The 72,089-nt window shown below is 36.7% G+C and overlaps 2 protein-coding genes and 1 pseudogene across 3 annotated transcripts; 2 read left to right on the top strand and 1 right to left on the bottom strand.

The window, feature by feature from the left end:
• The first annotated feature begins 7,778 nt into the window (after positions 1-7,778).
• On the top strand, positions 7,779-10,546 carry LOC148194234 (nuclear transcription factor Y subunit B-1-like). Of its 2 annotated transcripts, none has more exons than XM_088096793.1 (6): positions 7,779-7,929; positions 8,066-8,296; positions 8,395-8,524; positions 8,861-8,935; positions 9,047-9,097; positions 10,206-10,546. In XM_088096793.1, the coding sequence occupies exons 2-6, from the start codon at positions 8,079-8,081 to the stop codon at positions 10,251-10,253; spliced, it is 522 nt and encodes a 173-aa protein (XP_087952919.1). In that variant the 5' UTR covers positions 7,779-7,929; positions 8,066-8,078; the 3' UTR covers positions 10,254-10,546. The 2 variants fall into 2 exon arrangements, with proteins under 2 accessions (XP_087952919.1, XP_087952918.1); XM_088096792.1 differs by having other exon boundaries at positions 8,861-8,944.
• An 18,314-nt stretch (positions 10,547-28,860) lies between these two features.
• LOC148194233 (uncharacterized) lies at positions 28,861-49,597 on the top strand (annotated as a pseudogene).
• A 3,995-nt stretch (positions 49,598-53,592) lies between these two features.
• On the bottom strand, positions 53,593-54,219 carry LOC124848317 (uncharacterized). Its single transcript, XM_047325968.2, has one exon. It carries the CDS (start codon positions 54,217-54,219, stop codon positions 53,593-53,595), a length of 627 nt encoding a protein of 208 aa, XP_047181924.2.
• Between the last annotated feature and the right edge of the window lie 17,870 nt (positions 54,220-72,089).

Below are 72,089 nucleotides of genomic sequence, written 5' to 3'. Positions count from 1 at the left end.
AGTATCTTGTTCTATGCAAGCAAGGCATCATTGGTTTGTAACTGTAGAACTCCTTTTTGTTGAATAGGAGCTCCTCTTTCACTGTTTAGTTCATTATCACTTGTAGCCATATTTTCAATGATTTTTGTAGCTTCCTCTGGAGTTTTCCATTTGATATTTCCTCCAGCTGAGGCGTCAAGCATCATCTTGGTTTGTGAACCAAGACCTCCAAGGAAGATTAGGACTACTTCCACTTCGTCAAATCCATGCGTGAGAGTCTTTCTTAATAGGCTTTTATATCTGTCCCATGCATGACCTAGTGATTCCTCCATGCCTTGCCTGAAAGATGAGATCTCTTGCTTTCTTTGTTGACCTTGGAAGAATTGAGTGCCCATATAGTTAAATTCTTGTCTGAATTGCATCCTGCAAGCATTAGGCACAAAACTCTAGAAAATATTTGTTAGCATAAAAAGATAGAGAAGATACAAAGAGTAAATGATAAGAAGATAAAAGATAGCAAGATAGAAGATAAAAACATAAAATAGAAAAATGAAAATAGAAAACAGAAAAACAAAATAAAAACAGAAAACGAAAAAAATAAAAACAGAAAACGAAAAAATAAAAACAAAAAACAAAACAAAAAAAAATAAAAATAAAAACAAAAAAATAGAAAATAAAAAAAACAGAAAAATAAAAAAAATAATAACCGAAAAATAAAAACAGAAAATAAAATAAAATAAAATAAAATAAAATAAAATAAAATAAAATAAAATAAAATCAAATAAAATCAAAATAAAATCAAATAAAATCAAATAAAATCAAATAAAAATAAAATAAAATAAAAGCAGAAAAAAATAAAAACAGAAATTCAAAATTAAAGTCAAAGGTAATCAATAATCACACAAATTAACCAGTTAAACCACGAGTCCCCGGCAACGGCGCCAAAAACTTGATGGACAAATTTATGATCACCAAAATATGATGTCACAAACTTGTTGAACAATCGGCAAGTGTGACCGAATCGTTTCAAGTAATAAACTCGGTAAGACCAAGTATCGTTCTCCCAAAGGACTCACGGCCTAGTTTAGTTATGTGATTTGTTGATTATTTAAGACTTAAGAACGAAATAAGTGAAGTTTAATATGCAAAACTGAAAATAAACATGTATGCATGAATGTGATCAATGGCTAAAACAAAATACAAACACTTCAATGGAATATATGGATGAGTATGTTGTTGGGGTTATCAATTTCATCTTATCCACTCTCATATACTTTAGGAATTCTACATTCTTTTCACAATTGTTAATGCCACTCTCTAAATTACCTTGCAAGAAGGCCTATCCCCAATTACGAGTTCATACGATTCCTAGCATTCCTAATAATTAGTTCTTTTAGCGAAGGAGCTTAACGGCAACCAATATACTATTGGGAAAAATTCCCCGGATCTAGACTTCCCCGTACGTTCCCGTATCGACAAAATCAATAATCATGCATTGAATGAGTTAAACAAAGCAAGCATTGAGCAAAGAGGAAAAACCCTAACTAATGATCAAAGAAAGCATGTATCTCAAATAAGATGTTTAAACACAAATTCCATATATGAGAGTTTCACAAGACTACATTGATTCCCCAACAACAATACAAGGTTTAGTTCACCATATTCATGGTGAAACTAGATGAATAATAATGAAAGAATGAAAGAGATAGAAAAACCCGAGAAAGAGAAGAGGAGAGCCGTCACCATCTCCCAATCTACCCCCAAGGGGTGAAAAGTGTGTTTCTACTTCCTCCCAGCCAAAGATACAAACCCTAGGACGTGCAAGTCCTTAAATAGGGCATAAAAATAACATAAAACAAGTCCAAGCCCATAAAAACAAAAGAAAATCGGTCCAAGCCCACTTAGAATGGCGCTCAGCGGTATTTTACCGCTGAGCGGTACTAGCGCATGATCCATTTTGCCCCCCAGCTGCTGTTTTGCCCCTCAGCGGTGATTTCGGCACCCGAAAAGTGCCACTCAGCGGTATTTTTCCGCTCAGCGCCACTCGGTCAGACTTTTTCTGCGTTCTGGTTGGTTTTTCAGCATTCTGGTTGACTGGTTGACTGGTTGACTTTTCTGGTTTCTGGTTGACTTTTCAGCACTCCAATCATTCGGTATTTCAATTCTTCTTTCAAATCATTCAATTAGCCTACAAAATCAAGGGAATCTTGCACAAAACTATTAAATTCACTTTCAACTCTCTTATTCTCAAAACTAAAGCAAAAATATGAGTTCAAGCTAGTTTCTAAGTCTTAAAGGTTGCTTTTGGTATCAAATTTAAGCATAAAATTAACGGTTTTTCAACCGTTATCAATGATCCATTACAAGATAACGTATCTACGATGATTTAACTTGTAAAAATAAACAACTGATACAAGATAGATGTTTATATGAATTTATCTATAACGTCCAAATGGTCAAAACTCACGATTTAACTCGACCATCACGAGTTTGAGTTGAGTTGGATTAAAAAAATATTAGCATATTTCAGTATGGGCCAAAAATGGATTCGGCCTACTAAAAATCTGGCTTACCTAAGTTGAATTTGTGGTGAGTTAGGTTGGCTTATCAATTCAAACATAAAAAAACAATAATCAACTCACTTTTGGAGGAGAGAGAGACCCACGCCGATGACACTTCATTTACTTTTTACCTCTGTCTCTCATTAGTCACGAGTTTTAGCCCATTTTAAGCTTTAAGATGAATATGTTTGATTGACTTTTAAAATTATTTAGATTTTATTTAGAATTATGATATAGTTTTTGGGATGAATGATTTATTAATTGTCTAAAATGAGAAAAAACAAATTTTTTAAATAGGTCTGGACTTTTTTGATTTTGGTTACATATTAAAAATAATGTTACATTGAAGAAAAAAAAGTTGTAATTTTTTTTAATTAAGTGAACTAACTCATTTAAACCACCAACCCGTGATGACTCGGATTGGGCTCAAATTTTTTAAACTCACTAATAAGTGAGACAAGTTGGGTTTGCTCACTAAGTGGTTAACCCATGGTGGACCAAATCGGATAACCTATAACCTATTTTGATAGCTCCAAATTTATCACATCGTCACCTCTCTTAAAGTTAAATTCTAAGCTAACATAATACAATAAAATCATTACAATTATGAGGCCCAAGATTACTAGTGGAATGCATTACAAATAATAAAAAAGGATGAAGAGGTAGGCAATATAAGATCTTTTCTTGTAAATTAAGGAGCACAACCAGAAACACTTAAAGAATTAATATATATCTTTCTCTCTTGAATCTTTTTGTGTCCCTCTGAATGTGTTTGACCCAGGCCTTGAAGGGTAGTTGTCCTCATATGGAGCCTAGTCAAGTATAACTACCTTTGTTATTTAGAGTCATGCTCACTTGGTCAACAAGTCAAGACCCATGTTCCTAGTGTTCTTGTTGGACTCCTCGGTTATGGCCTTGATTTTCGCGATGCTAATTTAGCTACACGATATTCAACAATTGTTTATTAGCTTAATATCGATGCATATGTAAGGGATTAACCCAACCTGTTACGGTTAAACAACTAAATGAACCTTCTTTTGGTCCCCCTTAATTGACAAACTTGGGTATCAAACAATCCACAGTCCCCCAAGCTCGAGTGAAGGGTTCAAAGAGCCTAAATATACTTGAATTGTGAATTCAATCGTTGTTTATCTAAACTAACTATCTGTTTTGGGTTAACTCAAGCCTTACGTATAAAAAAATTTCAAATTTGAGAAGGAAAATGTTTCTTATAGCTCCAAATCACTAGACATTTGCGCTTTTTCATAAAAAGCAAAAAAGAAAAAAGAAAAGTTATGATGTGTAAAATTAAGGAGAACCAAAATGTCACTTCATTTGAATTTTCTCAAAGATTTCTCCTTCCCTCATCTTGTAACCTTCCCTTTACTACAAACATTCAACCATTGCATTGCTCCAAAACAATCGCAAACTACACTACTACAATTTTAGCCTCCTTCCTTCTTTATTTGAAGTATGCATGTTACTTCCTCCATTTTGTGTTTCTAACTGCTCTTAATTCTAGAGCTTAGGTTAGATATATGTTAATTGGCTCAATTGTGGGGAAGTATTGTAATAGGGTTTCATTGTAAAGTTTTTATTTTCCTTTGTTTTGTGGACTTGAATTTTTGGGCTTGTTGGTGAACATAAAAACTAAGTTGAGTGATGGTTTCTAGGGCTTTTTTTTATGACTTCTCCTCAAAGCATTCTATGCACATGGCTTGAAGAGAAGCTAGGTTAGTGCAGAAGCAATGAAGATATGGAGGTGATGATCATTTGACAATGGTAAAATGGTGGTGTAGAAGTGATCTCAAAACATTATCAATATCAAGTAGAGATATTTCAACAAGCTCACATTCAACCATTCCATATACCAATTCATCAATTCTAAATCAAATCAAGCATGCAAAACAATTGATTTAAACATTATCAATTTCAAAGCAATGAACAAAGAGCACAAATCCTTAGAGAGAAGTGATAGAACTTTAAAAAAGTGGTTTCTCCAACGATGGCGTGTTTTAAAATGAAGTACTTGGAAAACACTAGAAGGGCAGTTGAATAATGTTAATTGAAAACTTTTCGCAAACAATGAAATAACACTTTAGTCGAGAATTGAAAGATTTTACGCAAATAGTTAGTTGCTTGACTTTGGGAAATAATAAAATCTTTTCAAGTGCTTTTCAGTTGTTAAAATATTTATACTGCGGCATTTTAATAAAAATTCCTTTTTAATAATCAATTGTTTAACGGAGGAAATGTTTATATCAAAAGTAAGTGCAACTGCAGGTTTGTAAAAAAAGTGTTAAAGAGAATAAAGCAATAAGCACACTATCAATTTTATACTTGTTCGCTCCACTAAGCTACATCTAGTCTCCTCTAAAACTTTAGAGGGTTTCACTATAATCTTCAACAAGATTACAATTGATTATTCTCACCACTCGTAGTATCCCTAGTCAACGAATAACCCATGTTACCCTAACTAGTTGAGTTTCACTCACTCTTGGTTGTGTAGTATTCTTCACCACTCCTGGTATCCTCCTGATACACCGCCTAGTTGAGTTTCACCCAGTCCTAGTTTTCACCAGACAATCCTGGTATCAACTTGATATGCTACCTAATAATCCTTAACTCACTTGAGTTAATCAACAAGTGTTTGAATTCTCTTCAGAATATGCAATTAATCAGATTGCTTACAAGTCCTTAGACGATTATTCTCACAAAGAGGATAAATGTTCAATACAATACAATCTATAAACTCATTGAGTGTTTTTCTCTTTTCTCTCTTCTTACAATGGTAAGCTTATATTACAATGAAGCTTGAGAGTGTTTCTAGACTTGAGTTTTTTCTCTTCTTAGATATTTTCTTTTGAATTCTTGAGCACTTATGTGTTTTTCTCTCAACAATATTTCCTTTTTCTCTTTGTATGCTTTTCTTTTGGTAAGCTATTCTCTTTATTCTTTCTTCGAATCTTCTTTTATTTAGAGGCTTCTCAAAAGATATTCATTAGACAGAGCTTTGGCATTGATTCTTGTGTCTTAGTCTTGTCGTATGAAACAATTGTGAGTTAAAGTCAACTTGTTAAAACAAACTTTCTTTTTTAGTACGTTGATAAAAGTAGGTTGTATTATCTTTCTAGCACGACTTCTGATGGAGAGAACATTCCGTGAATGTCTTCTTTGTTCCTAACGTCCACTTCTATTTGTATCGGATGAAGTAGGTGGATATGTGTAATAGGCAAACTACACAAAGTAGAGTAGATATGCATGCAACAAATATGTCTTTTCTTTTATCACTTTTGTTGTTTTTAAACGTTGAACATCTAATGACATTTAATGTTTGTTCTAAACAACAAAGTGCTTTCTATATTTTCTACCGTTTAGGTAGGATTTTATCATTTAAGCTTTTTACTAAGATACCAAACATTGATTGAAGACTTCATCGTTGGATGAAGTAGATCGTTTAACTCATGGTATCATTTATTCTTATAAACGCTTTTAGGTTTTTCTCATTTCAGAAAGTGCGTTTAAAAAGTTTTCTTCTATCATAAGTTTCTAGAATATTAATTGAGACTTTTAAAGGCTTTTCCAAAAACATTGTCTAGACATTTTTATCTTCTTAACTAAATTGAGAGTTTGACTGATTACCTTCTAGTACAATATAACTTTTGTATGTAGAAAGACTCTCATTGACGTTTAAGCTTGGAAATCGTTTAGTGTTACGTCCAATTTATGCCTAGTTGATTTTCTAAGGCTTTCCTAAGTTACTTGGTTTCAAGAGTGCTTTATCTATCACTTATATTTTAGATATTCTTATATCCTATGACATCATTTTTATATACTCATTTCGTTTAATGTTGTTTTGTTAAACTTCAAAACATATGAGACCATTTAGACATTTTAGTCTTATAGACGATTTTGTCTTAACATAAAATAATGAAACTCATTCATAATAAAGCTATTTATATTAAAACCATTTAATATTAAAATAATTGAGTTTCATTATTTTTAAACCATCACCTCTTCTAAAATGTTATTTTTTGGAGTTTTACAATAACTCAATTGGTTTTAAATAAAACATTTATCAATCATTAACATAACATAAAGACCAATCAATTTATTATAAATTCAATATTTGTTATTCTTTTCCGAAAGAAATTAATTATTTTTGTATTTATATATTTGCTAGTGAAAAAAATTATACTTTAATTTTATGATATCCAAATTACAAACCACAAAAACTAGAAATACAATATTCAAACCAGAAAAAATGAAACTACATAGCAAAACAAACTAAACCAAACAACATAAATTACCAAATCGAGAATTTGAAAACCTACGTAATCGTTCATAAATAGAAATAGAAATACATTACATTGACATCTTAGTTCTTAATCTTCAAATAATTTAATAGAAACAAAAATCTTACGAATCCACACCTTATTCCACTTTTGATGTTGTGTATTACATCCATCATCAACATTGTTCCCGCTAAGAGAAAGGAGATGAACAAAGAGGCGAGAAATGAGAAAATAAATCAAAACTAAGCTCCACTCATACTTTCCAAAAAAGGAATTGAAAGGTATGATGGAGAATTGAAAAGTTAAAGTCTGAATAATATAAAAACCTAAAAATTGGATAGGTGTCACAATATGAAATAGGAATAAAATGATATTATCTTACCTCGTTCTTAATCTCCAAATAATTTAATAGAAACAAAAATCTTACAAATCCACACCTTATTCCATCATCAATGTCATTCTTAATCTCCCAAAACAAAAATTTTACGAATCCACACCTTTACTTTTGCTGTTATGTATTTATTGCATCCATTATCAACGTTGTTCTTGTCAAGAGTTAGAAAATGAACAAAAAAACAATAAATGAGAAAATACATCAAAACTGAGCTCAAAATTGAATAGGTTTCACAATATAAAATAGGAATAAAATGATATTATACCAACTTATACAGACTAATAAATGGTTAAGATACGATGATAAATTAACTAACATTAGATCCGTTTTACGATAAAAAAAATATCTATTAAAGGAGAAGTAAAATTAGAAATGATAAAAAAACCTAATTTGAGGAAATTAGATATGGATGATTGTATAGTATTGTTTTCTTAGTTTTATAATAAATAATAAATAGTAGCTGTGATAAAAATAAAAATATTGGTCTCGAGAAAAGGGAATAATGTAATGATAATATTATAAGAATTATTAGTGATATTTTTTGGGGAAGTATAAAAGCAATGGGAGAAGCGGAAGGAAGGGGAAAGAAAAACGAACGGTGGCGATAGAAAGGCAGAGTCTGATCTCCATCGTCTCCTCACTCCTCTGTTCTCCAGCGTCCATTTCCCGCGCCAATCACAAATCACATCACATCACTCAGGTACCAACACCTCACCACCACTTCCCCTTCTTTTTCTTTTCCATTACTTTTTTATTTTCCTCCCTCTCTCTCTCTATCCCACTCTAGGGTTTTCCTTCCCCCAATTTTACCATGTTTTTCCACCGTCTCCCATTAGGGTTCCGGAGACCATGGCCGATGCTCCCTCGAGTCCAGGCGGTGGCGGTAGCCACGAGAGCGGCGAGCACAGTCCCCGCTCCAATTTCCGCGAGCAGGACCGCTTCCTACCCATCGCCAACATCAGCCGCATCATGAAGAAAGCGCTTCCCGCCAACGGCAAAATCGCCAAGGACGCCAAGGAAACCGTGCAGGAATGCGTTTCCGAGTTTATCAGCTTCATCACCAGCGAGTACGCTGCTTCTCGTTTCTCACTCGCGCTTTCATTTTTTATTATTTGGATTCACTTAAGTGCTGAATCAATGACTGAATCGAGCAAATGTTTCTCAGAGCTAGCGATAAGTGCCAGAGAGAGAAGAGAAAGACCATTAACGGCGACGATTTACTTTGGGCTATGGCCACTTTAGGTTTCGAGGAATATGTTGATCCGCTCAAGATTTACCTTGCCTCTTACAGAGAGGTAATTTTAGTTTACATTTATTTACTTGTGTTTACTTTTTTGTTTTCGGTTAGTCAATTAGTCTTCACCGACAAACCTGTAATATGTGTACATCATTTGTAGATTGATACTTAATTGGTTATTGTACATCATGCTGTTCTAGATTCTTGGGTTTAACACTGCTTTTCACTGATGTTTTTGTCCCTTTTTTGTTTCTCGTGGCCGATTGTGAATGCGCAGATTGAGGTAATTTCAATCTTTGATAAATAGTTATTGCGCTTTGTCATTTTCTTTTCCATTTTGTATGTGTGTATATACATTATGTTCTTTTTATTTATAAGCTTGCTTTTGAACCAGGGTGATTCAAAGGGTTCGGCCAAGGGTGGAGAGTCATCTTCTAAGCGAGATGTTTATCCTAATCCTAATGTCCAGGTGGAGAATGTAAATACATGCACTACTACTGGTTGTGTTACTGGAAATATTCTTTGAATACATAATGACATTGGCATCTGATGTTGGATTGTTTTGTTGTGGAATTGACAGCTTGCTCATCAAGGTTCTTTCTCACAAGGTGTTAACTACACGAATTCTCAGGTGATTGATTACTCTCTCTTATGCAATGTATCCCCTTTTTTCCTGAGCTTGGGGCGTAGCATTGATAAATGAAGATGGCGATATTTCTGTTTAATCTGACATGAGTGCAATGTTAGTATGAGATGTTGATCCTTCATTCACAAGAAATACTATTTATATTCCCTTTTCCTCCTTATAGCTTCTTTATTTGGAGCTCAATTTAATTAGTTTCTCATTATGCTAGCTCTAGTACCATTTCGGATTTACCTTTTGGAAATTTGAAGGCGTGTAGCAAAAGAGGGGTCCCTCTTAATGGCTGATAACTTGATTATGAATTATTTACATGAGTTCTGTTCAATTATCTGTTTCTCTCCTTTCTTGACTCTCTAATCCTTTTGATTTATAGGTTGTTCAATTCAATTTGTGGCCTATCTTAGAATACTTCTATTTTTTCTTACTATAAACATGAAAATGTAAAATTTTGGGCATTGGAAACTACTAAACTAGTCTTGTTAGAATTTTCCCACCTTTAAGAAATTGTACCCCTGCTAATTATTGAATACATTAAAGCTGTTAAGGCCCCTGTAGTATTTGAAGTTTTTCTTTGCAATTTTTGCATTGGGAATGAATTAGGTCTTTTGGGGTCTTGTATTGGTGATGGGGTGGTAGGTTTCTTTAGTGATTTCCGACCCCAAGGTAGGGTGGTAGTTTCACTATGCTGTCTTTGATAAAGCATGTACATATTTTCAAAGGTAGTGCTGTAACATTATGCAATTTACCTTGGTTATTACTTATAAATGAGATTGTATGTGTCCTGCTAGTTCATGGTAAAAGTATGCACTATTTTAAAAAATTTCTGGATGTGAATCGAGGTTGTAGATGGAATATCTTTAACTAAGCTACAAGGTTACCTTATCCCCCAAGAAGTTAGATATATCGGACTTGGCTACCTTGTAGAAACGATTTAAACTGAATTTCAAAGCAGGGATTTTCAGTTCTTGAAATAAAAGATATGAAGGCTATTAATAAAGCGTGAATCGTGACATTATATGGATATTTTTTCTCTAGTTTGTGTAATGTTAACTCGAGCAGCATGTTTATGATATTGAATTTCTGTTCTAATTTTCAGCCCCAGGGTCCACCACATATGATTGTTCCCATGCAAGGCCAAGAGTAGACATTGGTCTTCCTGAAACATGTGTGATCTGAATGTCGGTGAAGCTTTATATGTACCCCTTGGCATACTGAATGCATTTTGTCTTATCTCGATACTGACATAAGGGGATGCTGGTTCCTGAGACCAGATAATATTTATTAAGGCTTGCATTTATCTTTGGAAAAGAATCATTATTCATAAGTTATATTGTAAATGCTGGATCAATGCTTGTTTTATTCCATCAACAAGCGCCCTTGCAAAGACTGAAGTTGTAACTGATTGGAAGCATAAATTGGTATTATTCTTTCCCTTTCCATTTTATCCATCGGATGATGTTTCTATGTTTAAAACCCTTTCGTAGTAGATTTAATCGGATCATACACTAGGCGAGCTTTAGCTTCTCCTATCTATTTTACATGAAATGTATATTTCCACTGACCAAGGAATTCTGTGAGTTGACGTAAATGATTGCGTTAAATCCAAACTCTGAATCCTTCTTGAACTTGAATAAACTAGTTTTTATTTTTGGTGGAAATGAAATTGTCAGATTTTATTTATCTTTTCGACGGAAATAATTAATGTTCACTGGGGTTTGCTGACTACGCTGACTACTGCAATTATTTTTCTGCTGGACGAAATTGGCTGCCATCAAATTAAGTCATGCAATGTAGAATACTCAAGTTTAAAATAAAGGCTTAATACCTCTTTTGGTCCCTCTTTATAAGGGCAATTTTCAAGTCCGTTCTACCTTTTTTAAAAAGTTTAATATGGTCTCACATTGGAAAAAAAAGTGTACAATTAAATCTTTTTTAGTCACGGTGTTAAATATTTAACGATCCAGCTGACAGTGCGAAGTGATCTGTGCAACATGGCTATTTAGGTTCATAACGTGGCAGTGATAGTGTTTTTCATTAAAGTTCACATGGCAGTGGCAGTGATTTTCATTAAGAGGGGTTAGGGTTTGGTTTCCTCCCAATTGGTCTTTTAGGATTGGAAAGTGTTTGGGGAGACATAGGAATGGGTTCCCAAGGGTGTTCTTCGTTTTCGAAAAGCTGGGCTAAAGGATCTTCTTGTTCGTCCCATGGTGGTGCTTGTAGGGGAGGTGGGTTAATCCCGTGGTGATACTGCAGTAATCAAAGTGGCCAGAACTACGAAGAATGCTGGGAGAAATTTTTGGGGTTGTTCTCGTTACAAGGTTTGAAGTATACCCTTCTCAGTTAATGTTTTCTTGACTTGACTTGATGCATTTGTTCATAGATTCCCTAACATGGTGAATAACAGGATGGATCTTCAATTGAGAGTTGCTGTAACTTTTTCAAGTGGTGTTGTGAAGACAATGTCGATAAAAAAGATTGCACAATTCTGAAGAGAATAAATGAGCTCGAAAATTCAGTGAAGGATTTGCAGAAAATGCGGAAAAGGATGAAGTTGTTAGTTGTAGCTTTGTGTGTGTATTATGGTTGACCTTGTCATTTTCAAGTTGTGTTTAGGTTGATTTAGATAGATCGTGAATTTGGGTGTTTGTTATAAGTTGGCTTAATACCTGTTATGTATTTGGATGCTTGAAAAAAGTACGTTGACAATGCGAATGTGTTTTGGTTGGTGTAACATCAGTTATGCAATGCAATGTACAAAATGTTGGAATCAGTCCCCCATTTGGTTTAAAAATCTTGAAATAGGTAAACCCAATAATGCATATGATGATGACTAATGGCACATATTACAAATCTAAGTACAAGCTTTGACCAAAACATGATGAAACCACTTTGATTCATTAAATAAAGGCAGTACATAATCCCTCCATTTCATGTAAAGACGCATAATACCTCCAATACATCATACCTCCAATACATATCAGTTGACCAACATAAAAGACAATACATATCTGTCACCAAAGTAAAAGTCAATACATATAACCTCCAATTCATCTAAAAAGACAATACATATTTGTAACCAAAGTAAAAGACAATACATATAACCTCCAATTCATCTAAAAAGACAATACATGTATGTCACCAAAATAAAGACAGTACAATACATAATAAAGCAATTCATCTATCTATATATCTTTTCTTCTGACATTGAATTTTGTTGGATGAGATGATTGGGGACTTGGTGACTGTGATGGTAAAGGGGTTGGGGAACTTGGAGGTGGCTGTGATGGTTGTGTTGTTTCTGCTGACTGGGTTGTTTGTGCTGGCTGGGTTGCAATTACTGGCTGGGGCCATAAAGGGCAGTTATTCTTGTTGTGCTTTCTCTGACGGCAAATGCTACACTTTTTCCTATGTCCTTCAACACGCATTTGAGTGTCGTCCTTAGTTAACTCCCATGCCTCCAACTTCCTTTTTTTCTTTGGCCTCCCAGGCAACTTCCTTATCACTGGTGGTAGTACATCATTGAAATTTGTGGTTTGCCATAGTTGGGGACCATTGAGTGGAAAAATTATGGAGACATACACCTCTTCATATGTGGATCTTCTGAAGCAAGTGGGTATAAAATTGTCTGGATCAACATTGGAGTAGTTCATTGCTGCAATTGCATGACAGCATGGGATGCCACTGATCATCCACTTTCTGCAGCTACACTCTTTAGTGTCCAGGTCCACTGTGAACTTGTTCCCAACGGATGAAGTGTGCCTAACCTCAAAAAACTTTCGTGTAGTCTAGTTGAAAGAAATGAAGCACATGAACAATGTTCGTAAATAACAAAATGTATATAAAAAGAAATGATAACATTACCTTGGCAGCCAAAATCTTGACAAATTACATTCGTTCTGAAGTCTCTTCTTTATCTTTGGCATATTGTGAAGTCCATAGATGCCACCTTGCTTCTGTTGTTGACCCACCTTTTCATGAGATACACTCTGATATCCTCCATCATTGTGATAATTGGTTTTCCTCTTGCATGAATGAGAACACTGTTGAAAGCTTCAGTGATGTTGTTATCAAGGGTATCACACATTGGTTGACCTATGAAGCGAGACCTTGACCAAAACCTGTTGCACAAAAGAATTCTCAAATGGGTTACAATGCATTTGTGACACTAAAGTGTATATAATGGCTAATGGGTTACCTTGGGGAAATGCCTATGAGGTATTTATACGCTTCAACATTGACTTCTTTAATTTTCAGCATTTCTCTCTCCCAAGCCTGGGGATATGTGCTGGTTGCAGCACTCCACATCAGATTTTTTAATACCTGCCCACCAAACCTTTTCCTAAAGTTTGCATAAAGGTGCCTTAAACAGTATCTTTGTTCTGCCCGAGGCAGAAGCTCCTGGATAGCTAAGACTAACCCCTGCACAATTAAATTTAGTAATAAAACCATATCCTATACAAAAGCATTAACTAAAAATGAATATAAGTAGTACATTATACCTTCTGCTGGTCTGACATCCATGTGCACCCTCCACATACTTCAGTGCCCCCGAGGTCTTCAATTAACAATTGCAAAAACCATGTCCAGCTGTCTTTGTTCTCCACTTCTATTACTGCATAGGCAAGGGGTAGCATTTGTTCGTTTGGGTCCCTACAAACAGCAGTCAGCAGCTCCCCTTTGTAAACACCTTTCAAAAAACATCCGTCTAAACATATAATGGGCCTACAACTTATGAAACTATCTTTACAAGCTTTATGACAAACATACATTCTTTGAAAGATTGGGTCACCATTATGAGAGTCAACTTTAATCTGCACTGTTGACCCTGGATTACACCTCAACAGCTCATGTCCATAGTCGTACACCCTTTTATACTATTCTTTGAAATCTCCTTCAACCTGTCTTGTGACAATTAACTTTGCCCTTCTTGCCTTCGATATTGAAACATTTGTATTCCATTTTCTTAATGCTTTAGTACGAATATCATTCACCTTTAAACTAGGATTCTCAACTAAAGATCTATCTATTTCCTGACTTAACCACTTAACATTCATCAGTTTAATATTAAGTTGCCTACTACAACTATGAGTATCAATTATCTTCCTCAATTGCCAAATTTTTCATGACGACAAATAACCACAATAAGCTAGCCATGGGCACTTACCTTGGCCACCCATGCATGTCACCCTCACCCTACGGTTATCATTTTTGATAAATTTTAGATCCCTCCCAGCATGAACAACATACCTTCTAATAGCATCCTTAAACTCTTCCTTGTCAGTAAAAATAGTGCCCACTTCCCACTTGTAATCTGCCATGGACTTCTGCTTTGCATATTTTGAGAAAGGACCTACATATATTGTATCATCATTGTCATCCTCCTCACTTGCACTATTTTCAGGAGTTAAAAGCTTATCAGACTCCCAATCATCATCTGACAAACCCCTACATTGTTGGGTTTCTTTTTCAATGTCTTCATCCACGTATTCATCACCACTCAGATCATCCATTCCTACTTCATCATCACTGTCCACTTCCACTTCCACTTCCACTTCTTCTTCACTATCAACCTCCCCTCCATCCTGAATGTCCACGTCAACTAGTTGTTCACTTTCGACCTCAATTTCATCCTCATTATCCACTTCCAATGCTTCTTCACTTACATCCTCAACTTCATCCTCATTCTCAACCTCCACTGCAACCTCAACATCTTCTGCATCCTCATGCTCAACATCCTCATTATCCACTAAATCCTCCTTCTCAACCTCCAATGCATCGTCATGCTCAACATCCAGGCAATCCTCATTGTCAACATCCAGTAAATCCTCCTTCTGAACCTCCAATGCATCGTCATTCTCAACATCTCGTGCATCCTCATTGTCAACATCCACTGCATAGTCATTCTCAACCTCCACTGCACCCTCCACTACGTCTGTAATTCCTTCTTCACCACCCTCAACATGTGCTTAGTTGCTTCGTCCACCCCATGCACAACATACAAGTTCACTTTCCCCAAATACTTAGCCACATTCATCATGTTCATAGCTCCTTTATCATCATCAACCTTATGTAGAACATGTTGGACATTGTAATATAATTCTTCTACTTGCATGTAACCCATATGTTTAAGTGAACCTAATACTCCAAAATAACACCATTTATCGGGGTCTACGTCCCAATTAACTATCTCCCCGCCTATATAATTAAAGGGGACTTCTTTGATCAAGGTCCCACCATGGTGGACCACTACCCGAAACATGTCATCACACATCCCTACCCGAACCCTGAAAATGCAAACGGGGGACCACTAATTTCAGTTAAAGTAAGACCTATGGGACCATTATCATGCATCAAAACAAGACAACTTTTCACACAAAACAATTTCACCCATAGTTAAACCCCCTAAAACGCGACAACAATCAAAACATATCGAAAAACCTCAAGCACTTAAAATTATCAAATGTAAACCTTAACCTGATTTGTGGAATTCAATTTGCTCTGCAGATTTCAGCTTCAAGATCACCCAATTTGGAAGACAGCTCCTCCAAAATGCTTAACCCCAAATCGCGATTTCTGCAACCCAAACCCTAACTCAGAATTTTTTAATCACTGCCACGTGAATTTTAATCAAAATCACATGTTTACCTCTTATGCAGCCACGTTATGAACCTAAACAGCCACGTTGCACAGATCACTTCACGCTGTGAGCTGGATCGTTAAATATTTAACGCCGTCACCAAAAAGGATTTAATTGTCCACTTTTTTCACAAGTTGGGACTACATTGAACTTTTTAAAAAAGGTAGGACAGACTTAAACATTGCCCCTCTAAATAGGGACCAAAAGAGGTATTAAGCCTAAAATAAGAAACCCACTTTGATAGCTTGCATATAAAAGTTGGAAGAATACGGACATGAATTAACGTAAGTGCAAAAGGAAAATGCTTTTTTTTTTTTATACTAAATATACTATTTGACAATCTATTAGAACATAAAATAGTTTTAAAGTGTGTGTAAAAATTTACTGATGTCAAAATAATACTATCTTGAACAAAAGCAATGAATTATATTAAAATATTGGGTGAATTTTTGTGACATTGACTTACTGTTTATTTAGATTGGGTGGATTATTGTGACCATACTTATTTTAAAAGTTTAATAAATTGTTGTAATTATTGAATTTGATTAAGTTTAGGTTATTGAAAAGATATTTAAATCTAAATGGAGTCTTTTTGAGTTAGAAATGTGAGGGAAAAAATACACGTAAATGTGCGTGTAAAAAAGTACAGTAATTTTTAGGTTCTTGAAGATGATATTTAAATTTAAATGGATTCTTTTTTAGTTAAAAAAATTGATGTAACGGAAAAAAGAAAACTTAAATGTGTGTAAAAAAGATATTGTAATTATTAAATTTGATTAAATTTAGATTCTTGAACATGATATTAAAATTTAAATGGAGTTTTTTTGAGTTAGAAAAAGATTGATGTAACGGGAAAAAGAAACGTAAATGTGTGTGTAAAAAATTATTGTAATTATTGAATTTAATTAAGTTTAGGTTCTTGATATTCAAATTTATTTAAATGGAGTGTTTGGAATCTTCAAAAATAGTTTAAGTGAATGTCTTTTACCCCTACAGGTTGTGTTTGATGGTTCATTTTTTGATCTTCGCTCTCCATCATGATAAATATGAGGACCAATAATGGTCCAATTCAGCAGGAACGAAGTTTGCCAACGAGTTTTTGATCTTGATTGAAACAAGACTTTTTGGCCAACTTTAAACTCCTTCTTAGTTGCTATTCTCTAGTCATGGAAATGTTTGGTCCTTTCTTCGTAGAAGTTAGTTTTCATAGCTGCAGCCTAATCTTTTCATGTTCTTGCAAGTGAAGCTTCCTTTCTTCTCTTACTTTCTCAAAATCCAAGTTTCATGCTTCGACAACCCAATATGACCCATGCTTAATATATATTGGTAGATGACATACCTTTTCAAAGATAACTTTGGAAGAAAACATCCTACAGTGCTTTGTAGGCAATTTTTGTGTTGAAAGAGTATCATTTAAGCGTGTGGCCCAATCTTTTCTACTAGGCTAATCAATTTTTCCAAAATCTTTTTAATCTATTTATTAGAGATTTCAACTTGTCTATTTGTTTGGGAATGATAAGGTGTAAGAACCTTGCAAATCATTTCATACTCTTTAAGCAAATTTTTGAGTAACTTATTACAAAAATGTGTTCTCTAGTTACTAACTAGAGCTTGTGGTACTCAATCTACAAAATATATTGGTTTTGACAAAACTCATCTCCATATAAGAATTATTAATTCATTGGTTATAACTTCATCTATTTGGAGACATAGTTTATACTAAAAAAAAAATAAATGTAACTAAATTACATTGGGAATGGTCTCCTTAAGTCAATATCTCAAACATCACATATCTTACAAAAAAAATGGATTGGTGGGAACATTTCTCGCCTAATTGTGATGGCCTTTTGTTGCCCTCTAATATTGCTCACAATTTGAATCTCTAAGCCTCTTTAAAAAAACGTAGGTCAATATAGAATGCAATCCAACACCCTTGTCCTTTATGCTCTAAAATGCTCACCAAAAGTCAATGAATGGTAAAAATCTAGCACATACAATGATACACACCTACGAATCACTTGATCACTACTAATACGCCAAAAGAAGGGGTCATCCCATGTTGAGTTGTGCAATATCATCAAGTTCGTGATTAGGACATTTCTTCAACAAGACTTTGTATGTTTTTCATGCTTTGCAAAAATGTTTTTCTAATCATTGGAAAAAAGTTGCAATAACAACTTTGCCACTGATGTATTTGGATGGTAGGAAGAATATGGCTAGAAATTTTCTCTCCACACCTTCCTAGTTTGTTCAGCTTTGGTTTGGATGAGATTGTAACCATATTTTGGCTGTGCCTATGAGTGAAAAAGGAAATAGTATGAGATAAACAACATCTTCATCATGCAAATTTGTCCCAAGAGTTCCACACAACTCAAAGAACGTGGCCAAATGGTTGAAAGGATCCTCTTGGTCTAATCTAGCAAACTAATTTTCTTGTTATTAGAGAGAGTAACACAAGCTTCATCTCCACACCTTTGGTAGGTTTCATAATGCTCAAGAAGTGACATGTCCCTTACTATTGTGTGTAATCTCATGACAGCCTCCTCTGGTTGTTTCCTGCAGCCATCAGAACGAAGTAGTGTGCTTCTAAACTAATGTATGAAATTGCTGCTTCAACTTGCGGTTGTTGTTGATGCTTTAGGAGTTTTTGTTTTTTGTTTTTTTGTTGCACTTATAGGTTTTATGTTCAATCTCTGGATCGAATAGTAAAACTTGTTTTTGTCATTTCCTTTGCATACACAATAGCTCAACCAGTGGTGAGCAACACAAATTTCCAGAAAAGTTATGCAGAAAGTGTGCAAAAGCAATGTTACGGTAAAAAGATAAAATATATCAACTTAAGTTCAAGTAACTACAAAAGTATACAATGATCAACCTAGTTTAGAACATATTTCTTAACATAAATCCCGACAATGGCGCCAAAAACTTTATTGGGTTGTCACGCAACAACCAAATATACCAAACAATATACTAAGTGGTTTATAGTATACCAAGTATCGTATCCATAAGGATTTGACAGAAAACATGATGTTTAAACTAGCTTTATTTGATATAACAGTAACAAGGATTCTGAAGTGAATAAAACATGTTTGTTTTATGAAATAGAGTAAACGACGTTGAAAAACAGTTTGGATTGTAAAACGAGTGACTTTCAGATGATTAAATTGTGTTCAAGTTCGACTCCACCACTTTTCCCTCTCCTGTACCAAATATATATTAAATATGGTGTTCCGAATGAGCAAGTCCTAACAGTTCTCTTAAATATAACTCTAGGTCCATTCTTGATACTTAGAGCTTAGGATCACCAGACTTCAGTACGATTCCTCGGTGACTGCTTGAATGAATCACATGTATTAAGATCATAACTCTATATCCAATTGTAACCTTAGATATATTCCTAGCATCTAAAAACATTAGGGAGAATTGATCAGACCACAACTTCAAATTAGTTTCCATTCAATCCCAAGCTAGTGAAATAAGCTGAGTGATTGATTCTTCCAACAAGAACCATAAATCAATTAACAAACTTAGGATCAAAAGCAAACATCAAGCGAGTTCAAAATGGTTTACATCTCACTCCAACACCTAGGAGATTTATCTCCTCATAATGAGTGGAAAGAAGTTAATACATGGAAGAAACTCCATCTCCTAGTCCTCTCAAGACTATCTCTATATCTCTCTAAAAGACTCTATAAAAGTTCTCCAAAAGAAATCTCCCAAAAAGTCTCCTAAAATAGAGGTTAAATCTTGTTTTTATAAACTCTTACAGCGTGCCTTCAACGATGGCTTCCATGGCTCCAACCGTGAGGTTCCTCCCAAGGTGGGTTTCCTCTATGGCTTAAGCTGTGCATTTCTAGGTTGAAGCCTCTTGAGATTACTGATAACGGTTGAAAAACCGTTATTTTTATGCTTAAAATTGATACCAAAAGCAACCTTTAAGACTTAGAAACTAGCTTGAACTCATATTTTTGCTTTAGTTTTGTGAATAAGAGAGTTAAAAGTGAATTTAATGGTTTTGTGCAAGATTCCCTTGATTTTGTAGGCTAATTGAATGATTTGAAAGAAGAATTGAAGTACCGAATGATTGGAATGCTGAAAAGTCAACCAGAACTAGAAAAGTTAACCAGAAAAGTCAACTAGTCAACAAGAATGCTGAAAAGTCAACCATAATACAAAAAAAGTTCCGCTGAGTGGTAAAATACCGATGAGCGGCACTTTTTAGGTGCCAAAATCACCGCTGAGGGGAAAAAACAGTAGCTGGGGCCAAAATGGATCATGCGCTATTACCGCTCAGCGGTAAAATACCGCTGAGCGCCATTCTAAGTGGGCTTGGACCGGTTTTCTTTTGTTTTTATGGGCTTGGGCCTAATTTTCTGTATTTTTAGAATAGTATATAAGCTTTAGGACGTCCTAGGGTTTGTATCTTTGGATGAGACGAAGCAAACACTCACTTTTCCACCCCTTGAAGGAAGATCTTGGATGCTCAGGCTACCTCCTCATCTTTCTAGGGTTCTATCTTTCTTTCATTCATTATTGTTCATCTAGTTTCACCATGAATATGGTGAACTAAACCTTGTATTGTTGTTGGGAAATCAATGTAGTCTTATGAAACTCTGATATATGGAATTTGTGTTTTAACATCTTATTTTAAGATATATGCTTTCTTTCATCATTAGTTAGGGTTTTTCCTCTTTGCTTAAAGCTTGCTTTGTTTAACTCATTCAATGCCATGATTATTGATTTTGTCGATATGGGAACGTACGGGGAAATCTAGATCCGGGGAAATTCTCCCAATAGCATATTGCCTAGACATAGGAATATGAGGGTTGGTTGCCGTTAAGCTTCTGCACTTCAGAATTAATTATTAGGAATGCTAGGAATTGTATGAACTCGTAATTAAGGATAGGTGTTCTTGCAAGGTGATTTAGAGAGTGGCATTAGCAATTGATGAAAAGAATGATGAATTCCTAAAAGTATATGAGAATGGATAAGATGAAATTGATAACCCCAACAATATAATCATCCATCTAATTCATTAAAGTATTTGTATTCCTCTTTTCCATTGATCAAATTCATGCATAGATGTTTAATTACTGTCTTTTGCATTTAAACCTACAATCAATTTTTCACAAGTCTTAAATAATCAACAAATCATATAACTAACTAGGCCGTGAGTCCTTTGGGAGAACGATATTTGGTCTTACCGAGTTTTATTACTTGATACGATTCGGTCATACTTGCCGAGGGTTAAACAAGTTTTTGGCGCCGTTTTTCGGTGTTCATAAATTTGTCATCACGTTTTTGGCGCCGTTGCCGGAGACTCGTGGTTTAACTAGTTCATTTGTGTGATTATTGATTATCTTTGACTTGAATTTTGAATTTCTGTTTTTATTTTTTTCTGTTTTTATTTTTTATTTTTTATTTTTTTTATTTTATTTTATTTTATTTTATTTTATTTTTCTGTTTTTATTTTTTTCTGTTTTTATTTTATCTTCTTATCTCTGATCTTATATCTTCTTCTATATGTTTTTGTGCGAACCAATTTTTCTAGGGATTTGTTTTCTTGTGTATGCAGGAAGCAATCTGAACTAGGAGCAAGAAAACTGCAGAACCTCTTCTTGAAGGTTTAGACGAGAGTAGATGGAAGAGAAGAATCCGTACATCTAGAGAACTTTTTCCTTCTCCGGAAACTCTGTTACAACCATCACCACAAGGTTCTGACCATAACACTGAGAATATGGAGAATAATAATGCCAGAAGAACTCTTGCGGATTATACTAATATAGTTGGACCTCAACATTTCAATAGAATAGCAAGACCAAGAGTCAATGCAGCTAATATGGAGGTGAAACCAGCATTAATCCAACTGGTGAAGAGTAATCAATTTAATGGGTTGTCTCACGAAAGCCCATATGAGCACCTTACAACTTTTAATGAGATCTGCAACACAGTAAAGATAAATGGGGTGCCGGACGAAGCAATCAAACTTAGCCTGTTTCCATTCTCATTAGGAGGCAACGCTAAGCTTTAGTTGAATTCTTTTCCAGAAGGAAGCTTTACAAAATGGGAAGCAGTGGTGACAAAGTTCCTAAACAAATACTTTCCACAATCAAAGGTAAATAAAGGAAAGCAAGAGATTTCATCATTCAGGCAAGGCATGGAGGAATCACTAGGTCATGCATGGGACAAATATAAAAGCTTGTTAAGAAAGACTCCCACACATGGATTTGACGAAGTGGAGGTAGTCCTGATCTTCCTTGGAGGTCTTGGTTCACAAACCAAGATGATGCTTGACGCCTCAGCCGGAGGAAATATCAAATGGAAAACTCCAGAGGAAGCTACAGAAATCATTGAAAATATGGCTACAAGTGATAATGAACTAAACAGTGAAAGAGGAGCTCCTAGTCAGAAGGAGTTGCTACAATCAAATGATGCCATGCTTATTCAAAATAAAATTATTTCTCAACAGTTGGAAGAAGTAATTATGAAACTTTCTCATTTGCTTAAAGCTTGCTTTGTTTAACTCATTCAATGCCATGATTATTGATTTTGTCGATATGGGAACGTACGGGGAAATCTAGATCCGGGGAAATTCTCCCAATAGCATATTGCCTAGACATAGGAATATGAGGGTTGGTTGCCGTTAAGCTTCTGCACTTCAGAATATGGTGAACTAAACCTTGTATTGTTGTTGGGGAATCAATGTAGTCTTGTGAAACTCTCATATATGGAATTTGTGTTTTAACATCTTATTTTAAGATATATGCTTTCTTTCATCATTAGTTAGGGTTGCTTATTCAAAATAAAATTATTTCTCAGCAGTTGGAAGAAGTAATTATGAAACCTTCTCAATTACCACAAGAAATACAAAATGTTTCAATGGTTAAATGGCAGCAACAAAAATGGCAAAGGCAATTTACTCCATCTGGGAAGACAACAAAACTTGACGAGACTTTCCAACAGTTTTTGAAGACGAATGCATCTTATTGTAAGAATGTGGAAGTTGCTTTTGAAAATATGAAGATCCATATTGAGCGAATAGTTGACAAGATGAAAAATGGTAATCTTAGAAAGGAGTGTAAGACTATTGTAACCAGAAGTGGTAAGGTGTTAGAGGAGAGAAAAAAAGAAAGAGAGGAGAAAGAAAATGAGAGTGAAAAAGAAACATATGAGTGGAAAGAAAGAGTTGAGAGAGAGAAAAAGAAAGAAGAAGAAGATGAGAAGAAAGAAAAAAAAGAGAGAGAAGAGAGAGATGAGAGACAAAAAGAAACAGAGTTTGAAAAACCACTTCCTTATCCAAAGAATTATTCAAGGAAGGAGAAAGAAAAGCAGTTAGAAAGATTCATGGAGTTGTTTAAGAAGCTGAAGATTACTATACCATTCTTTGAAGCATTGTAACAGATGCCATCATATGCAATGTTTTTGAAGGAACTTCTTACAAAGAAAAACAAGTACATTGAAAAGGAAACTATCAAGGTACAGGGTAACTGCAGTGTAATCATACAGAAATTACCTCCTAAGCTTAAAGATCCAGGAAGCTTCACTATTCCATGCACCATAGGAGATTTGGAAGTTGGAAGAGCATTGATTGATTTGGGAGCTAACATTAATATAATGCCGCTATCCATGTGTAAAACAATTGAGGGTTTGGAAATCAAACCTACCAGAATGGCTCTTCAACTGACAGATAGGTCTCTTAAATATCCATATGGAGTGGTTGAAGACGTTTTAGTGAAGGTTGACAAATTTGTATTCCAGTAGATTTTATTGTAATGGAGATGGAAGAGAATAGTGATGTACCTCTCATTCTTGGGAGACCTTTTATGAAGACTGCTAGAGTCTTAATTGATGTAGAGAATGGTAAGCTTAAATTGAGAGTTGATGATGAAGAAGTCACTTTTGACGTATTCAAGGCCATGGCATATCCAAATGATGATAAAGCATGTTTTCAATTTGATGAACTTGATAAAGTTTGTATGATGCAAGAAAGGATGGTGCGGTATGTTTCTCCATTAGAGAAAGCTCTTATTAATGCTTGTGAAGATTTAGATGAAGAAGAAGAGAAATTAATTGATGAATGTCTGATGGACTTGGAAACATTGAAAAAGAGTTCAGTGGAAGATCCAACGTTTAGGAAGAAGAAGTCAAAACAAAGACGCTAGAATTAAAAAGATTACCAGCACATCTGAAGTATGTTTTTCTAGAAGAAGATGGAACAAAGCCAGTCATCATCAACAACTCTTTATCTCTACAAGAAGAAGAACAGTTGATAGAAATTCTGAAAGCTAACAAAGAAGTAATTGGGTGGTCAATCTCAGATCTTAAAGGTATTAGCCCAACTTATTGTATGCATAAGATCTTCATGGAAGAGGATTATAAACCGAGTGCTCAACCACAGAGAAGGTTAAATCCTGTAATGAAGGAGGTGGTTAGAAAAGAAGTGTTGAAACTTTTAGAAGCTGGTATGATCTATCCAATCTTTGACAGTGAATGGGTGAGTCCAGTACAGGTGGTTCCTAAGAAAGGTGGGATGACAGTAATTCATAATGATAAGAATGAACTTATTCCTACTCGAACAGTTACTGGATGGCGAATGTGCATTGATTACAGGAAGCTAAATAAAGCCACTAGGAAGGATCATTTTCCTCTTCCTTTCATGGACCAGATGTTAGAAACATTATCAGGTCAAGCTTTCTATTGTTTTCTAGATGGATATTCTGGGTACAATCAAATTGTGGTAGATCCAAAAGACCAAGAGAAGACGGCCTTTACTTGTCCTTTTGGTATCTTTGCTTATAGAAAGATGCCATTTGTATTATGTAATGCTCCAGCTACATTTCAAAGGTGTATGCAGGCAATTTTTGCAGATCTCTTAGAAAAATGCATTGAAGTATTCATGGATGATTTTTCAGTTTTTGGAAATTCTTTCCAAAGGTGTTTGGCTAATTTGAACACTGTTCTTAAAAGATGTGTTCAGACAAATCTTGTTCTTAATTGGGAGAAATGTCATTTCATGGTAACTGAAGGAATAGTGCTGGGACATAAAATTTCTGCGAAAGGAATTGAGGTAGATAAAGCTAAGGTAGAAGTCATTGAGAAACTGCCTCCACCAACAAATGTAAGGGGGATTAGGAGTTTTCTCGGTCATGCTGGGTTCTATAGAAGATTCATTAAAGATTTCTCAAATATTGCTAAACCATTGAGTAATCTTTTGATGAAGGACGCTCCTTTTGTGATGAATGAAGAATGTTTGAAAGCTTTTGACATATTGAAGAGCAAATTAGTGTTAGCTCCAGTAATTGTAGCTCCAGATTGGAATAGAAATTTTGAATTAATGTGTGATGCAAGTGATTATGCAATAGGAGTTGTTCTTGGCCAGCGAAAAGAACAAATTTTTCATCCAATTTATTATGCCAGCAAAGTTCTGAATGATGCTCAGTTGAATTATGCTACCACAGAGCAAGAATTTCTAGCTATAGTGTATGCTCTAGAGAAATTTAGACCTTATCTTATTGGGTCTAAGGTGATTATCTATACAGATGATGCAGCTATCAAATACTTGTTGACAAAGCCAGATTCTAAGCCACGTCTGATTAGATGGGTACTACTCTTGCAAGAATTTGATGTGGAAATCCGTGATAAGAAAGGAAGTGAGAACTTGATTGCTGATCATTTGTCACGGTTAGTCAACAAGGAGGTGACTAGCAAGGAATCAGAGATCTGGGAATCTTTTTTAGATGAAGCACTCATGTATATTCAGCAGAGGCCATGGTTTGCTGATATGGCTAATTTCAAAGCTGCAAAGGTCATGCCAGAAGATTTAATGATGGAAAACCATCAAGAAATCACATTGGACCTCTTACTAGAGCCATGGCAAGGAAGATTCAAGAAGAAGAAGGATCACCTAACATTTTACTTCTATGGAAGGTTACTTATAAAAATCCTTCTTCTCTTAACTAAAGCACTTATACTTTGTTTTGTAGGAACTAATAAATCTTGGAGACCATGATTGAGCCATCCAAGAAGTTAAATCAATAAAGGCCAACAAAGGAGCCACAAAGGGAGGTGCTTGCGGAATGGAAATGCACCAGCATTTTTCACCCAAGAGAAGATCAATCCACGTGACTTGGCTGATTTGGAATGAAGCATGCACCTTGCTGGCTGAGCTGGAATGAGGCATGGACCTTGCTGGATCAAAATGAACGTGCCTTCTATGCTAAATAATTTGAATTTAGGAGGGAATTAAATCAGAAATTAGGCTCCTCTTCACCTATAAATAAGAGGGCCTTTTCTTTGTATTTTCTCACTTTTGAGCTTAATGATATGCTGCAGAATTTGCTTTCCAGCTTTTGTGCTCTTAAGTCACCTTTGATTTACTACTTCTTCTCCTTTCCTCAAGCTTCCTTCCTCTATAGGAAGGCCCTCTGAGCTGTGAGGCTTCACCCATACAGCTTTCCTCCATTAACACACCTCAAACACTGCATCATTTCATCAATCCGCTGCACCATCATTCATCACTGGTTTCCTCTAGTCTGGAGCCTCTGTTTGCACGTTTCCAGCTGGGAATTAGTTTCCATCAAGTGGTATCATGAGCTTAGGTCATCCACGCACCAAGAGCTAAGCTATTCCTCCATCTTTGCACTCCATTTCTACATTCTGTTGTGCTTTCTGTTTCAGCTTTTCCAGTTTCTGTTTTGAGTAATTTTTGTTTCTGTTTTGTGTTTTTCCAGTCATTAATTTCGTGTTTCCTGTTGCAGTATTTGTGTTTCCAGTGTTCATACATGTTTGTTACTCATTTTAAACGGTGAATCATTCTTGTTTATGTCTCTTCTAGCTTTATTTTTCAATTCCAGTTATGTTTTAGTCTTGTGCATTCCATATTTGCAGTTTTAATTCTGTTTCACTTTGGTTTTCTATTCTGCTGGGTTTCATTTTGGTTTACTTGAGTTTAGAGTGCTGGAAAAACTTTAAATCAACCAAATAAGGCAATGAGAACATGTTCTAGCCTTGGTGAGAGAAGCAGAAGCACTAGAAACTAATTCTGATTTCAAATCTGCTCAAGAAATTCAAATCTGGTTTCATTTCAGTTTTGAATTCTGATGCAGAATTCTGTTTCTAGTTTTAAATCTTTAAACCTGTTTTCAGTTAATTTCATTTGATTCTGAAGCATTGTACAACTTTGTTTGATGTTGTTGGACATGGCTAAAAGTGTAGCAAACCATTACAAGCAATGAAATGCAATTTGCATAGCTTGGTTGTGCATAAACACTAGCATGTCACTGTTTCAGCTTTATTCTAGCTTTTCACCTTGCTATCATTCTTTGCTTAGTCCAGTCTGAGTTTATTCATACTAAGCCCTTTAATTCTAGCTTAGTTCAATGTAATAACATTCTCTGGAGTCATTGTGTGTGCTGTCCAGCCTTATCTCCACATGTTTCTTAAATCTGGTGCAATTTTGGTGGGAATTTGCTGCATAAATAGGCTATAGCAAGGGTGAATTGTTGAATCTTGCTATTTCTGTGCATTTACAACATTTGAGCAAGTTTAAATTGTCATTCCAAAGTTGTTTGCACTGTTCATTTGGTCATTTTCTAGCCTATATGCAGATTTGCCTTGTTAAACCTTAAAATTGCCTTTAAAATGGAAGTGCACCAGTGAATTCACATTGCAATTTGTTTTCCAGCTGTTTCAATGTTTAAACATCTTTAAAATGATGATACAAAGTTGTTTGATGCATCAATTGAACTACTATATCACTTCCAATCAATTTTGGGTTTAAAACCACCATTTCAATCCACTTTTTCTGGTGCAGAAATCATTTTCCAGCAACTGTTTTGGTCATTCTTGTTCAAATTCATTTCTGGATTGTAGTAAGAGCTGGTTCATTATTTTAAATTGAAAATAAATGATCAAAATAAGTCAGGACAAGTGTTAAAAAGCCTGTTGAATTGTGCAATCCAGTTTTAGGCAGTTAAAAACCCCAAAACACAAAATCTGGTTTTCATTGGGGCATTTTAACAAACACTTTGGTAAAATATCAAACAGTTTGGTCTGGATGAGTTTGTGATCTGCTATTTCTGTTTTTGTTGCTTTCTTAATCTATTCTAGTGCCATTATTAGGTTCCTTTTGAGTGCTTTCTGTTATTCCATCCCTGTCCCCATTTGATTTCCCCATTCTTGGCTTCCAAATTGTCAAACATTCAAAAATCTGGTTTGAAATTCTGGTGCAGTTTGCTAATTCTGTTTGGTGTGTTTTGAGTGGAATCTTGAGGTGCTGTGGTAACTATTGTGAGGCATCCAGAAGCAGAAACCTTCACCTACTGAGGTAGCATATTAGGAAGTGAAAAGGGGGCTGAAGTGGGAACAAAAAGGGAGCTTTTGAGCAGCTGTAACTCTGCTGTTCCAGCAGCTAAAAATACACCAGAAAAGCTTGAAGTGCAACCTGTTTTGGAGTAGCAATCTGCAGCAGCAAGAGTGTGAAGCTTACATTAGTTTTAGGCCTTCTTTTAATTTTGTTTACACCACATATCACGGAATCTTTGCTGTTTAAAGTTGATTTTCATTTCTTGGTTAAGTGACTTGGGAAAATGCTCTTGAAGCAATTCCAAGATCACATTTAAACATTGTAATAGTGCAATTTCGTTTTCTTAGTGTGGAAGTGTGTCAAGGGGCTCCAAGTGTCACTTGGACTTTCACTTAGGGCCGTCTAGCATTTACATTCTTGCATCTTTATTGCTTTCTTTAATTTCTTGCTTAATCTTTTTGTTTTTTTTAAGTCTCCGTGGTATATAGGATTGCATAGCATTTAGTCAACGTTTCTTTGGTTTTAGGTTCATTTCATAACATTTGAAAAGAATTTGAAGAATTTCTACTTAGAAACTAAGGTAAAAGATAACTCTAAGGAAACTCTGGCTAAGGAAGAACTTGGTTTCTAAGCTTGTCCATTTGTGACTCACCTCTTCTTCCTGGGAGCTACTTAGAAACATCTTTTGCCTCTAGAATCTCTTTAGAAATTTTCACCAAAAACAAAGAAAGCTTGTGAAAATCTTTTCACTCATTACTTGTGCAAGTCTTTGAAAACCTTGTGAAAATAATTTCTATCTACTTGTCAAGAATGAGTCAATCTAGTGTCCAAGGAAGTGTAAAACCTAAAAGTGAGAGCTTACAACTAAAAGAGGAATTTGAGCAAAAGTTCCAACAAAGGAACAAAGAGATTAGTGAGCTCAAGGATATGATTGGTCAACTTTTGATCAATCAAAACAAGGGTAAAAAGAAAGAAGGGTCTACACATAGAAAAAGAGAATACCTTGGAGATACATCCTCTCCACCTAGTGAACCTGATCATTATAGTAGTCATCACAATGATTACCACTATCAAATACCTCCTAGGAGAAATAATAGAGTGAGAGAGCATCACCCAAGGGAACCCAAAATTGATCTTCCTCCTTTCCATGGAAAAGATGATGTGGAAGAATATTTGGAATGGGAGATGAAAGTTGAGCAATTGTTTGAGTGTCACCAAATAGATGATGAGAGGAGAGTAACCATGGCTTCTTTAAGCTTTCAAGGCTATGCCTTATATTGGTGGACAGCCTTGGTCAAAGATCTGAGATTGAGAAACCTACCTTCCATTAGGTATTGGAATGAGTTAAGGTCTGCCTTAAGAAGAAGGCATGTGCCAGCTTACTATGATAGGGAGTTAATGGACAAGCTCCATAAACTCCAACAAAGAAACATGAGTGTTGAAGAATATAGGCAAAAAATGGAGTTACTCATGTTAAGAGCTGGGATAAGAGAGGAACCAAGGATAACAATTGCTAGGTTCCAAAGTGGACTTAATTATGACATAAGAGATAAGGTAGAACTCTTACCTTACAATGATCTCAATGAATTAGTCCAACTTTGTGTGCGGGTGGAGCAACAACTCAAGAGGAAAAGCTCCACTAAAAAGGACTTCCCTACTAGTTCTAAGAGAGAATACAAGAGGGAGGGTAGCCTATCTAAATCAAGGTATGATGGGCCTAGGGAAAGAGAGAGAGAAAAAGAAAGGGTTAAAGAACCTTCAAGAGACCATAAAAGTAAGGAGACTAAGTGCTTTAGATGTGGCGAAAAAGGGCACTATGCATCTGAGTGCCGCAATAAAAGGTCAACTTACATTCTTGAACATGAGAGTGAAAGTGAGAGTTCTTCATATAGTGAGTCTGAAACATCCACTTCTGAAGAAGAAGAAACTTTACCTTGTGATGGTGACTTACTTATGGTAAGGAGACTCCTGGAAAGCAAACATGTAGAATTAGAACAGTTACAAAGAGAGAACCTATTCCACACAAGATGCAAAGTTTTGGAAAAGATATGTTCAATGATTGTGGATAGTGGCTCTTGTTGCAACTGTTGTAGTTCTAGAATGGTAGAGAAGCTTGGCTTAACCACTACTCCTCATCCTAAACCTTACAAACTTCAATGGATCAAAGAGGATGATGGAATAGTAGTTAAATAACAAGTAAGAGTACCCATTTCCATTGGCAAATATGAAGATCAAATTGTTTGTGATATAGTACCAATGGAAGCTGGGCACATATTACTTGGAAGACCTTGGCAATATGATAAGCAAGCTCTACATGATGGAGTCACCAACAAAATCACCATTCAACACAAGGGAAAGAAAATTATTTTGTGTCCTCTTACACCTTCACAAGTAAGAGAGGACCAAATAATTCTTAAAAAGAAGTTGGATGGAGAAAAGAAAAGTAGGAAAGAAAGAAAGGAGAAGAACACAACCCATGCCTCAAATAAAGAAGTTGTCCAACCACAAACTTTGAACATTTCTAAAAAACTTTTTCTTGGACAACCTCATTTTCTTCTCTATTGCAAAGAGGCATTTGTTTCAGTCACTCAAGAACTTGGTTCTCTACCAAAGGGGTTGCAAAAACTTTTAAAGGAATTTGATGATGTATTTCCCAAAGAGGTACCAAGTGGATTACCACCTTTGAGGGGAATAGAACAAGAAATAGATTTGGTGCCTAGGGCAAGCCTACCCAATAGGCCAGCCTATAGGACCAACCCCATGGAAACAAAAGAAATAGAGAAACAAGTTAATGAATTATTGAACAAAGGATGGATCCAAAAGAGTCTAAGTCCTTGTGCTGTGCCTGTGTTGTTGGTCCCTAAAAAGGATGGAACTTGGAGAATGTGTACAGATTGTAGGGTCATCAACAACATAACTGTCAAGTATAGGCACCCCATTCCTAGGCTAGATGATATGCTAGATGAATTACATGGAGCAAATCTTTTTACCAAAATTGATCTCAAAAGCGGATACCATCAAATAAGAATTCATGAAGGAGATGAATGGAAAACTGTTTTTAAAACCAAGTTTGGTTTGTATGAATGGTTAGTTATGCCCTTTGGCTTGACCAATGCTCCAAGTACATTCATGAGATTAATGAATCATGTCCTTAGGGAATGCATAGGAAGATTTGTAGTGGTCTATTTTGATGACATCTTAATTTATAGTCAAAGTCTTCAAGAGCACCTTAATGATTTCAAAAAAGTCTTGCTTCTTCTTAGAGAACATAACCTCTTTGCCAACCTTGACAAATGTACTTTTTGTCAAGAAAGTGTGATGTTCCTTGGTTTCAAAGTTGGAAAAGAAGGTGTACATGTTGATCCAGAGAAGATCAAGGCTATACAAGAATGGCCAACCCCTAAAAATGTAGGAGAGGTGAGAAGTTTTCACGGGTTAGCATGTTTTTATAGAAGATTTGTGAAAGACTTCTCCACCATAGCTGCTCCTTTAAATGAGCTAGTCAAGAAAGATATGCCTTTTCTTTGGGGTGATATGCAAGAGTTGTCTTTTGAGACTTTGAAACACAAGTTAACTCATGCACCTATTCTAGTTTTGCCTGATTTTTCCAAAGCCTTTGAACTAGAATGTGATGCATCTGGGGTAGGAATAGGAGCTGTTTTAATACAAGGAGGACATCCCGTAGCTTACTTTAGTGAAAAACTTAGGGGGCCTACCTTGAACTATCCTACCTATGACAAAGAGTTGTATGCCCTCATTAGAGCTTTAAAAACTTGGGAGCATTACTTGGTAACTAGAGAATTCATCATACACACTGACCATGAATCTCTCAAGTACATTAAAGGGCAAGCAAAGCTAAACAAAAGACATGCAAAGTGGGTAGAATACCTTGAGCAATTTCCTTATGTCATCAAACACAAAAAGGGGAGTACTAATGTTGTTGCGGATTCTTTATCTAGAAGACATGCATTATTAGTAACCCTAGGATCCCAAATATTAGGATTTGATGACATAAAAGAGTTATATGAAAATGATGAAACATTTGCATCCACTTATTCATCATGTCTTAAGAAGCCTTTTGATGGATTCTATCTTTCGGAGGGGTATCTTTTTAATAAAGGAAAACTTTGTATACCCCAAGGATCCATTAGAAAACTTCTTATCAAAGAGAGTCATGGAGGAGGACTCATGGGCCATCATGGAGTTGATAAAACTCTAAACATTTTGAAAAGTAAATTTTATTGGCCACACATGAGAATAGATGTTCAAAGGCATTGTTCTAAATGTATAGCTTGTTTACAAGCTAAGTCCAAAATTATGCCTCATGGACTCTATACACCTCTTCCTATAGCTAATACCCCTTGGGAGGACATAAGCATGGACTTTGTCTTAGGATTGCCAAGAACTCAAAGGGGGTATGATTCTATATTTGTGGTAGTAGATCGTTTTAGTAAAATGGCTCATTTTATACCCTGCCACAAGGTAGATGATGCTAGCTATATCTCTAGACTCTTCTTTAAAGAAATAGTGAGATTGCATGGCTTACCCAAAACTATAGTGTCTGATAGAGATGTGAAGTTTCTAAGCCATTTTTGGAAAACTTTATGGGGAAAGCTTGGAACTAAACTTCTATTTTCTACTACATGTCACCCACAAACTGATGGGCAAACTGAAGTAGTAAATAAATCTTTATCTACATTATTAAGGGTAATATTAAGAGGAAATAACAAATCTTGGGATGAACATCTACCTCATATTGAATTTGCTTATGGTAGAGTAGTCCACAAGACTACTAATCTTTCTCCTTTTGAGGTTGTTTACGGTGTTAACCCTATCACACCTCTTGATTTACTACCTCTTCCAGAATCATCTTCTTTTCTTCATAAAGAAGGTGCTTCTAAAGCGGAGTTTATCAAGAAGTTACATAAGAAAGTCAAAATCCAAATTGAAAAACAAACTAAAAAATATGCAGAATACAACAACAAAGGGAGAAAGAAAATAGTTTTTGAAAAAGGAGACCTAGTTTGGCTTCATTTGAGAAAGGAAAGATTTCCCTCTCAAAGGAAATCCAAACTTAGTCCAAGAGGAGATGGTCCATTCAAGGTGGTCAAAAGGATAAATGATAATGCATACATATTAGACCTTCCTGAAAGTTATGGTGTCAGTCCTACTTTTAACATCTGCGATTTAATTCCTTTCACAGGAGATGATCAACAGGATGAAGCAGATCTGAGGACAGATCCTTTTCAAGAGGGAGGGTCCACTTCATGGAAACTAATTCCCAGCTGGAAACGTGCAAACAGAGGCTCCAGACCAGAGGAAACCAGTGATGAATGATGGTGCAGCGGATTGATGAAATGATGCAGTGTTTGAGGTGTGTTAATGGAGGAAAGGTGTATGGGTGAAGCCTCACAACTCAGAGGGCCTTCCTATAGAGGAAGGAAGCTTGAGGAAAGGAGAAGAAGTAGTAAATCAAAGGTGACTTAAGAGCACAAAAGCTGGAAAGCAAATTCTGCAGCATATCATTAAGCTCAAAAGTGAGAAAATACAAAGAAAAGGCCCTCTTATTTATAGGTGAAGAGGAGACTAATTTCTGATTTAATTCCCTCCTAAATTGAAATTATTTAGCATAGAAGGCACGTTCATTTTGATCCAGCAAGGTCCATGCCTCATTCCAGCTCAGCCAGCAAGGTGCATGCTTCATTCCAAATCAGCCAAGTCACGTGGATTGGTCTTCTCTTGGGTGAAAAATGCTGGTGCATTTCCCATTCCGCAAGCACCTCCCTTTGTGGCTCCTTTGCTGGCCTTTATTGATTTAACTTCTTGGATGGCTCAATCATGGTCTCCAAGATTTATTAGTTCCTACAAAACAAAGTATAAGTGCTTTAGTTAAGAGAAGAAGGATTTTTATAAGTAACCTTCCATAGAAGTAAAATGTTAGGTGATCCTTCTTCTTCTTGAATCTTCCTTGCCATTGCTCTAGTAAGAGGTCCAATGTGATTTCTTGATGGTTTTCCATCATTTAACTTGGCAACAAAGAAAGAAATTTTTGCATGATGCCAAACAGTTTGTCTGGGATGATCCTTATTTGTTCAAGATTGGAGCAGATAATCTTCTGAGGAGATGTGTGACAAATGAAGAGGCAGAAGGAATTCTTTGGCATTGTCATGATTCACCTTATGGGGGACATTTTAATGGAGAAAGAACAGCAACAAAAGTCCTTCAATCAGGATTTTATTGGCCAACTTTATTTAAAGATGCTCATAATCATGCTAGAAATTGTGATAAGTGTCAAAGAGCAGGGACGATCACTAAACGTCATAGATGCCCTTACAAGGCATTTTAGAGGTTGAGGTTTTTGATTGTTGGGGTATTGAATTTGTAGGACCCTTTCCTCCATCTTTCAACAATGAATATATTTTGGTAGCAGTTGATTATGTGAGTAAATGGGTGGAAGCATTAGCTTGTCCTAAAAATGATGCTAGCACGGTGATTAAATTTTTATAGAAGCAGATATTTTCACGATTTGGAACTCCAAGAGTGTTAATTAGTGATGGGGGATCTCATTTTTGTAATTATCAGCTAGAAAATGTACTTAAACATTATGGAATGAAACATAAGGTAGCTGCACCTTATCATCCACAAACCAATGGACAAGCTGAGGTATCTAACAGAGAGATAAAAAGGATCCTGGAAAAAACAGTAACCCCATCAAGAAAGGATTGGTCACTAAAGCTGGATGATGCTCTTTGGGCTTATAGGACGGCAATGAAGACATCTATGGGACTATTATCGTTTCAATTAGTCTATGGGAAAGCATGTCATTTGCTAGTAGAGTTGGAGCATAAAGCGTTGTGGGCTTTGAAATTCTTAAATTTTGATCCGTATGAAACTCAGGGCACACGTAGAAGGCAAATTCTGGAGCTTGAAGAAATGAGATTACATGCATATGATTCATCCAAGGCTTAAAAAGATAAGATCAAATTCTATCATGACCGAAAGTTGGTAAATAGAGTCTTTAATCCAGGACAACAGGTACTATTATTCAATTCAAGATTGAAGATATTCCCTGGGAAGTTGAAAACAAAATGGTCAGGACCATTTGTAGTAAAAGGAGTGCATCCACATGGAGCAATTGAAATATTTAATCCAGCTGCTGATGATCCACAGAAGAGTTGGGTGGTGAATGATCAACGTCTCAAGCCTTATTTAGGGGGAGAAGTGCAACACTTGTCCATAATGATGCAGTTGGTTGATCCTTGAGCTTTATTGGGTCAAGCTAGTGACGTTAAAAGAGCGCTTGCTGGGAGGCAACCTAATGATTTAGGAACTTTTAATTTTTGGTTTGGTGATGTAATTTTGAACTTTTGGGTATTTTTGTTTTGTTATAAGTTTGTTACAAGGTTTACATCTACTGATGGATGTTAGGCAGAAGAGTATCTACTGAAGGATACTATGTTTGTATACACCTAGTGATGGGTATTGGTGAGAAAGATTTGCATCTACTGAAGGGTGCTGGAGGATTTTGGGTCAGGCTCATGACGTTAAACAAGCGCTACCTGGGAGGCAACCCAGTTGATTGATTTTATCTGTATTGTTTGTTTTGATTCTGCTTTAGTTGCATGATAGGGATTAAATGTTTGAGTGATCTGAGAGCTTAATTGCAGGGAGCAAGTGAGGGGCATGAGTAGAAGGCACCTAGGGTAAGCTAGGAAGAAGAAAAGCACAACACGAAATTGCCGCTGAGCGGTGGTATCGCAAAATGGGTTTAGGTTGCCCCTTAGCGGAACTCGAGCCCATTAGGGTATTTTTATACCCTAAGTCACACTTTGGCCTCTATTTTCAGATTCTTCTTTGCACACACACTCTTAAACATTTTTCCAAAGGTTCTCTACATTTTTCCTTTCATTCCTCTTTAGAAAATCTCCCTTCCACTCACTTTCTCACTAGTTTTCCATCTAAGTTTGGGGTTGGGAGAGAGCATCATTGATGGGTCTGAGTTTTTCAAAGCACTAGAGCATGATTTGTTTTATCAATCACTTTTGTTTTTAGAATAGGATTTGATGTACTCAATTGAAAACTTTGTCTGTTATGATGGTTTGCTTATGCTGATGATTGTTGTTTGATAAGTAATGCCTGATGATGCTTTGATATTGATTGATGATTGAGATGTGCACATTAGATGCTTATACAGGTGGTTCACAAGCTTTGTGAACAAATGCATGAGGTTATGATTGTGATTATGATACTAAGCAGGATGTGTACATGTGGAATGTGAATGAGCTTATATGTGAGGTTTTGAGCTCCAGAGTTTTGTGATTGAATGCTATTACTTTGAAAGCATGAATGACTTTGCCCAGGTTTTCTATGATTGAATTACTTGCTTGTTTGCATCATATGATCAAGGCCATTTGTTGGTAAACCTTTTGTTAGCCAAATTCATGAAATTAGTCAATAAAAGAGAATACTCTGTGTTTCATCCTTTGAACCCCTAGCCTTGAACATGATTTGAAAACCCTTGTTGAAAAGCTTTACCTTGAGTTAAGTAGAAAATATTTTGTGGTATTGACAAATGTTCAAGTTTGGGATTGTTGGAAAATAGAAAGGGAAATTGAAAGCATTGAGCTAAGAGCTAAGAATTAAGTATGTGAAAAGAGAAAGAAAAAGAAAGAAAAGAAAAGAAAAAGCAAAAGCTCAATGCAAAGGAAAGTTGGGAATAAGTAAGAATGGTTGTGTTTATATGATTCTCTTAACTCAAGGGTTTTGTGATCTAGAAAATCCAATTTTCTTGTTAGCCCAGCCACATTATAAGCTATAGAAAAGTCCTTGTGATGATGTTTGCTTGTAAGTGTTATTTGATTGTGGTTAAATGAAAGGCAAAGTCAATTCATGTGACATTGTGATAGTAGAGTGAATGAGTGATTACTTCTTATACACGTGTGTGTGAGTGAATTACTTTACTTAGTGAGGAAATATTCCATGAGCACATGAACATCCATGCTTAGTTGATTGATCATTCATGAAAAATAACATTTGTTGGATATTAAGTGACTTTGTGAACACTAAAGCATGTGTATGTCTTGATTGAAGTCTTGATGATGAGCTAAATTGAGTATTTACTTGTCTTGAAAGAAGGATTTTTGAATGTGGTGAACCATTATATGGATTGATGGAAGATTGAGTTACATCTTGTTTGCTTGAGGACAAGCAAAGTTTTAAGTTTGGGGTTGTGATAACGGTTGAAAAACTGTTATTTTTATGCTTAAAATTGATACCAAAAGCAACCTGTAAGACTTAGAAACTAGCTTGAATTCATATTTTTGCTTTAGTTTTGTGAATAAGAGAGTTAAAAGTGAATTTAATGGTTTTGTGCAAGATTCCCCTGATTTTGTAGGCTAATTGAATGATTTGAAAGAAGAATTGAAGTACCGAATGATTGGAATGTTGAAAAGTCAACCAGAACCAAAAAAGTCAACCAGTCAACCAGAAAAGTCAACCAGTCAACCAAAAAAGTCAACCAGTCAACCAGAATGCTGAAAAGTCAACCAGAATACAGAAAAAGTTTCGCTGAGCGGCAGTTTTCAGGTGCCAAAATCAACACTGAGGGGCAAAAACAGCAACTGGGGGCAAAATGGATCATGCGCTATTACCGCTCAGCGGTAAAATACCGCTGAGCGCCATTCTAAGTGGGCTTGGACCAGTTTTCTTTTGTTTTTATGGGCTTGGGCCTAATTTTCTGTATTTTTAGAATAGTATATAAGCTTTAGGACGTCCTAGGGTTTGTATCATTGGCTGAGACGAAGCAAACACTCACTTTTCCACCCCTTGAAGGAAGATCTTGGATGCTCAGGCTACCTCCTCATCTTTCTAGGGTTCTATCTTTCTTTCATTCATTATTGTTCATCTAGTTTCACCATGAATATGGTGAACTAAACCTTGTATTGTTGTTGGGGAATCAATGTAGTCTTGTGAAACTCTCATATATGGAATTTGTGTTTTAACATCTTATTTTAAGATATATACTTTCTTTCATCATTAGTTAGGGTTTTTCCTCTTTGCTTAAAGCTTGCTTTGTTTAACTCATTCAATGCCATGATTATTGATTTTGTCGATTTGGAAACGTACGGGGAAATCTAGATCCAGGGAAATTCTCCCAATAGCATATTGCCTAGACATAGGAATATGAGGGTTGGTTGCTGTTAAGCTTCTGCACTTCAGAATTAATTATTAGGAATGCTAGGAATTGTATGAACTCGTAATTAAGGATAGGCCTTCTTGCAAGGTGATTTAGAGAGTGACATTAGCAATTGATGAAAAGAATGATGAATTCCTAAAAGTATATGAGAGTGTATAAGATGAAATTGATAACCCCAACAACATACTCATCCATCTAATTCTTTAAAGTGTTTGTATTCCTCTTTTCCATTGATCAAATTCATGCATACATGTTTAATTACTGTCTTTTGCATTTAAACCTACAATCAATTTTTCACAAGTCTTAAATAATCAACAAATCATATAACTAACTAGGCCGTGAGTCATTTGGGAGAACGATACTTGGTCTTACCGAGTTTTATTACTTGATACGATTCGGTCATACTTGCCGAGGGTTAAACAAGTTTTTGGCGCCGTTTTTCGGTGTTCATAAATTTGTCATCAATTACTTGTAGTTGAAGGATTCTTCATGGCTTGAGCTTCAAGTTAGGGCTTGAAGTTTCATTCCAAGGTGAGTTTTCTTTGTATGGATCAAGCCCCAACTTTCAGGTTTCAGCTATGCTGAAGTCAGTTTGCTACAAAATGCTCATAATTTCTTTGTTTTCTTCATATTTTAACTTTGACTCTTGAATTTCTTCAAAACCTTCAAAACAGGTAAAATTGAAGTGATTAACATAAATATTTAACAGAATCAAAGTAAGATAAGTGTCAAATCATTATCAAAACTAGCTCATATTAGACATTTATCATGGTCACATGTGCAAATGCCACCACCATAGCTCTATTGCAAATTCAAGATCCAATGCCATCATAAGTCCACACCTTTCTCCTTTGTTCTTTCATCACCTTTGTAGGTCTGATATCACCGTTCCATACATTAACTTTCTCCTTTATGCCTCTATGTGAATGTTGGAGCGTGTACGAAATCTATTAATGAGGGTGAAAGAATGGAAAATGTGGAGCGTTAAATTTTCTATGCCGGTTATGGAAATAACCGACATAGAATGTGAATTTTCTATGTATCTATGTCAGTTCCAAAATTGGAATAAAAAACATTTTTTAACCTTTATAGGTTGTACTAATATGCTGATAACAGTTGAAAAACTGTTATTTTTATGATTAAAATTGACACTAAAAGCAACCTTTACACTTAGAAACTAGCTTGAAATCATGCTTTTCTTTATATTTTTGGAAATAAGAGAGCTGGACAGGTTTATGCTTGATTTCAGTGTTTTTGTGCAGGTTTTAAGGTGAATTTGGTGAACGAAGTGAAGAAGGGGAGAGATGAAATCAGAAAAGACATCAAAAAGTGCAAAAGGAGAAGCCGAAGTCACCGCTCAGCGGCAGTTTACCGCTGAGCGGCACTCAGCCACTCACGGGAGATCCGCTGAGGGGCAAAATGGCCGCTGAGGGGAGAAAACAAGACACGCACTTACCGCTGAGCGGTAATTTACCGCTGAGCGGCACTTTAATGGGCTTGGACCTAAGTTTTTGTAATTTACGAATGGTATTTAAGCTTTAGGGTTTCCTAGGGTTAGGTATCTTTGGCTGGAACGAAGCAAACACTCTCTCTTCCACCCCTTTGAAGGAGGATCTTGGATGCTGAGGCTTCCTCTTCACCTTTTTAGGGTTTATTCTTTCATTCTTTCATTGTAATTCATCTAGGTTCACCATGAATATGGTGAAGTAAACTCTGTATGTTTGTTGGGGAATCAATGTAATCTTGTGAAACTCTCATATATGGAATCTGTTTTTACATCTTTTAATTAAGACTTATGCTTTCTTTCATCATTAGTTAGGGTTTTTCCTCTTTGCTTAATGCTTGCATTGTTTAACTCATTCGATGCATGATTATTGGTTTTGTCGATACGGGCACGTACGGGGAAGTCTAGATCCGGGGAATTTCTCCCAATATGATATTGGTTGTCGTTAAGCTCCTGCACTTATGAACTGATCATTAGGAATGCTAGGAATTGTATGAACTCGTGATTAGGGAGAAGCCTTCTAGAAAGGTACTTTAGAGAGTGGCATTAACAATGATGATTTGAATGTTGAATTCCTAAAATATATGAGAGTGGATAAGATGAAATTGATCCCCAACAACATATTCATACATAAATTTCATTGAAAGTGTTTATCTTTTGCTTTTTGCCATTGATCAAAACTTCATGCATACATGTTTATTTTCTGTCTTGCATATTAAACTCCAAATATTTCGTCTGTAAGTCTTAGCTAATCAAGAAACCACATAACTAAACTAGGCCGTGAGTCCTTTGGGAAGAACGATACTTGGTCTTACCAAGTTTATTACTTGAACGATTCGGTCATACTTGCCGATTGAAAAACAAGTTTGTGACATCATATTTTGGTGTTCATAAATTTGTCCATCAAGTTTTTGGCACCGTTGCCGGGGACTTTGGTTTAACTGGTTAATTTGTGTGATTATTGATTATCTTTGACTTTAATTTTGAATTTCTCTTTTTATTTTCTGTTTTTATTTTTTTGGTTATTATTTTATTTTATTTTATTTATTGTATTTTCTGTTTTTATTTTATTTTATTTTATTTGATTTTTTTGTTTTTATTTTATTTTATTTTTCTGTTTTTATTTTTCTGTTTTTATTTCCTATCTTCTTATCTTTTCAATTATATCCTTTGATTTTTTTTTCTCTATCTTTTTGTGCTAACAATTGTTTTTAGGGTTTTGTGCCTAATGTCTGCAGAATGCAATTTGGTCAAGAATTTAACTATATGGGCACTCAATTCTACCAAAGTAATCTGAACCACTGGTGGGAACATGACTCAAGCATGGATCAAAGCCAATTTTGGCAAGCTGCTGGACAATTTGAGAACCAACCACAACAACAATGGCAGCAACAACCCTTTCTATCAGGAAGTTTGGATAGGTTGGAGGACACCCTTCAACGATTTTTGAAAAATTCCGACTCTACTCAGAAAAGCATTGAAGAATCATGTAAAAGAATGGAGATGCAACTTTGTTACATCAATCAGAGATTGAATGATGATGTTAATACTGAAGTTAACCTTAAGGAGGAAGGGCAAGTCATTATCACTGAAAGTGACAAGATTCTTGATGAGGAAAAATTAGAGGGAGATGAGGAAAGGGTAGAGAGAAAAGAGAAAGAAGAGTTGAGTGAGAAAGATAAAGATGAAGAAAAAGAAAAAGAAGTGGTTGAGAGAGAAGAGAGAAAGAAAATTTGTGTGAAAATAAAGAAGTTGAAGAGAAAAAGAGAAGGGAAGAAAAAAATAAAAGAAAAGAAAAAGAGAAAATTTGGGGAGAGAAAGCGTAAGAAAAAGAAGATGAGAGGAAAGAAGAAGGAATCATATGAAAAATCCCATCCTCATCTAAAGAAGAATCATAGGAAGGAAAAGAAAATTAAGTGCTTTATGGAAATCTTCAAGAAATTGGAGATTAAAGTTCCTATGATTGAGACACTGCAACAGGTTCCTGGTTTGATTAAATTTCTAAAGAAGTTCAGTAGAAAGAAGAAGAAAAAGAAGATGGAACTTGAACTTTATTGGGTCAAGCTAGTGACGTTAAAAGAGCGCTTGCTGGGAGGCAACCCAGTGGATTTAAAGACTTTTGATTTGGTTTTGTAATTTTTAATTTGTGAACATTATTTTTGTAAATATTTTGTTGGAGATAGCATCTACTGAAGGATGCTAGATGGTTAAGTATCTACTGAAGGATACTATGTTTGTAACACCTACTAATGGGTGTTGGTAAGAAAATTTTGCACCTACTGATGGGTGTTGGTGGATTTTGGGTCAGGCTCGTGACGTTAAACAAGCGCTACCTGGGAGGCAATCCAGTTGATTGAATATTTCTGTTTGTTTATTTTAGTTAGGGTTTGCATAAGCATTATAAACATTGAATTGCAGGGAACCAGTGAGGGGCATGTCTAGGAGGCACGTAGGTTAAGAAAAGAAGGAGAAGAACACATCACGAAAGTGCCGCTGAGTGGTACTTTACCGCTGAGCGGTACTCTCGCAGATTGGGTTTTAGTTCCCCTTAGCGGGACCCGAGCCCATTAGGGTATTTTTAAACCCTAAGCTGCGTATTCTTTCACACTTTCAGATTTTTCTCTGCACAAACACTCCCACATACCTTTTCCAAGGTTTGCCACATCTTTTCACTCTTCCCTCTTAAGAAAATTTCTCTTCCACTCACTTTTTCACTAGTGTGCCATCAAAGTTTGAGTTTGGAAGAGAGCATTCTAGCTTGGAAGCATTCTCATTGCATCTAGTATCTCCACCCAAGTAAGTAAAATGCATTTTGTTCATTCTAGGGTTTTTGATTTTGAATATGATTGTCAAAGCATGAAGATTTAGGGGTTTTGATTTCTTTGCATGATTTGATGATATATTTGATGTTTGAACCGATTAAACTGCATGATTATGAACTGGAAAACTGAAAATTGCATTTGGGTGGAGTTAGGAAAGCTTTAAAACAGGTTTTTCAAAAATCTGCAGAGTTACCGCTGAGGGGTAAACTGCCCCTGAGCGGCACTCTGCCAGATTTGATTTTTCTGGTTTTTTGTGATATGGAATGTGGTACTGGTGGCGCTGAGGGGGAATTCTGGCCCTCAGCGGTGGTTTAGCTTCGAAAGGAGTTGTGTTCTGTGTTTTACTAATGATTAACATCATGTTCTGTGGTTTTGTTTGTGTTCGGAATGGAGGAATGGCATCTTCATCAGGAAAAAGATTGAAAACCATGGCAACCAAGAGAAAGGAAAAGGAACCAGAGCAACCCCAATCTAGCAGGTTCCTATCTAGGAAACATGAGAAGCACTTTAGGATGGTTCAAGACAGGAGACTTCTGATGGAGAGAAAGGTTGGAATGATACCTAACTTTGCTCCTCAATTTGGAGAGCAAGTGTTAGGGAATGATTGGGGAAAGCTAGCCACTTATCCTGCACCTGCCAACATAGCTGTGGTAAAGGAATTTTACACTAATGCAAAGAAGATTGGTGATTATCCAGCTGAGAATTATTTGGGTTTTGTCAGAGGCCATGCTATCAGGTATGATCCTGATTCTATCAATAACTTCCTGGATACTGTGTGGGCTGGTGAGCAGTGCCAGTTTGCTCTTTGCATGGAGGAAGGTGCTGATTATGAGGATGTGGAGAGAGTATTGTGTATACCTGGAGGACACTTCCAAAGGAATAGATCTGGCTCAGTGGTTAACATTAGGAGGACGGATTTGACTCCTCTTGCAAAGTATTGGATGGTGTTTTCTCATGCCAACATTCAGCCATGCTCACATGTGTCAGATATTACTCTCAGCAGGGCACTAGTCATCTACTGTGCTATCAGAAATTTAAATGTTAATATTGGGCAGGTGATAGCTGATGAAATTAGTGTATGTGCTAACACCTCAAACAACAAAGCACCATTAGGACATCCTTCTTTGATCACTCACCTTTGCAAGCTAGCTGGGGTGGACACTTCTGTTCCACCATTTGAGAGGCCAAGAAAAGCTATTGATGAGGCCTATTATAGACAGTACTGTGGAGGTGATGATGCAGCTCAGCCAGTTCCACCACGCCGGGCTCGTAGAGAGAGAGGGCCAGCACAGAGCCAGACATCTGCTGATACACATGAAGCAGAACCATTCTAGATGAGGGACATGTATATGTCTCTTATAGGTGCTCAGTTGCAGTCCATTCACAGAGGGCAGGTGGCCACTGCTGAGATGATTGTGGGGATGTATGATACACCTCCAGCCCACAGGTGGACTATGGATGAATTCCATAATGTGGTAGCTTGGCCAGAGGAGCCAGTGCATGGAGGAGGAGCTGGAGCAGCTGAAGCTTCGGCTAGAGAGATGGAAGAAGATGAAGCTGAGGATGATGATGCATTTGAAGATGCTGAAGATGAGGAAGAAGAAGAAGATACAGAGGACAACTCAAACTGATGAGGAGCTGAGATAGCATTTACTGATAAATGCTATCATATGATTATGCTTTTGTGGTTTAAGTTTTCTGAACTTATTTGCTTTTGTTTTTAGATTAGGGTTTGATGTACTCTATTTGAAACATGGTTTCTTGTGATGGTTTGCTATTAACTGTGATTGTGTGATAAGTAATGTTGAATGATGCTTATGATTAATTGATGTTGAGATTATGTGAACATTAAAATGCTTATATAGGTGATTCACAAGCTTTGTGAACAAATGCAGGATATCATGATTGTGATTGTGAAATTAAGCAGGATGTGTATGTCAAATGTGAATGAGCTTATATGTGAGATTTTGAGCTCCAGAGTTGTTATTGTTGAATGCTATTACTTTGAAAGCATGAATGATTTTGCCCAGGTTTTCTATGATTGAATCAATTGCTTGTTTTGCATCATATGATCAAGGCCATTTGTTGGAACCCTTTTTATTGGCCAAATTCGTAAAATTAGCCCACTAAAAGAGAACACTTTGTGTTCAATCCTTTTGAACCCTTAGCCTTGAACATACACTGAAACCTTTGATTGAAAAATCTTTACCTTGAGTTAAGTAGAAGATCTTGTGTGGTATTGTTAAATGTTCAAGTTTGGGGTTGTTGGGAAAACATGAAAAGTATTGAGCTAAGAGCTAAAAAGTAAGAATATGCAAAGAAAAAGAAAAGAAAAGAAAAAGAAGCAAAGCTCAATGCAAAGACAAAAGAAAGTTGGGAAAGAATAAGATGATTGTGTTGTATGATTCTCTTAACTCAAGGGTTTTGTGATCTAGAAAAACCAATTTTCTTGTTAGCCCAGCCACATTATAAGCCATAGAAAAGTCCTTGTGATGATGCATGCTTGTGAATGTTTTTGATTGTGGTAAAATGAAAGGCAAAGTTGATTCATGTGACATTGTGATAGTAGAGTGAATGAGTGATCATCTCTTATACACTTGAGTGTGAGTGAAACACTTGACTTAGTGAGGAAATATTACACGAACATGCTTAATTGATTGATCATTCATGAAAATAGCATTTGTTGGAATTTAAATGACTTTGTGAACACTAAAGCATGTGCACATCTTGATTGAACTCTAGGTCATAAGTTTGAGTGAAGTTGTTACTTATCTTGAAAACGAGGATTTTTGAATGAGTGAACCATCATATGAATTGGTTGAAGATTGAGTTACATCTTATTTGCTTGAGGACAAGCAAAGTTTTAAGTTTGGGGTTGTGATAACAGTTGAAAAACTGTTATTTTTATGATTAAAATTGACACTAAAAGCAACCTTTACACTTAGAAACTAGCTTGAAATCATGCTTTTCTTTATATTTTTGGAAATAAGAGAGCTGGACAGGTTTATGCTTGATTTCAGTGTTTTTGTGTAGGTTTTAAGGTGAATTTGGTGAAAGAAGTGAAGAAGGGGAGAGATGAAATCAGAAAAGACATCAAAAAGTGCAAAAGGAGAAGCCGAAGTCACCGCTCAGCGGCAGTTTACCGCTGAGCGGCACTCAGGCACTCACGGGAGATCCGCTGAGGGGCAAAATGGCCGCTGAGGGGAGAAAACAAGACACGCACTTACCGCTGAGCGGTAATTTACCGCTGAGCGGTAATTTACCGCTGAGCGGCACTTTAATGGGCTTGGACCTAAATTTTTGTAATTTACGAATGGTATTTAAGCTTTAGGGTTTCCTAGGGTTAGGTATCTTTGGCTGGAACGAAGCAAACACTCTCTCTTCCACCCCTTTGAAGGAGGATCTTGGATGCTGAGGCTTCCTCTTCACCTTTTTAGGGTTTATTCTTTCATTCTTTCATTGTAATTCATCTAGGTTCACCATGAATATGGTGAACTAAACTCTGTATGTTTGTTGGGGAATCAATGTAATCTTTTGAAACTCTCATATATGGAATCTGTTTTTGCATCTTTTAATTAAGACTTATGCTTTCTTTCATCATTAGTTAGGGTTTTTCCTCTTTGCTTAATGCTTGCATTGTTTAACTCATTCGATGCATGATTATTGGTTTTGTAGATACGGGCACGTACGGGGAACTCTAGATCCGGGGAATTTCTCCCAATATGATATTGGTTGTCATTAAGCTCCTGCACTTATGAACTGATCATTAGGAATGCTAGGAATTGTATGAACTCGTGATTAGGGAGAAGCCTTCTAGAAAGGTACTTTAGAGAGTGGCATTAACAATGATGATTTGAATGTTGAATTCCTAAAATATATGAGAGTGGATAAGATGAAATTGATCCCCAACAACATATTCATACATAAATTTCATTGAAAGTGTTTATCTTTTGCTTTTTGCCATTGATCAAAACTTTATGCATACATGTTTATTTTCTGTCTTGCATATTAAACTCCAAATATTTCGTCTGTAAGTCTTAGCTAATCAAGAAACCACATAACTAAACTAGGCCGTGAGTCCTTTGGGAAGAACGATACTTGGTCTTACCAAGTTTATTACTTGAACGATTCGGTCATACTTGCCGATTGAAAAACAAGTTTGTGACATCATATTTTGGTGTTCATAAATTTGTCCATCATATGCATTATTATTTTGGTGGTTATTTGCAATTTCACTTAGGTCGTCAATGCGTCTTTAAGCACCAAATCAATGTTAGAAAGGATAAATCCAACTACCATAAATCATATTACCATTTATAACTTCGTTCATCATTTGTTGGGTTTAAAAAGGAAAATAAATGAGGTTACAATCATTAATTAGAATATTAAATGATTTACTAATTTTGGTTTAATAAAAAAGGAAAATAATAAGGCTACAATTATTAATTAGATTAATAAATGATTTATTTTTGGTTTGTTATCAAATGATATTTATTTATTTATTTTGTAATCTATTGGAGTGGAACCCATGAAGGGTTCATGTTGAGTACAATTGGTATCAGAGCCGACGGTTTAGATCTGGTGATTAGGCTTAGTCGAGTACGTCCCTCCGTGGTAATGTGAAGCCCTGGCAGGTGACTGTTAAGACTCCGGGAAGTGTACCGAATCGTATCAAGTAATATAAAATGATAAGACCAAGTATCGTATCCCAAAGGACTCACGACACTAAACAATTATGTGATTACTCAACTAATTAAGACTTAAGAAGAACAATTTTTGGGGTTTTGAATGAAATTTCAATAAAAATAAACATGAATGCAATTTGATCAATTGAGGCTAAACACAAGAATGAATGGATGATGTTGATAATATGAGATGAGTATGTTGTTGGGGTTTAGATTTCACCAAGTTTACTCTCATGTATATACGAATTCTACTTCTTCATTAATGTCAATGTCACTCTCTAAAATACTTAAAACCCGATTCCTTAGCGAGGAAAGCCTATCCTTAACTATTAGTTCATACAATTCCTAGTATTCCTAATAATTAATTCTGAAGAACTGAAGCTTAAGACAACCAGAACTCATACCCCCATTCTTGAGCAATACTGCTTCTGGGAATAATTCTCCGGAACATGAATTGTAAGATACCTTCCGGTACTCATGCAAATCATACATCACGCTAATGAATGAGTTAAACACAACAAGCAATACGCGAAGAAGAATTACCCTAACAATTAAGGAAAGAAGCATAAATAATTAAGAATCAATTCAAAATACATGAGAGTTTAAGAGGTTACATCTTTCCCCAACAACAAATATGGTTTAGTTCCCCATCATCATGGAGAAACTAGATGAACAATGAAAGAATGAAAGAGATAGAAAAACCCCAGAAAGAGAAGAGGAAAGCTGTCACATCCCCAAATCTACCCTCAAGGAAAAGGAGAGCTGCCACATCCCAAAAATCTACCTCCAAGGGGTGAAAAGTGTGTTTATGTGCTTAAGCCATCAAAAGATACAATCCCTAGGACGTCCAAGTCCTTAAATAGAACATAAAAATAAGAGAAAATAGGTCCAAGCCCACGAAACTGGCGTTCATCGCTCTAAATGGGGCGCCCAAGCGTAGGAAGGGTCAAAACTAGTGGTTAGCGTCTGGGCGTGGTGCGAAAAGAAAATTGGCACTCAGCGCCCCTGGAAGGGCGCTCAGCTTGACTTTTCTACACTCTGGTTGACTTTTCTGCACTCTAGTTGACTTTTATGCATTTTGGTTGACTTTTCTGCATTCGAACTATTTGGTACTTTAACTCTTCTTTGAAATCATTCCAATAGCCTACAAAATCAAGGGAATTTAGTGATAAAATCATCAAGTATAACCTCAACTCTCTTATTCACAAAACTAAAGCAAAAACATGAGTTAAAGCAAGTTTCTAAGTAAAAAAAGGTGCATTTAGTATCAAAACTATATCACAGATAACAGTATTTTCAACCGTTATCAGTGACCGGTGGCAGATAGCCAAATGAATCATGGGAGGTGAAGCCCTGACTGGTAGCCAGTGGTAGTGACCATAGGTCTGCAAACCATGGTGTACTCATGGATAAAAAGACTTCCGTTGTAGGAGAAGTGGAGAACATAGTCCTTTATTTGATGGGAGGATTGTTAGGATACAATCAAACTCCCACATAGAATAAAACAAGAGATGGACATGGGTTTATATACACATAAGATACCTCCCTTGGTAAGAGGCCTTTTTGAGTGGTACCAAAAGCAAATCCATAAGGGTTTGACCCAAAGCGGACAATATCTTACCAGTGTATCATCAAAGAATCGAAGGACTTGTCAGTTCTCACAGTGGATGAACTTGCTAGGTCATTAGAAACCCACAAACAAATGAGAAGTTGGGATGATCAGGTTGAACCTCTCGATCACGCACTATGGACATAGTTTGACTCGAATGAAACTCGGATTACTCAGTGTTGAAGTCCTGGAGGCAAAGGACGAGGTGTACGTGACCAAGGTAATTTTGAGAATGATAGTAAAGAGCAAACCAGTCAGCAGAATTGGCGTGACCGACGACAAGAGAAAGGCCGAGGAGATCGGTCAAGAGTGAAGTGGTTTAAGTGTGGCAAATATGGACACTATGTAAACGAATGCAGATTGAGGAAGTGTTACAATTGTGGTAAGTCCAGTCATATTGCTAAATTTTGTCAAGCTGAGAAGAAAAGTGGGAGAAACATTCTTACGAAAGAAGAAGATGAAGAAGAGATGAGGATTTTGTTGGCGTCAAAGATCTCAGAGTCGAAGGTGGAGAACTCAGATGTTGGACCATGCTTGAAATCAAAGACTGAGGAGATTTCCACAAAGTCGGTATTGTATACAGATACTAGAGTAACCAATCACATGTGTGGAGATGAAACTTTCTTTGATAAACTCACCAAGGTGGAGGTCGAATTTGTGTCTTTTGGAGATAACTCCAAGGTGGCCGTGAAAGGGTGTAGAATGATCCGACATATGCAGAAGGATGGATGAGTTGGAGAGATTAGAGACGTTTACTATATTCCTAAACTGAAGAACAATATTTTAAGTGTGGGTCAATTGTTGGAAAAATGTAACTCAATTTTAATAAAGGACTAGGTACTATATTTGAAGGATAAGATTGGTTGTATTGTAGCTAGGGTAAGAATGAAGAGAAATCAGATGTATAAACTAGAGTTGCAGATCATGCAGAAGAGGTGTGTGAAGGTGGACATGAAAGACGAAGCTATGATATGGCACTTCTGGTTTGGACACCTTAACTTTGGAAGCTTGATCGAGCTCTCAAGGAGAGAATTAGTACTCGGATTACCCGGTATAGAATTTGAGAAGAAATTTTGTGAAGAATGCATGCTCAGAAAATAGTAAAAAACGAAGTTTCCAAACTCGGCCATGTACAAGGCAAAAGAGCAACTCGAATTGGTACACACCGACTTATGTGAACCTATTACTCCTAACTCATTCAGTGATAAAATGTATTTCATCTCATTTATAGATTATTTCTCTAGGAAAACCTAGGTGTATTTTTTACATGAGAAGTCGAAAGCATTAGGGGAATTTAAGATGTTCAAACTGATGGTGGAAAAGGAAACTGACAAGAAAATTAAAGCATTAAGATCTGACAGGGGAGGTGAATTCACATCAACAAAGTTTAAGGAGTATTGTGAAGAGCAAGGGATAAGACATTTTGTTACAGCTACATATTCACCACAAGAGAGGAAGAATAAGATTATTCTTGATATGGTTTGAACCATGCTTAAAGGGAAAAGTATGTCAAAGGAGTTTTGGGTGGAGGTTGTGCAGTGTGCTATGTATGTACAAAACAGGTCCCCACATTCGAAGATGGATGAAATGACACCATAGGAAGCATGGAGTGGAAGAAAGCCAAGTGTCAAACATTTTCAAGTTTTTGGAAGCATAGCTTATGGAAATGTCCCAGGTCAAGTCAGAACAAAACTTGATGACAAAAGCAAGAAGTAAGTTTTCATGGGCTATGATCAACAAGCAAAAACTTATAAGTTGTACAACTCGATTTAAGGCAAAATTCTGGTAAGTCGAGATGCCCAAGTAAATGAAAACAGTGAATGAAATTGGGTTGACTTGAAGAAAAAAGCCTTCAAAAAAACATGATTTCTAGGAGAGAGAACTCAAATACTAGGTGATCAGAGATCACATATGAAAGGGTGAATGAACATGATGAAGAAGAAGACAATCCTATAAGGCCCAAATTTCAGAGTCTAAATGACATTTATAACTTCAGTGGTGAGTTACATGTAATATGTCTATTGACAGAAGATGAAAAATTAAAAGCTACCAACATCATTTAAGAATTAAGAAAGTTAGTCAAAATAAAAGAAGAAAAATTTAAATTTATGGAACAATTTTGTTAAATAAACTTAAATTAAAAAAAGGGTTAAAAAGTGTACTTTTAGTTTATTAATGTAATGTTTAGTCAGTTTGAACCAAAGAGATATTTTTTAGTTAGGTTTTTAATAGAATTCAACTGGCATTCGATTGCTTTGGTTTTATTTCTTTTTAGTAGCATAACAATGACTGATTCGAAAAGCAATATAGTTAGTGAATAAGATATAGAATATTATATTTCAGTTTTCATTTAAATGGGTTATTATATTTTGTAAAAGGCCCGAGCCTTCTCTAGTGTTTTTTTTTAACAATTCATTCAAACTCCTTACGAACTCTTTCTCAGTTTAGTGCAACAATATTTCTTTCTAAAGCTTTTCAATTTCTGCCAAAGATGAGAAAGACCGTGTCATTGAAACCTCTCCTGTGTTGAGGGCCAACCCCTTAATTTTCATGAGAACTCTTGATTGAGTCAACAGTTACCATACAACAAAACAAGAACAACCTTGGTAGGAGACGGTGACCATCTTTCAGCAATGGGGGTTTGGACATGAAGTAAGGTTGGTAGTCTCTGATTTGGTCAGCATAGCTAGGGGAACTAATTCTAACATTTATTGTTATATTTTTATTTAAATACTTAGTTAAATTTAAATATACATTTTATTTATCTATTATGTCAACTTTAAGATATTTTTTCAAGATTTATAGTTATCGATTTTACTTTTCCGTTTTTTTAAAGTGTTTTCCATTTTAATTTTTGCAATAACAATTTTGATTTGGCAGTTGAGGCAATTCCTTTGTTTGAGACTGCTTTTACAAGATGTGGTTGAGATGGAGTGAACATATCAAGTTAGAATCATTTTACTTTTAAGGGCCCTGGTAAGTGGTCATAGTATTTTCCCTCTCAATTTTTTAATTATTTTCAGCTGTACATGCATGATATTGGTAAGTGAAGCACCCACTCTTTCTAGTGTTGCAAATAATCACAGAGGACTTTGATTCATCAAACATAAACTTTCATAGTCATTCAAGTGCATTTTTACTATATTGTCTCATACCAAACCCATACACAATCATACAACATCAACCATGTCATAAAAACAACTCATACATTACATACTTTCGGAAAACCATCACTTGTTAACACAAATTTCTTTAGAACTTTTAATTTTTAATATTAAGTAATTCAAAAAGCTTGGAGACCCTCACCAATGGCTCCGGAAGGGTCAAAACCCCCCAGAACGACTTAAAGAACGTCCAAAACGGACATCCGGACCCTCGAAAACCACCCAAAACTGTCCTGAATGATTTTTCGACGACAATAATTGATTATCATATGTGATAATCGATTATTTGCGAGAGCTTTGAAGAGGATACAACTCTCTGACTAAAATAATCGATTATCAAGTGAGATAATCGATTATTCTTATCAGCTTTTGACAGCAACGTGATTTTTCTGGTTTTGGTGCATCTTAGACACTTTAATGAGTTTCTAACACTCCAAACTTGATCTATATGACAAAATAAACTTGTATAACTGATTCTAATACTTCCTAATCTTATTATCTAGTGATTTAATGTTGATTTAAACTCTAAACCCTCAATTTCATCAACCTAGGTACTCAATTCTGAATCTACCACTTATAAATTATTTTTAACACTTTTAACACTCCTAATGAGTCACAATTAACTTACCCAAGTTATCTAAACTGATCCTAACAGCCTGGAATACAAAATTCAGATTTTGACTACCTTAGTTCTCTTCATAGGTTATAAACTTCAATGATTCACATGGTTATTTCCTAATAAATTATTTAATAGAATTCATTTCTTCTAAGCATTCAAAATTATCACAGCATTGTATCAATACCAGTTCCTAATCATCCAATTCTCAGTTCATATCAACATCAACCAGCAATACACGATCAGATAGGCAAAATCACAAGTTTTCAGATTATCCTTAATTAAAATCCAACCCATGAACTTTACATGCACTCTATCACTATATCTACTAAATCTAACTCATGCAAGTTCAAGAATTTCACAGAACATCACAAAAACCCCAGCTTCCCTTACCTCTAGTGTAGACAACCAAGCTCAAGTAGGAACCCTAGACCACTTGCTTGCACTCCCAAAATGTTAGAATCACCTATAAATCATCAATTGATGATGGAAAACGAATCTTAGAACCAAATAGAAGCTAGATTATGGAAGAAAACGAAATGGGTTGCATGCAACAAGTTCAATCGCATGCTTACAACCCTAGGGCACACGAGAAAAGGGGTTTTCTTACCGGTTGGAGAAAACGGAAAATCAATCGATAGAAATGTAGCTCTTGGAGTCCTGAAGGTCTAGGTAGCTTCAATTCGGGAAACAAATGGTTAGATTTTGGAGTTGGAATAGAGAGAGTGGCAAGGCAAGGAAGAGAAGAGAGAGTGCTTGAAAGAAAAGGGGGAACATTCTTCTGAAGCACAATTTAGATGTAGTTTCTTTTTTTTTTTAGGAGATTAAGTCTTTTTACTTTACTAATTTTGCCAACCTATCCTATGCTGCCATGAGTACACGCTTTTTGGTTATATTTTATAAGGCCTTACATTCTCCCCAACAACAAAAATTTTTGTCCTCGAAAATTAGGACTTACCAGAAAATAGGTGAGGATATGACTTCTTCATCTCTTCCTCCTTCTCCCAGGTAGAATCGCCGGTTCTACTGTCCCATATGACTTTGATCAGTCTATTAGCTTTCCCATCTGGTCGTTTGGCTAGCCTCTCATCTACTTTGACCGGTTGCATCTCTATAGAGAGATCTTCCTTGACTTGTACAGTGTCAGCTTCCAACACGTGAGAAGGGTCAGGGACATACTTCCGAAGCTGAGAAACATGAAAGACTGGATGGAGATTAGCTAGCTGGGGCGGCATAGCTATCTCATATGCGACTGGTTCGATGCGTCTAGAAATCTGATATGGCCCAAGGTATCTGGGAGAAAGCTTCTTAGCATGGATGGCCTTCCCTACTCTAGTAGTAGGTGTCACACGAAGAAACACATGGTCATTGACCTCGAACTCCAAAGGCCTGCGTCTCCTGTCAGCATATGATTTCTGCCTACTCTGTGAGGCTCTCATCCTCTCTTGAATCACTCTCACTTTCTCAGTCGTTTGATGCACTATTTCTGGCCCAGTCAACACAAACTCCCTATCCTGGAACCAGCATAAAGGTGTCCTGCAGCGCCTCCCATAAAGAGCTTCGAACGTTGCCATTCTAATACTGGTCTGAAAGCTGTTATTATATGTGAACTCCACCAATGGCAGCACTTCATCCTAGAATCCCAGATGATCAAGTACACACGTCCTAAGCAGATCCTCCAATGACTGTATAGTCCGTTCTGACTGACCATCAGTCTGAGAATGGTAAGCAAAACTCATCTGGAGTGTACTGCCCATCTCATTCTGTAAAGTCTGCCAGAAGCGAAAAGTGAAGCGGGGGTCTCTGTTCGATATGATGCTGGAAGGCATACCATGCAATCTAACTATTTCCTTGATGTACAACTGAGCTAACTTCTGCATAGGCATCTTCAAATTAATTGCCAAGAAGTGGGCACTCTTGGTCAATCTATCAACTATTACCTAGATGACATCATGTTTTCTGACAGTGTATGGCAAATGGGTTATGAAATCCATTGCAATGCTGTGCCATTTGCACTCAGGAACATCAGGTTGTTGTAACATACCACCTGACCTCTGGTGTTCTATCTTAGCCTTCTAACAAGTAAGGCAAGAGGAAACAAATTGAGCTACATCACCTTTCATACCAGACCACCAAAATGATCTCTTAAGATCTTGGTACATTTTAGTCATGCCTGGATGCATACTAAAGCGACTCCGGTGACCTTCTTCCAATATCAATCTCTTCAGCTCTCCATTATTTGGTACACAGGTTCTTCCTCTGAATCGTAGAAGACCATATGTCCCAGTGTTAAAATTTCTTCCTTGTTCTCTACCAATTAAAGCCCTTGACTTTTGAAGCTCGGGGTCTACTAGTTGTCCTTCTTTAATTCTTTCAAAGAGACCACTTGATATAACCAATTTGCAACATTTAATGCCATCAGGTTCAAATTCTACATCCAGCTTTAAATCACTAAAGCTCTCAACTAGCTCCAACTCTTTAACCATCAATGCAAAAATATTTACTGACTTTCTGCTTAAGGCATCAACAACTACATTTGCCTTCCCTGGATGATAAAGAAGGTCAAAATCATGATCCTTCAAGAATTCCATCCACCTTCTCTGTCTCATATTAAGCTCCTTCTGATCAAAGAAATACTTCAGGCTCTTGTGATCACTGAACACCTGAAATTGAGCTCCATACAAATAATGTCTCCAAATCTTGAGAGCAAACACCACTGCAGCTAACTCCAGATCGTGAGTAGGATAGTTCCTCTCATGAATCTTGAGTTGTCTCGAGGCATATGCAACAACTCTTCGCTCTTGCATCAAGATGCATCCTAGTCCCTGATAGGAAGCATCACAGAAAATCTCAAAAGGTTTACTTGTGTCAGGAATGACCAATACTGGAGCGCTAGTCAATCTCTGCTTCAACTCCTAAAAGCTAGCCTCACAACGGTTTGTCCATGCAAATGGAGTGTCTTTCCTAGTCAGCTGTGTCAAAGGGGCTACAATCTTAGACAAATCTTCAATGAAGCGACGATAGTAGCCTGCTAACCCAACAAAGCTTCTGACCTCAGTGACTGACTTTGGTCTTTCCCATTGCAACACGGCTTGAACCTTGGCCGGATCTACAAAAATCCCATCAACCGATATAATATGAGCAAGGAACTGCACTTCTCTCCTCCAGAACTCACATTTTGAGAGCTTGGCATACAACTTTCTTTCTCTCAATATCCTCAACACCGTTCTAAGATGATCGGCGTGTTCTTCTTCACTCTTAGAATAAATTAGAATGTCATCTATGAAGACGACAACAAATTTATCTAAGAAAGGTCGGAAAATCGTATTCATGTAATCCATGAATATGGTAGGGGCATTAGTCACACCAAAGGGCATGACCACATACTCGTAATGGCCATATCTGGATCTAAAGGTTGTCTTCTAAACATCATCAGCCTTAACTAATATTTGGTGATAACCGGACCGTAGATCAATCTTGGAAAACACAACTGCCCCATGTAGCTGGTCCATCAACTCATCAATTCTAGGCAAATGGTACTTATTCTTGATGGTTAATTTGTTAAGTTGCTTGTAATCCACACACAATCTTGAACTGTCATCCTTCTTCTTTACAAGTAATACAGGTGATGACAAATTTATGAACACCGAAAAACGGCGCCACAAACTTGTTTAACAATCGGCAAGTGTGACCGAATCGTATCAAGTAATAAAACAAGGTAAGACCAAGTATCGTTTTCCCAAAGGACCCATGGCCTAGTTTAGCTATGTGATTTGTTGATTATTTAAGACTTAAGAACAAATTGATTATAGGTTTTAATGCAAAAGACAATAACTAAACATGTATGCATGAATTTGATCAATGGTAAAGAACAAAACAAACACTTCAATGAATTATATGGATGAGTATGTTGTTGGGGTTATCAATTTTATCTTATCCACTCTCATATATTTTCAGGAATTCATCATTCTTATCATCAATGCTAATGCCACTCTCTAAATTACCTTGCAAGAAGGCCTATCCCTAATTACGAGTTCATACAATTCCTAGCATTCCTAGTAATTAGTTCTTAAAGTTCAGGAGCTTAAAGGCAACCAATATGCTATTGGGAGAAATTCCCCGGATCTAGACTTCCCCGTACGTTCCCGTATCGACAAAATCAATAATCATGGCAATGAATGAGTTAAACAAAGCAAGCAATAAGCAAAGAGGAAAAACCCTAGCTAAAGATGAAAGAAAGCATATATCTTAATATAAGACATTAAATCAAATTCCATATATGAGAGTTTCACAAGACTACATTGATTCCCCAACAACAATACAAGGTTTAGTTCACCATATTCATGGTGAAACTAGATGAACAATAATGAAAGAATGAAAGATAAAACCCTAGAAAGGTGAAGAGGTAGCCTGAGCATCCAAAATCCTCCTTCAAGGGGTGGAAAAGAGAGTGTTTGCTTCGTCTCTGCCAAAGATACAAACCCTAGGACGTCCTAAAGCTTATATACTATTCTAAAATAACAGAAAATTAGGCCCAAGCCCAAAAAATAGTGCCGCTCAGCGGTAAACTACCGCTCAACGGTAAGTGCGTGAGTTGTTTTTCTCCCCTCAGCGGCCTTTTCACCCCTCAGCGAATCCAACGCGGCTGCCTGAGTGCCGCTCAGCGGTAAACTGCCGTTGAGCGACAGTTGCAGCTTCTCCTTTTGCACTTTTTGATGTCTTTTCTGATTCCATCTCTATCCTTCTTCACTTCTTTCACCAAATTCACCTTAAAACCTGCACAAAAACACTGAAATCAAGCATAATCCTGCCCAGCTCTCTTATTTCTAAAAATATGACCAAAAGCATGATTTCAAGCTAGTTTCTAAGTGTTAAAGGTTGCTTTTAGTATCAATTTTAAGCATGAAAATAACAGTTTTTCAACTGTTATCACAATCCCAAACTTAGAACTTTGCTTGTCCTCAAGCAAACAAGATGTAACTCAATCTTCTACCAATCCTTATAATGGTTCACTCATTCAAAAATCCTCTTTTCAAGGTAAGTAAAACTTCAATCAAACTCATGACAAAGATTTCAATCAAGATGTACACATGCTTTGGTGTTCACAAAGTCACTTAATATCCAACAAATGCTATTTTTCTTTAATGATCAATCAACTAAACATGGATGTTCATGTGCTCAATGAATATTTCCTCACTAGGTAAAGTGTTTCACTCAAACACAAGTGTATAAGAGGTAATCACTCATTCACTCTACTATCACAATGTCACATGAATCGTCTTTGCCTTTCATTTACCACAATCAAATAAATTCACAAGCATGCATCATCACAAGGACTTTTTCAATGGCTTATAATGTGGCTGGGCTGACAAGAAAATTGGTTTTTCTGGATCACAAAACCCTTGAGTTAAGAGAATCATATAAACACAACCATTCTTAGTTATTCCCAACTTTCTTTTGCATTGAGCTTTGCTTTTTCTTCTCTTTTCTTTTCTTTCTCTTTCACATTCTTATTCTTAGCTCTTAGCTCAATGCTTTCAATTTCCCTTTCTATTTTCCAACAACCCCAAACTTGAACGTTTATCAATACCACAAAATATTTTCTACTTAACTCAAGGTAAAGCTTTTCAACAAGGGTTTCCAAATCATGTTCAAGGCTAAGGGTTCAAAGGATAGAACATATAGTGTTCTCTTTTAGTGGCTAATCATGAAATTGGCTAATATAAGGGTTACCAACAAATGGCCTTGATCATATGATGCAAACAAGCAAGTAATTCAATCATAGAAAACCTGGGCAAAGTCATTCATGTTTCCAAAGGAATAGCATTCAATCACAAAAACTCTGAAGCTCAAAACCTCACATATAAGCTCATTCACATTTGACATAAACATCCTGCTTAATATCACAATCACAATCACAATATCATGCATTTGTTCACAAAGCTTGTGAATCACCTGTACAAGCATGTAATGTGCACAGCTCAACATCAATCCATATCAAAGTATCATCAAGCATCACTTATCAAACAATCACAATTATAAGCAAACCATCATAACAGACAAAATTTCCAATTGAGTACATCAAACCCTATTCTACAAACATAAGTGATTGATAAAACAAATCCTACTCTAGTGCTTTGAAAAACTCAGCCCCATCAATGATGCTCTCTCCCAACCCCAAACTTAGATGGAAAACTAGTGAGAAAGTGAATGGAAGGGAGATTTTCTAAAGAGGAATGAAAGGAAAAATGTAGAGAACCTTTGTAAAAGTGTTTAGGAGTGTGTGTGCAGAGAAGAATATGGAAATAGAGGCCAAAGCGTGACTTAGGGTATAAAAATACCCTAATGGGCTCGGGTTCCGCTAAGGGGCAACCTAAGCCCCTTTTACGATACCACCGCTCAGCGGCAATTTGCCGCTCAGCGACACTTTCGTGTTGTGCTTTTCTTCTTCCTAGCTTACCCTAGGTGCCTTCTACTCATGCCCTTCACTTGCTCCCTGCAATTAATTTCTCAGATCACTCAAACATTCAATCCCTATCATGCAACTAAAGCATAATCAAAACAAAATTATAATCAATGGGTTGCCTCCCAGGTAGCGCTTGTTTAACGTCACGAGCCTGACCCAACATACACCAGCACCCATCAGTAGGTGTAACAAACCTAGTATCCTTTAGTGGATACTTCACCACCTAGCATCCTTCAGTAGATGCTATATCCCAACAAAATATTTACAGCAATAATGTCCAAAAGTTCAAAATTACATCACCAAAACAAAAATTAAAAATCCTTAAATCACTGGGTTGCCTCCCAGCAAGCGCTCTTTTAACGTCATTAGCTTGACCCAATAAAGTTCAAATTCCTTCTTCCTGGTTGATGTCCATATTCCACCAACTCCTCAACTGCTTCCTGTGTACTGTTTTGACTCTTCTAGAATATGGAGACTCTATCTCTATCATCTCCTTTTCTTTATAGCCTTTCACAACCCACAATTTGTTTTTGACTCTCATAGGTGTACCCAGTTGGAGTTGTTCTTTCATCGAGTCATCAGGAACTTTCCTTCCTCTTCCAATCTTCTCTTTTTCCGGTACCTGAAACAATAAACAATGCTTACCTTTAACCTTGGGCTTTTCATCTTGAGAGCTAGTCATGAGTACATCTTGAAATGCAGCTTTATGACTAGCTTCTTCCTCCTGCATCTGCCTCTCATCTTTGAAGACATCTACAAAAACTCTCTCTTCTCTGTCTTGGAGCACTACTATACCTTCGTTCACATCAATGATGGCTTTGGCCGTTTTCATAAACGGTCTTCCAAGAATAATGGGTATCTTTTCAGTCTCCATCTTCATCACCACAAAGTCTACCAAGAACTGGAGTTTACCCACACAAACTATAATATCTTCTGCTATTCCACAGGGTTCCTTTGAAGATCCATCTGCCATTACTAAGTTAACCTTTACAGGTTTCACATCAACATCACCTATTTGCTCCAGTAAAGAATAAGGTATCAAGTTAACACTTGATCCTAAATCAAGTAAGGCTTTGTTTATCCTCTTCTTCCCTATTGTGCATGGAATGGAGAAACCTCCTGGATCTTTTGCCTTTAGAGGGAATGGCTCCTTTTTAACAGCTTTATATTTTTTTGTATCATCCTCTCTACGTCTTTTCCTTGTAGAGACTTCTTCTTCAGGTTTAGTATAAACTGCAATTTGTTGTAGTATCTGATTCCAAGGTACATCATTGTCCACCATCTTGAATAATTCTGTAAAATCAAATTGCTTCTTTTGATTCATTGGAAAAGGAAAACTATCATTACTCCTTATCTCTCTTCTCTCTTTTTCTTTTTCTCTCTCTTCTTTTTCTTTTTCTCTCTCTTCTTTTTCTTTCTTTTCTCTCTTTTCTTTTAACTCAACTCTCTCATCATTTGTACTCTCCACCACTTTGCATTCTTCCCTGGGGTTAACCTCAGTATTAGCCCTAAAATTTTTATTTGGCCTCTCTTCCAATTGCTTGGTAATCTGACCCATTTGAGTCTCCCAATTCTTAATAGAAGCCTCAGTGCTCTTTTGAGTAGACTCAGTTTTCTGTATGAACTGATTAAGAGTCTCTTCCATCCTTATTGACCTTTCATTTAGTATAGCCATCTGTTGCCATAAGGTTGGTTGTTGCTGTTGCTTATTGAATTGCCCAGTTTGTCCAGCTTGCCCAGTTTGTCCGTGACCAATGCTTGGGTGTGGTTTCCACCCTTGATTAAAATTCCCTTGATGGTATTGATTCGCCATGAACTTTACATCTTCTAATGCTTCTACTGGAAAAGCGCATTGACCATTAATATGGTCACCTCCACATAATTCACACAACTATGATTGAGCCTGTGCAACAGTCTTTAACTCTTTTGGTAGTTGTGCAAGAGTTTTCGTAAGAGTCTCCAGTTGTTGAGTTAGTATCTTATTTTGTGCTAGCAAGGCATCATGGGTTTGTAATTGTAGAACTCCGTTTTGTTGATATCTGCTTTCACTGTTGAGCTCATTGTCACTAGTAGCCATATTATCAATGATTTCTGTAGCTTCCTCTGGAGTTTTCCATTTGATATTTCCTCCTGCTGACGCGTCAAGCATCATCTTGGTTTGTGGACCAAGACCTCCAAGGAAGGTTAGGACTACTTGCACATCATCAAAGCCATGCGTGGGTGTCTTTCTTAATAAGCTTTTATACTTGTCCCATGCATGCCCCAGTGATTCTTCCATGCCTTGCCTGAATGATGATATCTCTTGCTTTCCTTTATTTACTTTTGATTGTGGAAAGTATTTGTTGAGGAACTTGGTCACCACTGCTTCCCACTCTGTAAAGCTTTCTTCTGGAAAAGAATTTAACCAAAGCTTAGCATTGCCTCCTAGTGAGAATGGAAACAAGCTATGTTTGATTGCTTCATCCGGCACCCCATTTATTTTCACCGTGTTGCAGATTTCATTAAAAGTTGTGAGGTTCTCATATGGGCTTTCGCAAGACAACCCATTAAATTGATTACTCTTCACCAGTTGAATTAATGCTGGCTTAACCTCCATGTTGACTGCATTGACCCTTGGTCTTGCTATGCTGTTAAAGTGTTGAGGTCCAGCTATATTTGCGTAATTTGCAAGAGTTCTTCTGGCATTATTATTCTCCATATTTTCTGTGCTATGGTTAGAACCTTGTGGTGATGGTTGTAACAGAGTTTTCGGAGGAGGAAAAAGTTCTCTAGATGTACGGATTCTTCTCCTTCGTCTACTCTCGTCTAAACCTTCAAGAAGAGGTTCTGCAGTTTTCTTGCTTCTAATTCGGATTGTGATGAGTCAACATTTTCTCAATTTCACTTAACTTATTGTGCTAGATTTAATCAGGGAATTGTGCTTAAATGTCCAGTATTTTTCCGTTTTTGATAATTGTGCTTAATTGAACTAGAAATTCTTATTTTGATTAATTTGAATTATCTGAGACTAATTATTTGCATTATTAATTGTAGGGAAATTGTTGGATAACAATTTGGGACATTTGGAAGGTTGTCACTTAATTTAAGACTCTCCATAAAAGAAGTGTGTACAAGGAAGAGGACACTATGGTGATTTTACTCTTTGGTCCTTTGAGAAAGGGGTGCTTCAATTGAAAAAGGGGGTGCATCCAGCAGCAGCACTCACGCATTTGGGCTGGAAAGAAGCACCAGGAACAACAACTTCCGTTCTTCATTCATCACAGTTTGCACCCATTTATTTCTTCATCCAACAATCTAGCACGTGGAGAAAGAAGTAGCAGCCCAGTAGCACACTCACGCTCACGGCCCAAGGGAAGGAACAACATCTTAGGAGGTGTGTGCTTGGAGAGAAAGAGGTGCACACGGTCCAGCAGCAATTGGATAGCACACGGGTTTTGGGGGCCGCCACACTCATTCTGTTCTTGGCTTGGAACGTGGTTTTGGGGGCTTCTATGTTTTTGAACATTTTCTTCACGTTGAGGAGGAAAAAAAGTGGGCTGGTCCACGTGAAGTCCAGCAGCTTGGGAGAAAAAGCCTTCACGCTGAGAATGGAAGCATAGGGGGTGTATCCAGCAAGGGCTTCACGGGAAGAAACCTTGAAGCAGTAGAAACGTGAATGAGGAACACATACGGGAGGCACTCTTGGTCCAGCTTGCACACGACATCCAGCCACGAAGATGGAGAGAGTTTTTATTAGGGATGGTATGTAGATAAGCGAGGGACGCGCACACGTTGAGAAAACCAGCCGCCACAGTAGAAAGAGAGGGAGAACCACCGAGGAACTTGAAATGAAACGTGATTGGAGCTCGTTGGTGGAGGAGTAGCTCCAAGGCACGCGTCCAGGAGAGCAGCCGCATTTAGGGAGGGCTTTTATTTTAGGAATATGAAGAAATGAGTGCACACGGGAAGGAGAAGCAACCACTTGTTTTCTATTTGGAGGTTTTGGTTTTTAGAAAAAGCGTTGAGAGGTGGTGATTGAGAGTAATAGAAGTATATTTCATTTTGGAAGCATGGTAGGAGGGCTGCCACCGAGAAGTGTGATGGACAAATTTATGAACACCAAAATATGATGTCACAAACTTGTTTTTCAATCGGCAAGTATGACCGAATCGTTCAAGTAATAAACTTGGTAAGACCAAGTATCGTTCTTCCCAAAGGACTCACGGCCTAGTTTAGTTGTGTGGTTTATTGATTAGCTAAGACTTAAAGACGAAATATTTGGATTTTATATGCAGAAGACGAAAATTAAATATGTATGCATGAAGTTTTGATCAATGGCAAAAGCAAAAGATAAACACTTTCAATGAAATATATGTATGAATATGTTGTTGGGGTTCAATTTCATCTTATCCACTCTCATATATTTTAGGAATTCAACATTCAAATCATCATTATTAATGCCACTCTCTAAAGTACCTTTCAAGAAGGCTTCTCCCTAATCACGAGTTCATACAATTCCTAGCATTCCTAGCAACCAACCTTTTGGCAACAGTTATCTATGCTTAATGAAAGATCAACAAGGTTGGAAGAGACTCTTCAGCAATTCATACAGAAAACTGAATCTTCTCAAAAGAGCACTGAAGCTGCTATAAAGAATTTGGAGATTCAAATGGGTCAGATTACCAAGCAATTGGAAGAAAGGCCAAATAGAAATTTTGGGGCTAATACTGAGGTTAGCCCCAGAGAAGAGTGCAAAGTGGTAAAGAGTGTGAATGAAGAGATAATTGAGTTAGAAGAAGGCGAAACAGAAGAAAGAAGAGAAATAGAGAGCAAAAATACTTTTCCTTTTCCAATAAATCAAGAGAAACAAATGGACTTCACAGAATTATTCAGAATGGTGGATAATGAAGCACCTTGGGAACAGATTCTACAGAAAATTGCAGTTTACACAAAATCTGATGAAGAAATCTCTACAAAGAAGAGACGTAGAGATGATGAGGCAAAAGAGTGTATAACTGTTAAGAAAGAGTCATTCCCTCCTAAAGCATCAGATCCAGGCAGTTTTTCTATCCCTTGTACTATAGGGAAGAAAAAGGTAAAGAAGGCTCTTCTTGATTTAGGTTCAAGTGTTAACTTGATACCTTATTCTTTACTGGAGCATATCGGCAATGTTAAAGTGAAACCTGCAAAGGTTAAAATAGTAATGGCCGATGGATCTTCAAAGGAGCCATGTGGGATTGTAGAGGACATTATAGTTTGTGTTGGCAAACTTCAGTTCTTGGCAGACTTTGTGGTGATGAAGATGGAGACCGAGAAGATACCTATCATACTTGGAAGACCGTTTATGAAAACGGCCAGGGCTATCATAGATGTAAATGAAGGTATAGTGGTGCTCCAGGACAGAGAGGAGAGAGTGGTGGTAGATGTCTTCAAAGATGAGATGCAAACAAAGGAGGAAGAAGCTAGTTATAAAGCTGCATTTCAAGATGCACCCATGACTAGCCGTAAAGATGAAAATCTTGAGGTTTCAGGTAACCATTGTTTGTTGTTTCAGGTACCCAAGGAAGAAGAGATTGGAAGAGGAGAAGAAATTCCTAGAGATTGGAAGAAAAGAAGACTCCAACTTGGCACACCTGTAAGAATCAGGAACAAGTTGTGGGTTGTGAAGGGCTTTAAAGAGAAGGAGATGATAGAGATAAAGTCTCCATATTCTAGAAGAACAAAAACAGTTCAAAGGAAACAGTTGAGAAGTTGGTGGAATGACAACATCAACTATAAAGAAGATGGAACTTGAACTTTATTGGGTCAAGCTAATGACATTAAAAGAGCGCTTGCTGGGAGGCAACCCAGTGAATTTAAAGACTTTTGATTTGGTTTTGTAATTTTTAATTTGTGAACATTAGTTTTGTAATTATTTTGTTGGAGATAGCATCTACTGAAGGATGCTAGGTGGTTAAGTATCTACTGAAGGATACTATGGATGTAACACCTACTGATGGGTGTTGGTAAGAAAATTTTGCACCTACTGATGGGTGTTGGTGGATTTTGGGTCAGGCTCGTGACGTTAAACAAGCGCTACCTGGGAGGCAACCCAGTTGATTGAATATTTCTGTTTGTTTGTTTTAGTTAGGGTTTGCATAAGCATTTTGAACATTGAATTGCAGGGAGCCAGTGAGGGGCATGTCTAGGAGGCACGTAGGTTAAGAAAAGAAGGAGAAGAACACATCACGAAAGTGCTGCTGAGCGGTACTTTACCGCTGAGCGGTACTCTCGCAGATTGGGTTTTAGTTCCCCTTAGTGGGACCTGAGCCCATTAGGGTATTTTTAAACCCTAAGCTGCGTATTCTGTCACACTTTCAGATTTTTCTCTGCACAAACACTCCCACATACCTTCTCCAAGGTTTTCCACATCTTTTCACTCTTCCATCTTAAGAAAATTTCTCTTCCACTCAATTTTTCATTAGTGTGCCATCAAAGTTTGGGGTTGGAAGAGAGCATTCTAGCTTGGAAGCATTCTCATTGCATCTAGTATCTCCACCCAAGTAAGTAAAATGCACTTTGTTCATTCTAGGGTTTTTGATTTTGAATATGTTTGTCAAAGCATGAAGATTTAGGGGTTTTGATTTCTTTGCATGATTTGATGATATATTTGATGTTTGAACCGATTAAACTGCATGATTATGAACTGGAAAACTGAAAATTGCATTTGGGTGGAGTTAGGAAAGCTTTAAAACAGGTTTTTCAAAAATCTGCAGAGTTACCGCTGAGGGGTAAACTACCGCTGAGCGGCACTCTGCCAGATTTGGTTTTTCTGGTTTTTTGTGATCTGGAATGTGGTACTGGTGGCGCTGAGGGGGAATTCTGGCCCTCAGCGGTGGTTTAGCTTCGAAAGGAGTTGTGTTCTGTGTTTTACTAATGATTAACATCATGTTCTGTGGTTTTGTTTGTGTTTTGAATGTAGGAATGGCATCCTCATCAGGAAAAAGATTGAAAACCATGGCAACTAAGAGAAAGGAAAAGGAACCAGAGCAACCCCAATCTAGCAGGTTCCTCTCTAGGAAACATGAGAAGCACTTTAGGGTGGTTCAGGACAGGAGACTTCTGATGGAGAGAAAGGTTGGAATGATACCTAACTTTGCTCCTCAATTTGGAGAGCAAGTGTTAGGGAATGATTGGGGAAAGCTAGCCACTTATCCTGCACCTGCCAACATAGCTGTGGTAAAGGAATTTTACACCAATGCAAAGAAGATTGGTGATTATCCAGCTGAGAATTATTTGGGCTATGTCAGAGGCCATGCTATCAGGTATGATCCTGATTCTATTAATAACTTCCTGGACACTGTATGGGCTGGTGAGCAGTGCCAGTTTGCTCTTTGCATGGAGGAAGGTGCTGATTATGAGGATGTGGAGAGAGTATTGTGTATACCTGGAGGACACTTCCAAAGGAATAGATCTGGCTCAGTGGTTAACATTAGGAGGACGGATTTGACTCCTCTTGCAAAGTATTGGATGGCGTTTTCTCATGCCAACATTCAGCCATGTTCACATGTGTCAGATATTACTCTCAGCAGGGCACTATTCATCTACTGTGCTATCAGAAATTTAAATGTTAATATTGGGCAGGTGATAGCTGATGAAATTAGTGTATGTGCTAACACCTCAAACAACAAAGCACCACTAGGACATCCTTCTTTGATCACTCACCTTTGCAAGCTAGCTGGGGTGGACACTTCTGTTCCACCATTTGAGAGGCCAAGAAAAGCTATTGATGAGGCCTATTACAGACAGTACGGTGGAGGTGAGGATGCAGCTCAGCCAGTTCCACCACGCCGGGCTCGTAGAGAGAGAGGGCCAGCACAGAGCCAGACATCTGCTGATACACATGAAGCAGAACCATTCCAGATGAGGGACATGTATATGTCTCTTATAGGTGCTCAGTTGCAGTCCATTCACAGAGGGCAGGTGGCCACTGTTGAGATGATTGTGGGGATGTATGATACACCTCCAGCCCACAGGTGGACTATGGATGAATTCCATAATGTGGTAGCTTGGCCAGAGGAACCAGTGCATGGAGGAGGAGCTGGAGCAGCTGAAGCTTCAGCTAGAGAGATGGAAGAAGATGAAGCTGATGATGATGATGCATTTGAAGATGCTGAAGATGAGGAAGAAGAAGAAGATACAGAGGACAGCTCAGACTGATGAGGAGCTGAGATAGCATTTACTGATAAATGCTATCATATGATTATGCTTTTGTGGTTTAAGTTTTCTAAACTTATTTGTTTTTGTTTTTAGATTAGGGTTTGATGTACTCTATTGAAAACCTGGTTTCTTGTGATGGTTTGCTATTAACTGTGATTGTGTGATAAGTAATACTGAATGATGCTTATGATTAATTGATGTTGAGATGATGTGCACATTAAAATGCTTATACAGGTGACTCACAAGCTTTGTGAACAAATGCATGATATCATGATTGTGATTGTGAAATTAAGCAGGATGTGTATGTCAAATGTAAATGAGCTTATATGTGAGATTTTGAGCTCCAGAGTTGTTATTGTTGAATGCTATTACTTTGAAAGCATGAATGATTTTGCCCAGGTTTTCTATGATTGAATCAATTGCTTGTTTTGCATCATATGATCAAGGCCGTTTGTTGGAAACCTTTTTATTGGCCAAATTTGTAAAAATTAGCCCACTAAAAGAGAACACTTTGTGTTCAATCCTTTTGAACCCTTAGCCTTGAACATACACTGAAACCTTTGATTGAAAAATCTTTACCTTGAGTTAAGTAGAAGATCTTGTGTGGTATTGTTAAATGTTCAAGTTTGGGGTTGTTGGGAAAACATGAAAAGCATTAAGCTAACAGATAAAAAAATAAGAATATAAAAGAAAAGAAAAAGAAGCAAAGCTCAATGCAAAGGCAAAAGAAAGTTGGGAAAGAATAAGATGATTGTGTTGTATGATTCTCTTAACTCAAGGATTTTGTGATCCAGAAAAACCAATTTTCTTGTTAGCCTAGCCACATTATAAGCCATTGAAAAGTCCTTGTGATGATGCATGCTTGTGAATGTTTTTGATTGTGGTAAAATGAAAGGCAAAGTTGATTCATGTGACATTGTGATAGTAGAGTGAATGAGTGGTCATCTCTTATACACTTGAGTGTGAGTGAAACACTTGACTTAGTGAGGAAATATCACATGAACACATGAACATCCATGCTTAATTGATTGATCATTCATGAAAATAGCATTTGTTGGAATTTAAATGACTTTGTGAACACTAAAGCATGTGCACATCTTGATTGAACTCTTGATACAAATTTTTACAACGTATAACGTCAGGCGATCAACGTCGAAGCACTCAATATTCAACGTTAAAAATGACTGGTGGCATTTTCGTAAATAAATTGAATCGCTCCACGTCATTTACTAAAATAGTTCGCCGTCTAAAATGTATTAACCTCAAACAAGGAGCATATCGACGTAATCTAAAATTTATTAACATCAAATAAGGCCTAGATCGACGTAAAACAATGACCTTAGAATCACATAACGTCAACTTAAGAAACATCTGACGTGCAATTTAAAATAAAAAAAATAACGAAAGAGTGGTTTACTTCTAGGAGTATTACTCTTACCCACATTTGACGTCAACCATGAAAAATATTCGACGTTTTATATGCCAGCATGAAGCCAAAGAGTGAATCCCTTTTTTATTCTTTATTTCTTTTCTCTTATAAACCAAATAGAACATCACACACTTTATGAGGTTGACGTTTAAAACAATATAGAACATCGAACAAGTTGGGGTTGGTCATCATGGTCGTAATCACATAACGTCCCTAAGGAAACAGCCGACGTCCAATACAACATAAATAAATATTAAATATTGATTTAATTAATATGATGTCAACCGTAACAAAAGAAGGACGTTGTATATTACAACTAGCAGTTATTTGTTTATTTTTTATTTAAATCAACCCATAAAATGTCAGTTTTATACTAGTTTAGACGTTTTGTTATTTAGTTCCTTTTTTTTTATTTTTTCTTTTTCTTTTAAACCAACCAAAGAACTTCGAATTCTTCTTCGCGTTCGACGTTTTATTTTCTAGAAATTATGTTTTTAATTTTTTCTTCTAAACCAACCGAAAAAACGTCCTAGTACTCGTGGCTTCGACGTTTTATTAAGCGGATGAAGCCACATATCAAGTTAAATTATGTGGGGATTTGGCTTTGACGTGCCGTACTCGCGTATAACGTCAAAGTTCAACGTCCCATAACGGAAGAAACAACGTTAACAATAACCTTAGTCCCTCTTTTTTTCTTTTAAACCAACCAAAGAACGTCGAACTCTTTCACCAATTCGACGTTTTTTGTAACATCCCAAAAATACAGTTTAAAACTATATAGTAGAATAATCACATCCAATAATAATTCAGATCAGTCTTACACTAGAGTAGAGCGAACACTTATGGCCGAACGGCCTTACATAAAAGAGTTACAAAATTAACTAAACATGTTAAGAAAGTTTAACCGAACAGTTTACAAAAACTTATACCGATCGGTCAAGTAAAATCAAAAGGGGTGGTGATCGAACGACCACCTTACTATAATAGACTACTGACCGAACGTCCTACTCTTCAGTCTTCACTTCTACCTCTACCAAATTTTCTTCTTCTAGCACCTCTACCAAACACATAAGATATTTTTCATCATACGTTTCAAGCAAGGCCTAATACTAGACTGACCATCCGGACTGTATGAAATATGTGTAGCTACGACGTTCGTGCACCCGGGTGATGTAGTAACTGGAATACCCTCATCAGCTGCCACCCGAGGTTAGTCCTATCTGTCCAAAGTAACGCTAAGGACTAGGACCTCCTGCTGTTCCCACACATGACCTACTCCCCTCTACGTGAGGACGAGTAATCACGGAACATCAGGATGAACCGCCAGCTTAGCATAACCACATTCATACTTTACAATTTCCAATATTCATTCATGAGTCGTTCCTCCCCGGAACGCTCGTTCATAATCCACAACATTTCATCCATCTCATATTTTCTTCATCTTTCATTATCAATCTTCTCAAATTCATCTTTCATTATTAATCATTTAAATTTCCATCTTTTTTCAAGGATTTTTAAGGACATCAAATACCGAACGTTCAATCCTCACTCAGAACGAGGACGAACACTTGGAACAAGACGGAGAAGTATCCCGTTCCAGAATAGAATAAGACCGAGAGGGTTACTGTCAGGTCGAGAAAGAAACCGAGTACAATTATATAACCCAAGAACGAACGTTACTTACAACATAAATCAGTTAAATGAACTGACTCTTGTTAGCTCAAACCAACACTTCAAAGAACATGTGAAGTACTAAAGCTCTAGACCGGAACCAATGAATGTAGACACGTCAAGACGTTTAAAGAACCATACTTAGAAGAATTCACGTAAAGAAACCTAATGCCAGTCAATGACCGAACACGGTAGAGGGAAATTCTATTGAAGTTGGACGAACGCTATTTTTATCAAGATAGATCATACCATAAACGAGTACGAGCGCTTGGTATAAGACCGAGCACTACTCATTACGAGCGCTTGGTGTGAGACCGAGCACTACTAAGCTTATAATAGAAGGCTTAATAAATATAATAATATAATATTGGAATAATGTTTAAGAATAACTAAAATATACAAATACATATATTTACAAAATTTAAGTTTATCATAGAATACTCAGATGCAACTACGCTTGGCCGAACGCTCAAGCATAGTATTACCACACGAAGACGCTCGTCCTCAACTAGGATTCTTCCCAAATGAAAGAATCCAATTATAACCAAGATTACTAAAAATACCAAACGGTCAATGACCGTTCAGTGACGAACACACCCTTTCATAGGGGAAATTTCATACCAGAATTATTTATATTTCAACTCATTTCTTAACATATAGTTTCATTACTTTATACATTCATATCATAATCCATTTTCATATTTCATACCATCCAAACATAGAAATTTCATATATTTCATGCATCATAACATAGCATAATCATTTTTCATATCCAATCAAATCAACGAACGTTCATGCAACACATAATCATACGAATTAAATTAATAAGCTTCCCTTACCTCTGAGCGTGAACGATCGTCCTAGTGACAGAATACGGTTCGTCTGACTACAGATCCTTCTACCCTTACGTTCCACAACTCTTCAAACTAACCAAACAGCCAAAAACCAATAATGGTTCAGACAAGATAACAGCATGCAACCGGTACTTGGTTTGCATGTACCAGAGAACGAACGACTAAGGAAAAGAAAAACTTACCAGTTCAGAACTCGAAACTGTTCGGTTCAAACTAAAGCTCTGGACGCCGGGAGTGCTTCTACGGTGCCTGAATGGAGATCGGAGTAGAGAAATGGTGGAGAGTTTTGGTAGAGAGAAGGGAGAGCTTTTTAGAGAGAAGGAGGAGAAATGAAAGATTAGAGTTTTGGAGAAGAAGAGTGCATGCAGAGAGTGTGACGCGAATTTCAGAAAAATCAGTTTTGTTTAAAACGAACGTCCACTCCTCTGCTGACACCTGCATTCCACTATCTGATTTTCGGATCCTCGTTGCTTGACACCTGCGTCCGTTTAGAGGGGTTTTGGGTGCGTTTTTAATGGTTCTTACATTTTTTGACAGAAATAATTTTTGTTCTTTTAAACCAACAAATAAAACACCAAAAAAAAGGAACACATAATAAAACAAGGACATCACAACTTAATACTATGACTCTAAGACCCTTTTCTGATTCAGTCGTCTTCCTAGAATCTTCTTCAGTAAACTCTTCATCAGAATCCTCTATTTTTGGATTGTTATTAATGTCCTTCTAATAGAGCACATATACTGTTAAAATAGAATGACTTAATTTTCAACACCAAGAGGGGGGGGGGTTGAATTGGTGAAATACAAAAACAATGTTTTCTTTAAATCTTTTTCGCAAAGTGGATG

Source organism: Vigna umbellata, chromosome 8, assembly GCF_029865625.1.
Source record: "Vigna umbellata cultivar VRB3 chromosome 8, Vumbellata_1.0, whole genome shotgun sequence".
Taxonomy (NCBI): Eukaryota; Viridiplantae; Streptophyta; class Magnoliopsida; order Fabales; family Fabaceae; genus Vigna; species Vigna umbellata.
This window is presented reverse-complemented; position numbering and strand designations above follow the sequence as displayed.

Coding starts and splice junctions, on each gene's coding strand:
- LOC148194234 (XM_088096792.1), top strand. CDS start 8,079: ATGGCCGATGCTCCCTCGAGTCCAGGCGGTGGCGGTAGCCACGAGAGC. Junction 8,525..8,860: donor ACCTTGCCTCTTACAGAGAG/GTAATTTTAGTT, acceptor CTTTTGAACCAG/GGTGATTCAAAGGGTTCGGC. Junction 9,098..10,205: donor TTAACTACACGAATTCTCAG/GTGATTGATTAC, acceptor TCTAATTTTCAG/CCCCAGGGTCCACCACATAT.
- LOC124848317 (XM_047325968.2), bottom strand. CDS start 54,219: ATGGCAACGTTCGAAGCTCTTTATGGGAGGCGCTGCAGGACACCTTTA.